This window comes from Salvia splendens, chromosome 22 (genome assembly GCF_004379255.2).
Source record: "Salvia splendens isolate huo1 chromosome 22, SspV2, whole genome shotgun sequence".
Lineage (NCBI taxonomy): Eukaryota > Viridiplantae > Streptophyta > Magnoliopsida > Lamiales > Lamiaceae > Salvia > Salvia splendens.
Window position 1 is genome coordinate 7,990,832 of NC_056053.1, and position 72,089 is coordinate 8,062,920.

Consider the following 72,089-nt stretch of genomic DNA (forward strand, 5'->3'; position numbering starts at 1 on the left):
TTTATTGTTCTATTTGTTTGGCTCCTACGACACTTCATTGATTATTTTTATACTTCCTCCGTCCCCAAAGAGTATGAACTTTGGGTTCGACACGGATTTTAATAAATAAGGGGAAAAGTAAGAAAGAGAGAGAGAAATGGTAGTGGAAATAATGTTAATGGAGAGTGATGTCCACATTATTATAATGGTATAAGTGTTAATGATAATGGTATAAGTTGTAAATAAAATAATGTGTAGGGGTAGTATGTTGTTTGAATTTTTTAAAATTAGAAAGTTCATACTCTTTAGGGACGGACGAAAAAAGAAATAGTTCATACTCTTTGGGGACAGATGGAGTAATATAGAATGGCTCGATCATAATAAATCGAGTTAAGGGTTCATACAACACAACTTATTTCAAAGTACATCAGAAACAACTGAATGTGGTTCCATGTATGAAAACATGAACCTCTGAGAGTACTGCATAAACAGAAATGTAAGTCCACTGAATCAACACTCTCCACTGCATCACAGCTCAACTTGCATATTTAGATATACATGCAGGGATGAGTACATAGGTGCTCAGTAAACATATTGCTAAAAGATAAAATCTCACATTTGAAAATATTGTCAATCTATCACTATAACACTCGGAGATTTTCTTAAAATGTCCAACACTACTAAATTGGAGCCCAACTACTTAGGAGTAGTATTTTACTTTAAATCCTTGGCCCATGTTATATTTGATTAAATTAGGCCCAAAGTACTTGCACTTATTTAATTATACTGAATATTTATTTATTTCTTGGGTCGGCCCAAGTATTATTCGTTTACATATTTCTCTTCTTTCGACACGAAAGACTTAAATTAAATAATTTCGTCATCATTTCCCTCGTATAAACTTAATTCGCACAACCAAAATTAATTATTAAACTTGGTGTTGTGCCTATTACCAATTCTCAAATAATTCCATACTTGATCGCCTCAAGTAAACGTACTACCTAGCACTCCCATGAAAGACAAACAGAACAACTATGATCAAATCACGTTGTCTCATACATACCATATCACCAACAACTTATTGTTCATAACATAATAATAAATATCTATATATATTCATTTTACGAACTCTATCTCTTGCACAACCAAACGATTGTTACGTTGGTGTTATGCAAAGTACTAATATTCGGAAACCTCCACTTGAACAAACAACGCTTGAGAAAGCATCCATAGAAAAACAATGACGCGAATCTGATCAAGGATGTTATTCTCATAATACAAAATATTACTATATCACAATAAATTCCTTTCATCACCATATTGCAGGAACTACATTTTCCCTCATATTTTTTTGTAAAACTAATATATAAAAATAGGATACACATTCCATTAATTTTTTTAACTTGTTTTTTATTATATTTTTAAAAACTTGGACAGAGAAAGTACTTATTATTTATTATTTGTGGAGTTTAGAGTTTATCTCAACAACTTTAAACGTTTGTAAAATAACTAGAGGGTAGTATTTACAAGGAAGCTTCGGTTGTGTGGTGATGTTGCTCTCAACTTTAACGCAAGAGGTTCCTTATCTTCTTTTTTCTGTTTTGTTTTGTTTTGTTTTATTCTAACAATTGCAAGTTCTATATTTCTTTCGAGGTATTTCAATTCTTTTTCCTTTTTATTTTGTTAAAACAATTTATGTACGTAGTAGTATTTTTTTCATATTTTGTTTATTCCAACAATTAATAGAACATTTTACTTATATAATATTGTCTATATAAATAAAAATTAATTATATTACCTTATTTTCTTATGAATTTTTTATACGTTTTCTTTTATTCATTATGGTGGTGTTCGATTTCCAAGATAAAATAATACTAAGATATAATTTAGGATTGGGTTATGAGATTATTTTAGATATAGGGGGTTAGCTAAGATTAATTATCTTATGATTATCCACCTAGGATTGAGTTGTGAGATTGAATCTCATAAACCAAACACACTACAAATTTAATCTCAGGATACAATCTGGCAAACCGAACACCCCAATATGGTTTCATTTTATATTTTTAATTCAAGCTAAATATATTTTATTTATAATGTTGTTTTTGTTAAGGATGTAGATTTGTATATACTACCTCTGTCCCACATAAGAGTCACATTTTGTAATTTCGGTCTGTCCCACAATAAGAGTCACATTCGTTTTACCACATATGGTAAGTAGGCCACACAGTCCACCAACTTATTCCACTCACATTTTATTATAAAAATTATAGTATATATTATAAAGGGGTGCGTTATATTGCTAACTTTTTAAGTTGCTAACTCAACAACGCAGTGTATTAAAAATGTCAACACGATGACATTAAAATATCAACACATAATGTCAACAAAGTATATTGAAATGTCAACAAAATTATATGTTGATATTTTAATGTCATCGTATTGATATTTTTAATATACTGCATTGATGAGTTAGCGGAGTTAGCAACTTAAAGATTTAGCAAGTGAGATTCATGGTCCACCAACTTATTAAACTCATTTTTTTTGCATTTCTTAAAACCCGTGCTCATACTACATGTGACTCCTATTATGGACGTATTCATAAAAAAATATAGAATCTTGACGATTAAAAAATAAACAAGATAATTTTTATTATAATAGTTTGTAGCTTGATTAGCCCAGCACCCGAATTAGCCTGTAATTCAAGTAGCTTGACCTAAAATTTCATTGAATTGACCAAATTGACATTCCTGGCAACAAATATGCATACGACATATGAAGCAATTAAAGAAGAGGCATTGGAGTCAAACTACGATAACAACATTTATTACTGTGTGCAATCAATCTCCCAAATTCCTTTTCTTTGAATTTCTCACCGAACGACACAACACTTGTTGAATATTAAGGTTCACATCAGGCCTAGACTTGCACAATTATTTACACATATACTATCTCCTTATATGAATAGGAGTCTCATTTTTATATTTTAATCAATCCGTAAATGAGAGTCTAGGTTCATTTATATTATAAATGGTATTAGGCTTCACATTTCACTAACCCATCCACTTACATTTCATTTAAAACTAATAAATATAAGTGAAACTCATATACCATTAATTTTTTTCCAATCTGTTTTTTAATATGTCTTAAAACTCATGCTGAAAATAAATGTGACTCGTATTATACGTTCATACATAATACATACACAATTATACATTTTACAATGAATTCAACCACTGATGGTTAACCTAAGAAAATATTTGATGTATTATCCATTGTCTCGCTCTATGATACTTTATCCTTTCTTATATTCGCACAAAAAATCCGACACATTGGCAATATATCCAAATAGTAAATTATTTCAATATTAAATTGAGTTGTCAAACTCAAATACATCACGTTGAAGCATTCTCGTATACTTGAATATCAAAATATTAATCTGATTTAAAATACTAATCATACATCATCCAAATTGAATGATAACTTGTTTATGTCTTCAACACGGCTCCTTACTCCGTGTTTGGCGATCTTCATCAAACAAATCTTTACTAAGGCTAAGGCGAAGGCGAAAGCTAAGGCTAATGACTTCATTATGATTAATCTAGTTTGTGAGCCCTACTATTTCTTACGTCCATCATTAAATCATTATGATTAATCTAGTTTGTGAGCCCTACTATTTCTTACGTCCATCATTAAATAATTTTTTTGCGTTAATCAATAAATATTTCATTTTATTTTTATATTCCTCTTGATAAGTGGATTCTATATTCTATTAATTTATTTTACTCATATTTTAAAATAAATTTCAAGTTTCATTAACTTTTTCTATCCACTTTACCCTATAAAGTCAATTAATTTTATTAAAACCCATGTCATCTAGATATGAATATTTCCTGGATATGGGGTATGTTATATTGCTACCTACAACTAAATGATATGTATTTGATCATTAAATCAAGGCACAAGATCATTTAGCCACAGATATCAATACAATGTACAAAAAAATTAATTAGGGGTATTAATATCAATTAACAAAGAGTTAGTTATAAGTAACTTTTAAAAAATATCTCACAACTTGGAATGAGTATAATTATCTCAATTTAAATTATTATTATACACAACATATATCAAATTAAAAATAATTTTATAAGAATTCTAATGAGATTTCATTTGCATATGTTCCGATGTTAAAATTTAATTTTTTTTGAATTTTCATATTTTTCAAGTAACAATTTTATGTCAATATAGCTATCATAATATGTCAATATAATACATATAAAATGTCAATGCTAAATTGTGTTGACATATTCAATGAATCTTATTGATATTTTTAATATACTGTATTGACATTTTAATCTAAAACCTAGTTTTCTAATTTTTTTAAATTTAAATAATAATAAAATGAAATTTCTAATTGACAATTAAATGATGAGTTATCAATTTATAACTAAACCAATGGATATTTAATGATAGATGGACATTTAAAAGATGTAAAAAATGTAATCATAAATCACTGTACAATACCTCCATTTTCCCTCCAATTATTCTCTCTTGAATTTATCTGTTTCTATCTCTCAAACACTCTCCACTGGTATCCCGGCGGGAGAGGATGAAGTGAAACAGTAGAAAAAACAAACTGTCTCTTTCAGGTTTTTGTTTCTTCTAAATTTATCTCTCTACAATTTTCTGTTTGAATCGTGCTTGGTCAAATGATTTTTGACTAATAATAAATATTACAAGACATTTAATTTTGTGAAATTAAATGCAATAACGTCGATCTACATTCCGAGTAGATGACCGTAGTATATTCATTTTCTCAAATCCGATTCCCGGTGAATGAGAAATAATATATTAAAGTTGGTCATAATAAAGCTAGAAATAAGCTATGTGAAAAGACTAAGGGATTAATTAACTAAGTGTTAATTATCCCACATCGGGGATAATAGACTTCTTTGATGAAGTATTTAATCAGATGAATTATTATGTGTAATAATTATCGTGGAATAAGACGGGTGACAGAGCCCACAAGCGCGCACACGCGCGCGCCGCCGCCCGCCCGCAAGCCGCGCACCGCACACCGTGACCTGTGTCCCGTGTCCCGTGCCCCGTGCACCGGGTGCCGCATGACGGGAGACAAAAGGTTCCCGCTGGACCCCGACGCATGACGGGAGACAAAAGGCCGACGCATGACGGGAGACAAAAGGTCCCCGATGGACCCCGACAGTCCATGGTGTATCCCGTCGTGTAGCATGTCCAGGTGCATCGTGTCTCTTCAGCTCCCACTGGCTAGTGCACCAGTCAATAACCCCCGGCGGTTACGGTCAAGCCATCATGACACACATAATGACTGTTGACTCCATCAATGCCCTGCAGGTGGACTTGGCCTTAGGGCTGGCAATTTTCGACACGACACGATAATCCGACACGAATCCGCATGAAATTATTGGGTTGGGGTCAAGTCTTATTGGATCCGTGTCCTTATCGGGTTGGGTTCGGGTCGGATGCGGGTCGGATACGGGTAACCCATTAAGAAATAATATTATTATTTTTATTATTATTTTAAAAAATATATATTACTTTAATTTATTAATTTCTTATAAATTAGGTTTAAATAGTATAAAATGAATTTTAATTGTGTAAATTAGGTTAAAAATTAAGGTTTAATCGTGTAATATTAGGTTTTAATCGTGTAATATCAGGTTCGGGTTGTTATCGTGTCGTGTCAACCCATATTATATCGTGTCGATAACGGGTTCGTGTCGGGTGCGGGTCGTGTTCGGATTGAAGGTAGCAGGTCGGGTTCGTGTTCGGATTTACAGTTTCCTTAACAGGTCAGGTTCAGGTTAGACCTTATTGGGTTGGGTCATTATCAGGTTGACCTGTTAACGACCCAATCCACACGATTTGCCAGCCCTACTTGGCCTATAAATAGGCATGCATCCTTTGCATTCTAGACATAGAATACACAAGCATTCCTGCATACACGCTCTCTCCCTTTCTGCATATCTTCCCGTCGAAGCTCTGCCCCCGCCTTACTCCCGTTCGCCGGGGCTCTGTTGCTAGCGGTGCTGCTACTTCAGAGACGAAGCCGTTTTATCTTTGGGGACGACACGCCAAACCGAGAGCACTACCGGGGCGTATCTCGTCTTGCGGAAAGAGGACTCCTCGACTCGGCTTAACGCTTTCCACAGATATTTTCCCGTGTAATTTGAAGGTAGCAGGTCGGGTTCGTGTTCGGATTTACAGTTTCCTTAACAGGTCAGGTTCAGGTTAGACCTTATTGGGTTGGGTCATTATCAGGTTGACCTGTTAACGACCCAATCCACACGATTTGCCAGCCCTACTTGGCCTATAAATAGGCATGCATCCTTTGCATTCTAGACATAGAATACACAAGCATTCCTGCATACACGCTCTCTCCCTTTCTGCATATCTTCCCGTCGAAGCTCTGCCCCCGCCTTACTCCCGTTCGCCGGGGCTCTGTTGCTAGCGGTGCTGCTACTTCAGAGACGAAGCCGTTTTATCTTTGGGGACGACACGCCAAACCGAGAGCACTACCGGGGCGTATCTCGTCTTGCGGAAAGAGGACTCCTCGACTCGGCTTAACGCTTTCCACAGATATTTTCCCGTGTAATTTTTTCAGTTTTTCCGTGTAATTTTCCTTTATTTTTTTTTTCATTGTAATTTTCGCCCGACAAGACTTGTATCTCATTTCGACAACAATCGCAAGACGAGATATTCTTGCCACTAAAGGACTTTACACACACCAACTAAACTGAAATCAACACCTTTGCTTGGAGATGTCGACTGGCCCGTCTACCGCCGCTGCCACCGTTCCATCCACCGTGTCCCCCGTCGCTCCCGTCAACACGTCGTCGGACATAACGATGATTCCGACTCCTGGCTTCTCAACCTCTTTATCAACAGCCCCTTGGGTGTTTGACAACCCATTTGGGACGGTTTCTGGATTCACCTCGAGTGGGTCGGTCAGTTCCACTTTCAGTGGTTCCATTGGATCCTTCATTGGGTCAAGTGTCGGGGCCTTCGGGCACGGCACGGGTGCTGGACCCTCCGGAGTCGGCACGCGTGCTGGACCCTTCGGGGTCGGCACGGGTGCTAGCTCCTTCGGGGGCAGCACGGGTGTTGGACCCTTCGGGGTCGGCACGGGTGCTGGATCCTTCGGGGTCGGCACGGGTGCTGGATCCATCGAGGTCGGCACGGGAGCTGGATCCTTCGGGGTCGGCACAAATGCGGGGGCCTCCATGCTCCACGCAACTGTGGGGGGTACTGTGCCCCAACCAATTGTTAGCTCCTACGGGGGCAACGGATTTGGTCCATTCCATGGGACAAGCTCGGCACCAATGGCACCAAGGATGATGCCACCCGCTGAGAAGCCGTCGAAGTACACTGGAACGGACTTCAAGAGATGGCAACAGAAAATATTGTTCTACCTAATAACGTTAGGCGTCGTTAACTTCCTCAAGGAGAACGAGCCAACCCCGCCAAGCGAGGACGAGGCACGTGTCGAGATGTACGTCGAGTATGACGCTTGGCGCAAAGGAGACTATCTTTGTAAAAACTTTATTTTAAGTGCTTTAGATGATAGTCTCTATAACGTGTATTGTACTATTCTCACATCAAAACAAGTGTGGGAAATGCTAGATAAGAAGTACCGTAGTGATGATGCGGGTACTAAGAAATTTGTAATAGCTAAGTACTTGGACTACAAAAAGGTCGACTCCTGACCAATCATGGACCAAGTGCAAGAGTTCCAGCTCACCATCCACGACCTCGCCGCCGAGGGAATGGCCCTGCCTGAAGCTTTCACGGCGGGCACGGTCATTGAAAAACTTCCACCCGGCTGGAAGGACTTCAAGAGCTACCTTAAGCACAAGCGAAAGGAGATGAATCTTGAAGACTTGATCGTGAAGTTGCGCATCGAGTCAGATGTGCGCAAACGTGATGGTTTGGCTAAGGGCCATGGCCCACCTGTTGCAAAGGCCAATCTGTTGGAGCGGGGCGGTCCCTCCAACAAACGCTCCCGTCCAATTGCAAAGGACACGGGCAAGAAGAAGCAGCCTGCGAGGAAGGTTGAAGGCAACTGCTACAACTGTGGCAAACCTGACCACTTTTCCAAGGACTGCCGCAAGCCGAAGAAGAAGCCGGCTGCCCACGTTGTTGAAAAAGAATTCAAGGACTGGGATGAAAGTGACCTTGTTGCTGTGGTCACGGAAGAAGTCAACCTTGTTGATAACAAAGGTGGCTGGTATATCGACACTGGAGCTACTGCCCACGTTTGTGCCGATAAGAGCAAGTTTGCCTCCTACACCGCTGTTGAAGGGAGGAAGATCAATATGGGGAATTAAGCCTCGTCTCAAGTCCTCGGCATTGGAGACGTGATTCTCATGATGACGTCCGGCGTCACCATCACTTTGAAGGATGTGCTACACGTCCCGGACATCCGGAAGAACCTAGTGTCAAGATCAATACTAGTGAATAAGCGGTTTAAACTTGTATTTGAATCTGATAGGTTCTCTTTGTACAAGTTTGGGAAGTCACTCGGAAAAGGCTTTGTAACCGACGGACTTTTCAAGCTTAGTGTAGCTGTATGTCATGTCCCTATGTCGTTGGCTAATAATAAGAATGCATCTACTTCTTCTTACTTGGCTGAGTGTTCTAACTTGTGGCACAATAGATTGGGACATGTAAATCAAAATGCCATTAAAAGATTAGTATGTTTAGATTTACTAAAGGCAAATGAAGTAGAAACTCAAAACAAATGTGAAACTTGTCTTGAGACAAAAATGACTAACTTACCGTTTCATTCGGTTGAACGGAACACGAAACCCCTTGAATTAATTCACACGGACGTATGTGACTTAAAATTGGTGCGAACGAGATGTGGTAAAAAATACTTTATCACATTCATAGATGATTGCACAAGATATTGTTATGTCTATCTTTTAAGAAGTAAAGATGAAGCAATAGAAGCGTTCAAAAATTATAAGAACGAAGTCGAGAATCAACTTGGATGTAAAATCAAAATGATTCGAAGTGATAGAGGAGGTGAATACGTAGCCCCGTTTGAGGAATTATGCAACGCAAGTGGTATAGTTCACCAAACGACTGCACCATATTCACCACAATCTAATGGTGTTGCAGAACGCAAGAATCGAACTCTCAAAGAGATGATGAATGCGTTACTGATCAGTTCGGGGATGCCCCAGAACATGTGGGGGGAAGCTGTTTTGACAGCCAACTACATCCTAAACAAAATCCCACTCAAAGGTAAGGACATTACTCCTTATGCGTTGTGGAAGGGAAGGAAGCCATCCTACAAATACCTTAAAGTGTGGGGATGTTTGGCTAAGGTGATGGTTCCTCCGCCCAAAGAAGTTACAATCGGTCCTAAAACGGTTGACTGCATCTTCATTGGGTATGCACTTAATAGTAGTGCGTATCGATTTGTTGTCCACAAGTCTGAAATACCGACTGTGTCCGTGGGAACAATAATCGAGTCAAGAAATGTTGTATTTCTTGAAAACATATTTCCTCGCAAAGACAAGGAAAATATTGTACCCAATTCTGAGACGAGAATTGAGGATGAAGCCACTAGTTCTAAATCAGCGGATGAAGAGCCAGAATCGCGCAAGCGAACAAGGCCTGATCCAAACGATGCGGTACCAAGACGTGGTAGCAGGGTCAGAACACCAAAGACATTTGGTCATGACTACATTGCATTCATGTTGGATGAAGAACCAACATCGATAAAAGTAGCCTTTGCTGGCCCAGACGGGTTGCATTGGAAAGAAGCTGTTCAAAGCGAAATTGAGTCAATTTTGCTAAACCACACGTGGGTGTTGGTTGATCTACCTGAAGGTGCTAAACCTTTAGGATGCAAATGGGTCCTTAAAAGAAAGTTTAAGGCCGATGGAACAGTGGACAAGTATAAAGCTCGACTGGTAGTCAAAGGTTTTAAACAAAAGAAAGGGTATGATTTCTTCGATACATACTCACCTGTAATGAGGATTACATCAATTCGAGTGCTTCTCGCGATTACTGCTGTGCACAATCTTGAGATTCATCAAATGGGTTTTAAGACTGTGTTTCTAAATGGTGACCTTGAAGATGAAATCTATATGGAACAACCTGAAGGTTTTGTAGTACCTGGATAAGAGAAAAAGGTATGCAAGCTGGTTAAATCTCTCTATGGATTGAAACAAGCGCCATTGCAGTGGCACTTGAAATTTGATAACGTGATGTTACCAAATGGATTTAAAATCAACGAATGTGACAAATGTGTCTACATTAAGAACACTGATAATGGATACGTTATAGTATGTCTCTACGTTGATGATATGTTAATCATGGGAAGTAACACCCAAGTGATTAACGACACGAAAGCCATGTTGAAGAAAAACTTCGACATGAAGGATATGGGTCTAGCCGATGTAATTCTTGGAATGAAAATTCTAAGAACATCCGAAAGAATCACCTTAACACAATCTCATTATGTTGAGAAAGTATTAAAGAGATTCAATGCCTATGATGGCATCCCGGCTAAGACGCCTATAGAGCTCAATGTTCACTTGAGCAAGAACAGGGGTGAGCCCGTTACACAAGAAGATTATTTACGGGTCATTGGATGCATTATGTATCTTACTAATTGCACTCGACCTGATATTTCTTGCGCCGTGAACAAGTTGAGCCGTTATACGAACAATCCAAGCAAAGAGCATTGTTAAGCTCTTGTAAGTGTTTTGAGATATCTCAAGTATACTCAAAATCATGGGCTACACTTTTCGAGATACCCCCGGTACTTGAAGGGTACTGCGATGCAAATTGGATATCCGATAACAAAGACTCACTTTCAACAAGTGGATATGTCTTTACTATTGGGGGTAGTGTTGTCTCGTGGAAATCCACGAAACAGACATGTATAGCCCGATCCACCATAGAATCTGAATTCATAGCTTTAGATAAAACCGCGGAAGAAGCCGAATGGCTTAAAAACTTCCTTGAAGATATTCCATGTTGGTCAAAGCCCGTGCCTCCAGTGTTAATTTACTGTGATAGCCAAGCCACTATTGGAAGGGCAAACAGTGGCTTGTACAATGGTAAGTCTTGACACATTCGTCGACGACACAATACCATGAGACATTTGATCACAACAGGGGTGATTACAATTGACTACGTGAAGTCATTGGATAATCTAGCGGATCCGCTAACCAAAAGGTTAAATCGTGATCAAATGAATAAATTGCTAGAGGGAATGGGTTTGAAATCCACAAACTAAAGAATTGTCATAGTGGTAACCCAACCATGACTGGAGATCCCAGGAACTTGGTTCAATGGGAAAACTAAGCTATGAGAGTTCGTGTGAAACACTCATCTATATCTATTCCCTAGAGAGCAATAGAGTGTTTGAAAAACTTGCCTAGTGGTGAGGTTAAGTCTATGACTTTTAATGATTCCTAAAGGATCTCGTTGAGATGAAGTTCTCAAGAAGACTACGTATGGCAAGATACTTAACGAGGAATCACCTATGTAAGCGTGAAGTGGGGCCGCTTCAAACTATACACTTATGAATCCAAAGTGGTGTCCAAGGCCTGAAATGGACACAAAACGTGAGAATGGATGAGGTTGAGGTGTTTAAGTGTTAATGTTGGCAATTGAAACATAAAATGAACATAAAAAATATCCCACATCGGTGTACACAAAGAGCTTAATCCACTATATAAGTCTCATGGGCCTCTCCTCCTATCACCAATTGGTTTTAGGATGGAACCCACGAATTTCTATCATGGTATTAGAGCGGGTCGCTGACTGTGGGTCAAATTTAACTGACCCAGCAGTATATCTGGGCCGAAACCAAAAAAATGACTGACCCAATAGTATTTCTGGACTTAAAAATTTGGGCCAAGTGGTCCAACCGATAGAAAAAAAAAATTGGACCGATTGTCCAATCGATTATAAAAAAGTCCAACCCCTCCAAGATTCACCTTGAAGGGTTTGAGGGAGGGTGTTGGCAATTGAAACATAAAATGAACATAAAAAATATCTCACATCGGTGTACACAAAGAGCTTAATCCACTATATAAGTCTCATGGGCCTCTCCTCCTATCACCAATTGGTTTTAGGATGGAAACCATGGATTTCTATCAGTTAACATCATTGTCTAGGTGCACGCCGTGGAGGAATAGTTTAAAGCATCGCGCTACTAGTCCGCCTGTGTATCCGATGGTGTTGACTATGGATGGTTCAAAGCAAAAAACTACATATCCTTATGCTTACATACCTCTTGAGGGTTGAGCTTGTATCTGCATAGATATGCATTTGGCAATTTCCACTCATGTGGGGGATTGTTGGAATCGTGCTTGGTCAAATGATTTTTGACTAATAATAAATATTAGAAGACATTTAATTTTGTGAAATTAAATACAATAACGTCGATCTACGTTCCGAGTAGATGACCGTAGTATATTCATTTTCTCAAATCCGATTCCCGGTGAGTGAGAAATAATATATTAAAGTTGGTCACAATAAAGCTAGAAATGAGCTATGTGAAAAAACTAAGGGATTAATTAACTAAGTGTTAACTATCCCACATTGGGATGATAGACTTCTTTGATGAAGTATTTAATCAGATGAATTATTATGTGTAATAATTATCGTGGAATAAGACGGGTGACAGAGCCCACACGCGCGCGCCGCTGTCGCCCGCCCGTGACCCGTGTCCCGTGACCCGTGCCCCGTGCACCGGGTGCCTGGTGCCTTGTGCCTTGTGCCTTGGCAATTGGTCTTTGGGTGGGCTTTGGGCTGTTCTTTGGAGCTGGTCGTTGAGCGCGGTTCGAGCCCCGCTTGTTCTTTTTAGACCACCCCAAACTCTACGCTATCCCCGACGGGTCTCGTCCACGTCATGGTCCCGCTGGACCCTGACGCATGACGGGAGACAAAAGGTTCCCGCTGGACCCCGACGCATAACGGGAGACAAAAGGTCCCCGATCGACCCCGACGGTCCATGGTGTATCCCGTCGTGTAGCATGTCCAGGTGCGTCGTATCTCTTCAGCTCCCACTGGCTAGTGCACCAGTCAATAACCCCCGGCGGTTACGTTCAAGCCATCATGGCACACATAATGACTGTTGACTCCATCAATGCCTTGCAGGTGGACTTGGCCTATAAATAGGCATGCATCCATTGCATTCTAGACATAGAATACACAAGCATTCTTGCATACACGCTCTCTCCCTCTCTGCATATCTTCCCGTCGAAGCTCTGCCCCCGCCTTACTCCCGTTCGCCGGAGCTCTGTTGCTAGTGGTGCTGCTACTTCAGAGACGAAGCCGTTTTATCTTTGGGGACGACACGTCAAACCGAGAGCACTACCGGGGCGTATCTCGTCTTGCGGAAAGAGGACTCCTCGACTCGGCTTACCGCTTTCCACAGATATTTTCCCGTGTAATTGTTTCAGTTTTTCCGTGTAATTTTCCTTTTTTTTAATTGTAATTTTCGCCCGACAAGACTTGTATCTAATTTCGACAACATTTTCTTTTTCTCCTCTTATTTTTGGGGCCTCCTTTCTCTCTCCCTCTCTTAAATCTTCTTTTTTGGCAGTTACCAGTCTTGCTCATGAGCTTAATATTTTTGGGGATTTGTCACTAATTGAGGTGAGGGTTTATTCTAATGTGATTTTCTCTAATATTATTCCCAATTTAAGTTCGTCAATTTCCAGTGGTTTGCATGAATTATTGTTATCTTTTGTATTCGTGATTTGGGGAATTTATTATTATTGTTGATAATTTGTTATTGGCTTCAATTTTACTGTTTGTAGTTGATCTTTATGTTTCAATTTGATTCGATCAAAACATTTACTGTCTTGATCCATATTAAATGTTAGTTTGATTGGAATTATCCATTTTTTAAATTTTCTGTAATTGTTACTTTCGTTAATTAATTGTTATTTGTCCATGTTGATCATTTTCAGGTTTGGTACATTAATTAGTTATTGTTAAATAAAAAGTTCACTTCTTATTTATATGGTCTTTGTCTATTTGGTTATGAACTTGCGGAATCCAGAGATGTCATCGCACTTGGTTGCCATTTAACTGTTTTCGCATGAAGTGATTTCAATGGAGCAATCCAAAAATCCTTTTGCTGGTAAGTTCTAGGGATCCGTCATGTGTATTTGATTTCAATAATTTGTCCCATCGTTGCTTGAATCTGTATTTGTAGGTCAGTCGAAAGCCCCTTTCCCTAGTGTTTCCGATAAAGAGAAAAGTGGTTGGAAACTTCCGAATGATGCCAGTTCGTATCATGCTTCTACTGATGCTAGTTCCGAATGTGGATGTTGTAATTCTTAGACGAATGCGAGAACACGAAGCTGGAATCCATTTATTGCAGCTGGTTACTTTCCAGAATACTTTAGATTCTAATGATGACCTTCGCCAAATATTTGGAGCTTATGGCGAAGTTAAGGAGGTATCATATTTCCGTGAAGTACCTACTCGAACCTTATAGTGTTGCTTCTACCTGGTGCACCTCCGTATCCTTTGACTAAACTACTATCCGTGTGTGTTGCTCGAAATGCAGATAAGGGAAACACCTCATAAGCGGCCCCATAAATTTATCGAATTTTACGATGTTCGAGCTGCAGACGCAGCCCTGAAAGGCTTTAAATAGAAGTGATATAGCTGGAAAACGCATAAAGCTTGAGCCTAGCTGGCCTGGTGGGGCACGTCGGAGGTGGATCCTCTATTCATTTAAAAAGACGAGATATTATGAATCATTGAAGATTTCTGGATCCATTATTGTCTACAGATATGGAAGTCCGTCCCGATTTATTGAATGTGTGTTGTTCCTTTTTTTGTTGTTGCACAGCTTAATGCAGCAGCTTGGTCAAGAGCAGGAGCAAGATGAAGCTCGACTTCACCAAGCCAGTTCTCCATTAGCTGATTCTCCTCCAGGCATGTTGTTGGTGCTGTCACTTTCAACAATATTTTACTTGTTTCCATCAAAATTTTGGTGTTTTCCAATTGCGTGATGAAAAAGATTGTTGCAGGTAGCTGGACCAATTATGGCAGTCCAGTCGAGCGCAATTCACTACATGATTACAGTCCAAAGCCAAAGTTGGGAAGTCTGAGGCCTGTGGGAAGCAGCCACTTAACGGGCTTGGCTTCTATTCTCCCGTCTCATGCATCAAATCCTGCAAAAATCGCGCCAATCGGTAAAGATCTGGGAAGGATGGCCCACACAAACCAGGTCGTCAGCAAGGCTAACAACGGGCAAGGAATGTCTTTTCAGAATCATTCTTCGACTCCTGATCCAAACATAAGCTCCTCATCGTTAGATTATTCCAAGCCAGCTAGTATAGGGATGCTTTCTGGTCCTCAGTTTGTTTGGGGAAGTCCCTCTGTCCAGTCCGAGCACGCCAATTCATCGGCATGGTCGTCTTCGTTGAAGGCCCATCCTTTTCCTTCCAGTGGTCAGGGAGTTGGTTTCCCTTATCCTAGTCAGCGTGGTTGGTTGGATCTGCTCCATCTGGTATTCAACTGGAAAGGCATCTTGGATTTTTCCCTGATTCTCCGGAAACTTCATACATAAATCAGGCAGCTTTTGGAGTAACAAATTTCGGTCGCAATGGTAGGAACCATGCTATGAATGCCGCCGCTCCTGGGGCTGTGAATATAGGAGTCGCTTTCGCTGGAAACTACACTGGTAGTGGTTCTTCTAGTTCCCGAATGATGTCAATGACAAGAAACCGGCCTATATATTACGGGAATGGATCCTACTTGGGACATTTTTAGAAGCTGAGTCCGAGCTGTGAAGTCACCAACTTATATGCGCCAAACTCTGTATATTTTTGCATATAAAACGTGTTTCTACTACAGCAGTGTCCTCTCCTTTTTGCGATGGATACTTTTTCTTTATCTCGTGGAAGTTATATTTGATGAGGCAGCGCACCATTTTGTCTGTGCGTATTCCAGCAGCTGAAGGAAGACAATGAAGCGTCCGAGGATCGGCTCTGTCCTGCATTTCTTCACCCTTACATGTATGTCTCTTCCCCTTTCTCTTATGCTAATAATAGAAAACGATTTTATTACATTTCTCTATTTCTTCGTCGTTATTAGAGTGGAGAGAAAGTAAGGTAAGGGAGAGAATAGTATAAAAGAGAGTCGTATATACATTATTATCTTACTTACTTTACTTTATCTCTATTCTAACTATTTATTATTATTTTTGTGAAACAACGTCCGATTTGGAGCGCCTCACTTGTAGCGGGACAGGAGTACAAAATAAAACTGCATAAAACTCCGTGTCATCCAAGGAAGGTGTCATCTTCCTTAGAACGGATGGAGTACTATTTTCCTATTCAATTGCTTTAGTTCAATAAACGGTGCTAGCTAAAGGCCACATTTGTGTGTAGTGCACGGGATTTTAGAAAGTACTATAGAATAATGTAAAATAGCATATGAAAAATGTTAGATGCCTTTTTTGTCGTTTGGGTTGAAAAACTTCTCACTCTATATAATAGCCATTTACCAGCTTTCTTCAATTATTCTCTTTTTTGATTGACTAATCCAATTAATTTGAATTTTCTAGCTCAACCCAGTCAGTTAAATATTCCAATTTATATCCTACTTGAAAAACGAATTCCTTAAGTGTGTGTTTTGGGAACATAGAATTGGAGGCTCCAATTCCAATTACTTTGTTTGGTATTACGAAAATGTATAGAATTGGAATTGAATTACAATTTCAAATTTTACAATTTCATGATTTGAATTTCATATCAAAAGTAGAAAATTGAAATTACAAATAGTCATAAAATTAGATAGCTTCACTACCCACTACACATATTTCACACAATAAACACATTTCACACACACACACATTTCACACGTTTCACACACTACACACTACACACATTTAACACACTACAAAAATTTCACGCATTTCACGCACTACACAATTTTCACACACTGCACACATTTCACACACTACACAAATTTCACACATTTCCCACATTACACACATTTCACACACTACACACATTTCACACACTACACACATTTCATATACTACACAAATTTCACACATTTCCCGCATTACACACATTTCACACACTACACACATTTCACAGATTACACACTACACACATTTCACACACTACACACATTTCACACATTTCATACACTACACAAATTCACACATTTCCCGCATTACATACATTTCACACATTACACACATTTCCTGCATTACACACACTACACACATTTCGCACGCTACAAACACTAAATAAATTTTACACACTACACACACTTCACACACTACACACACTACACACATTTCACATGCTACACACTATACACACACTACATACATTTCGCACACTATACACAAATTACACATACTACACACAAAATACACGCACGACACAAATTTTACACAAAATACACACACTACGCACACTATACCCAAAATACACACACTATTCACAAACCAAATTTTCAAATTTGGTTCAGTTTAAACTTTTAGAAAATTTCAATTTTTTTATTTTGATCGGAAAAAAAATCTAAAACTGAAAAAAAAATCTAAAAATCGGATGCTTGAAATGTGTGAAATGTGTGTGTAATGTGTGAAATGTGTGTAGTGCGGGAAATGTGTGAAATTTGTATAGTGTGTGAAATTTGTGTAGTGTGTGTAATGTGTGAAATGCGTGTAGTGCGGGAAATGTATGAAATTTGTATAGTGTGTGTAGTGCGGGAAATGTGTGAAATTTGTGAAATGTGTGTGAAGTGGTGTGTGTACTGTGTGAAATGTGTGTAGTGTGTGTAGTGTGTGAAATGTGTGTTGTGTGTGAAATATGTGTATTGCGGGAAATGTGTGAAATTTGTGTAGTGTGTGAAATGTGTGAAATTTGTGTAGTGTGTGAAATGTGTGTAGTGTGTGAAATGTGTGTGAAATTTGTGTAGTGTGTGTGGTGTGTGAAATGTGTGTAGTGTGTGTGGTGTGTGTGAAGTGTATGTATTATGTGTGGATAGTATGTGTATTTTGTGTGAAGTGTGTGTGAGTGTGTATTTTGTGCATAGTGTGTGTGCACAAATTATTCAAATTTAATTTCATATTAATTACTTCCCTTTACCAAACAAAGAATTTGGAATTGAATTAGAATTCAATATCTTCCAATTCAATTCCATAGAATTCCAATTCCGTGTATCAAACAGTGCCTAATATTAATCACGATTTCTATCAGAGGTTATTTCGATTTTAATATTATTACATTACGTAAATGATCAGCTTCTTTGTAACTAGCTCGTATAAGTTATTTTATGATACAATTGGCTATTAATATAGTTATCAATATAAACACGAAATAAAAAGGCCTTTCTGTTTCTTTTTTAAATTCTTTTTAAGGAAATTGGAGATGACAAGACAATGGATAACTAACTATATTTATTATTTCCATCTTTTAATTGTCATCTAATACCCATGGATTGACCGGCATCTAGACTTTATTATAACTTTTATTACGTCTCTTGTGATATTGATTGGTCTTAATTTCTTGTCAATTCGAACAAAAGAATCCATCATTTGTTTCATTAGAATATATAATATCGTACCAACGGGTTATAGTGCAGCTGGCAGCACGGAACTATGGTGACCTTGAGGTCACGAGTTTTAACCTCACCACCGGTTTAGAAATTTTTGGCCTTAATCCGCAAGGCCGGTCAAGCAGGATTAGTCGAATTCCGCCGAAGACGGGTTCGATACACATGTGGTCAAACCTCTATGTATATATAGGGGAGCGTTATTCTCCTATTCATCCCTTAGATCCTTTATTCTTCTTAATATGGGCCGTTAGATCTCATTAATCAACGGTCCAGATGATCTGCATTATTACACTATAATGGTGCATTATTAGTCGGTGTGCATTATTCAACTGAAAATCTGCATTATTAAATGACACGTGACACCAATCTAACCGTCGGATGATAAAATCGTGGGGCTGAGATTAAAAAGAATAATAGAACAAAAGATAAAAAAGGAAATGAATACATCCCTATATATATATATGGTCCCCTTATATACACAACACCTTCTTAGTGTAGAACTAGAGACTAAATATTATCCATTGGATTAAAATTTTGGTGGATGAGATTAAACTTACTGCATCTATATAAATTATTCATCCCGAACTGAATTAATTCAGCCAAGGATAGCATAGTCATTTCTTAATGTAGTCAAACAAGGTAAAAATGATGCAGGCGTAAATCACGGTATTATGAATTAGGGTAAAACTCTCTCCCATTCCACTTCCCGCTCGACGTTTCAACTTTCCCCCACTCTCTTCTTCGTCGTTTCAGTACCATTTCTCAACCCTAGCCCTCTACCTTTTCTCAATCCTTCTCACCATGGTGGACACGAGGCGGAGCAAAATGAACGGTATTCGTTGTCTTAAAAAATAGTTACAGTCTACCAAATCCATTCGAACTAATCTCTAACATTTTGGTTGTAGATGAGCGGTCGTTGCGTTCCAGAAATTTATCCGGTCCCGGTGAGTTTAGTTCTTTTCTTAATTTAGTTCAGATTCTGTGTTTTGCAAATCGCGTTCCACAACTTCAAATTAGTTCAGTGTATATGGTAATTTAGTTCAGATTCTAGCCCACACCGGATTGAACCAAACATTTCGGGTGAGCTAACCCGAATTCTGGAATATATATTTTGTTCACAGTTTTCAATTTTATTTAGTTGATTAAAGTTCTTGTTTTAAATTCAAACTTGGATGAATTTGTTGGATGAAGTATGTTGGACTGATGTTAATGAACTTATCAACTTATAAGATGAAGTATGTTCAGAATCGGCTGAAGTATGTCCAAAATTGTTGTGTAGGGTGAAGGTTTTAAAGATGTGATATGAATGTATACGATTATAAGATGACGTCTTGTCAACATTAGATGAAGAATTATGTATTTATATTTTGTTCACAGTTTTCAGTTTTATTTAGTTGATTAAAGTTCTTGTTTTTCATTCAAACTCGGGTGAATTTGTTAGACGAAGTATGTTAGACTGCTGTAAATGAACTTATCAACTTATAAGATGAAGTATCTTCAGAATCGGCTGAAGTCTGTCCAAAATTTTGTGTTGGGTGAAGGTTTTAAAGATGTGATCTGAATGTATACAATTATAAGATGAAGTCTTGTCAACATTAGCTGAAGTATTATGTATTTATATTATGTATTCTGGTTAACCTATGCTGAAGTATTTTTTGCTATGGTCTATGTGTCATATAACTTATGTTTGGTGATGTATGTTACTGGATGTGGAATGATTATTTGATGATGTGGACTGATTATTCGATGAACTGTTGTTTTGTTCTCTTATTTTGGTTATTTGATTTATTGCATAGATTTGTTATGTCCCGTGTTGATTATTTTGAACTTGTTGTACATAGAGAAAACAACAGCCTCATTTTAAAAGGATATTAGTGTTGCTGATAGTGACAAAGAAGAATTTGGAACTGATACACAAGAGAGGTTTAATAACGATCTTACAAAGAGCTATGGTGACATTCCAGAGACTGGTTAGTGTTCTAGACTTGTTATATAACTTTCTTCGTACATCAAGAAATCATAAATCTCTAAACTGTGTTGCTGTGTCTGCAGATGATGTTTTTCTGTCACTATTTGACACAGATCGGCCTTGTACAATAATGCAAAACAATATCCTCTGCCATAATAGAGAGAATGGCAATGCCATGGAGGACAATAACTAATGCTGAAGATTGTGATGTACAAAGGCGAGCGCGTTGAATATTGGAATTGAGGGCTATAAAAATAAGCGAAGGAGTACTGCAGAGCTTGAGGGCCAAATATTGTTCAGCTTTGATGAATGCAATAATCAGTCACGAATGCATCCACAACAAGCTCATCACAACAGGATACTACGTAGAGGCAAGCAAATGCAATCACATTGATGTTGAAAAAATGATAGCAGATTACATAAAGAATAAGTGATGTCATAGTTTGTTAGTGTTTTGTGGTAGAGATACAACCGTAAATATGAAATTGGCACTATTTTTTCCACGGATTTTAATTATCTGCATGATTTGTGAACATATATTACACCATTATTGAAGATTCTTTTCATTTAGTCTTCAGTAATTCTATGCATAAATTTATTGGATAAACTACTTTGGTTCAGCAAAAACACAAATAAACTTCATCAGATAAACAAAACTATTCAGAACAATGATTTACTAAAAATGGTATATTGTACAGATCAGAACACATTAAACTAAATTGAATAACTGAAGAAAATAAACAAAAACAAGAACCACATTAAACAAAATAGCAATAAATGATCATATTGGATGAAAAACTATTCATTGAACTTGTAGATAAGTTCATACACGTAAATCATAAACCGAATAGGCTAAATAATTCTTTTATTATTAGCTAAAATTAATCAAAATATGGATATGTTGGTCGAGTGCAGTTCTTAGATTATTATAAGATAAAGTAATGTGATTACATGATGAAACGTCTACAATACATAATGAATCAATAAGTTTACATTATGGAATTGTTCTACTGAGGGGTGTAGAAAGATGGTCATCCGAGGAATTAAATTTACTACTAGATGAACAAAACATTATATGAGACAAATAAAACATCAATAAACAAAATAACATAAAGAGATCATTCTGTCTGACAAAATATTCATTGTGACGTTAGATAAGTTCATCCTCAAACTATAAAAACATAGCCAAAAAACTTCATCTTTGCTTAAATCATATTCATCTAAACTGAAAAGGGGTTCATATATATAAAGAAGTTCAAAAACTGAGTCATTACATCAAGACACAAAGACACAAGCTGATTCTTGCATCATGATTACCAACCTCGTTGCGGAGCTGATTCTTGGGCAATTTTTCAACAACCTTAAACATGATGTGCCACATGCACCATCTATGTCTTGTATCAACGAGAACACTTTCAGCAACCACCTTCATTCCCAAAACCTGATCAGTAATGATCAATTTAGGAGCAGCACCCATGATTTTTAATAACATAAAATAGCTTAGCTTACTTCAAAAGTTTCATACAAACAACATAATAGTTCATTCCGAATGTTAAACATTTCACAGCTACGGCCATCTGATCAGAAATCCATACATTATTCACTAAAAGATTATTCAAAAATAATACTCCCTCCGTCCCGGGCTACTCGCTCATTTCCTTTTCGGCTCGGAGATTAAGGAATGAGTGTATAGGAAAGTCAAAAATGACGGCTGTAGGTGAAATTTTTTACTAAAAATGGAAAGAGTGCAAGTAACTTGGGACGCCCAAAAAGGAAATAGGTGCGAGTAGTGCGGGACGGAGGGAGTACAAAACAAGATATGATACAGAGATTTTGCGTACAAAAAAACACTTCATACTAAACTACAAATAGTTCATTCAAACAAAAATAAAGTTCATTCAGTACGACCAATATTTTTACTGATACGATCAAAAGAATAAATCAATACATCAATCACTAAAATCGACAAATAGTTCATTCCAACAATAAAACAGTTCATTCAGTATGACCAATATTTCACTAATACGATCAAAAGAATAAATAAATACATCAATCACTAAAATAATCAGTCAAATATCGATATAAGTTACATGGATCGACATCTTCATCATCGGATGATTCGGAATCGATTTAAAAAGGCTAGCCGCCAACTATAGATTGTAACTCATCGAATATTGTCCCATGATTGTCGTTAATATTTTCTGTATAAGCAGTTCCACGTATGTTCGCTGCTTCCGGAGAAAAGTCAGTTGTGGGAGAAGGATTGCTCGAGTCGTCCATTGTTGTACTGGTGATTTGTGTTGAAGGCGTAAAGGTGTTTGAAGAAGAAGATTGTGATGGTATAGAATGCAGGTTCACGATTATACAAAAGAGATTGAATATTGACGATAGCTGAAGATTGTGATTGTATGGAATGCAAATTCACGATAGTTCCATGATTGTCGTTAATATTTTCTGTATGGAATAAAGATTCACGATTATTTAGAATTTGTTGAAGATTGCGATTGATACATTGACGATAGCTGAAGAGATTGCTCGAGTGGAATGCAAATTCAGTTCCAAATAATCGTGAATCACAATAATGCTGATCCAATTTCCTTAATTAACTTAGCATGAATTATGGTAAAGCAATAACCGTATGAATTATGAATTTCCATTACAACCCTTTTGTAATATTAATTGAATAAACAAATGAGATATAATTAATAATGAATTAATCGTTAGATTAGAATAAAGGGTGGATGAGATTTATTCTCTAGTTCGGTATTTAAAATTAGTTCGACATTGAATACAATCCTATATATATATAATATGGAATGTATTTCAATTATACATCAATTGATACTCCCTACTAGGCTTATTATACATGTTTTCGATATTGTTTTCCACAAATCAAACTATATTGTAAACGTAATTAATACATTCATAAAATGTGGGACGTGTGATATGACGGAAGAAACATCTACAAATTAAATCAATTCATCACTCTACATAGCATAATATAGTCCGTAGTAAAATAAAATAAAAAGACAGGACTGCAACACAACATATATAATGTGCTATGACAATTTTAAAAAAATAAAATTAAAAAAGAATTATGGGAAAACAAGAAAATAGTACTCCACTAAGGAACCGACACATCCATAAAATACAAATCTTGGCATATATACCATACACATTTCTACATTGAGTTATAGTCGTGTTGTAGGTGTGCATGGACTACAATTTACATACCCTTGCGCAATTAAACCTCATTTTCAGCATCTATAGCCATATACGACGTCTTAATTAATTAATTAATTAATTCTTCCCACTATAAATATCCATCTCCAAAAAAAATTCTCTTCATAACAATACACACCTCTCGAATTACATCAACGTGTGATTTATTCCCAAAAATAAAAATAATGGGAAAGAAGAAATCAAATGGATCAACGCCCATGAAATCATATGTAAAGAAACCACAAGTCACCAATATGATGAAGATTTTGCGGCCAAAAGTGTACATCATAGACACGTACAACTTCAAAAGCCTCGTCCAACAACTCACCGGAAACGGCGAATATAATCAAGATTCACATCATCACCACAACACCGAGGAGGGTATGAGCGTCGCGCCAACTCTGAAGCGCGAGATGGAAATTTATAAGGGTTTAGAGGCGATGCTGATGGAGATGGAGTCGGACTCGTGCGATAATTATGATATTGCATGTAACTATGATCACATATTTCAGCAAGACCTTGATCAAGATAATCAGCACCTGGTGTGTGAGTATGACTACGATTTGTCTAATTTTATTGTTAATTAATTGGTTGATTTGTGTTAGAAATTCATGTGTTGTAGTATGATGTAATTGTATGATATCCGGATAGTAATATTGATTTTCAGAAAAATGCATTGCCAGATTATGTATTTGTTCTCATGTAGATCTTCTAATTTGAGATGCAACAACAAGATATCAAGTTGAAATATGACTCAATTTAGTTTGAAATATGACTCAATTTAGTTGGGACTGAGGAAATATTTTATTCCTAGGCCCGTTTGGAGCAATCAAGTATATGCACTTGAGCCCGTTGCATGTAAATATATGGTTCTTCATCATCACTTAGTTCCAGTCTTAGATGTTCCGATAATATCTTTTGATTCCCTGCATTGTAGTTTCTTTGAATCCCATTTCATACTTTCCTATGAATGGGAACATTCCATATAAATCTATATATTATTACACGAAACATGTTCGTTTTGCAAATATAAGATCGACGGGTCTCGTGGACCACATAGAAAACTTTTACGACAACTTACTTATTTTATACAAAATACACAATTCAATAATATTCTACAATAAGTTTCTTTCACAAATTCTATTTAACACCACCTAAATTTACCTACAAATTCAATCCAACTTCACAAGCCGTCCCCAAAATTCACCTGCAAATTCAATCCAAGTTCACAAGCCAATGTCCCCAAAATTCAAAAACCAAGTTTACAAACCCCACGTTCACAAGTTCAATCCAAAGTCACATCCATCGATTAAAATATACTGCCTATATCCCTTAAAAATAGAAACTAATTCTATTTTGGGTCGTCCTTTAAATATGGAAATTTTCTAAACTTTCTATTTTATGGCATGGATCTCATAATTCATTAACATTATTTCCACTACTTTTTCTCCTCCATTCTCTTACTTTACTCTTTTTTCTTTTTCTCTCTCTTGTTTTACCAATTCTGCTCTATTAGAGCATTAGCAATGGTGGACGGTCGCCACCGCCAAGCGATCGACCACCCTATCGGTCATCATCCGCTCCCATTGTGGGGAGGGGGCCTATCATCCATCTGATGTGGCTCCGCCCCAACGTCGATCCATCGCCCCCAGCTGATAGGTTATCGGCCCTGCGAGAGGCCTTCATTGCGGCGTGTCGGGGCCGATGTAGGCGCCAATCTCTCTCTCTCTTTTTTAATTTAATCCAATTTTTAATCCACTATATTTGCCTCATTCTCCATCAATTCACATTCATCCCTTTCCAATCTCAATCTCAATTTTACTTCTCTCCACGGTAAAAGATACTCCCTCCGTCCCTTATGATTTGTCACCATTTGACGCGACACGGGTTTTAAGAAATGTAATAGAAAGTGAGTTGAAAAAATTAGTGGAATGTGGGTCCTACCTTTATATATTAGTTTTATACTAAAATGTGAGTGAAAATGAGTCAGTGGAATGTGGGGTCTACTACCAAAAATGATAAAGTAAAAGGTGACAAAATTTTTGGGACGAGCGAAAATAGAAATAAGTGACAAAGTTTCAGGGACGGAGGGAGTATGAACTTCAGCAACGAGGTGCCCGACATGAAAGGGAAAAAAGAGGAGAAAGTTGGGGATGCGTCTAAGGTTGGGCGGACGAGGAGTACCTACTCCATAGAGAAGTCGATTGCTCTTGCTCATTGTTGGGCAGAGATCTCTGACGACCCGGTTGTAGCCAAAATCGCCAGGGCGGTTTCTGGGCACGTATCATGAAAAGATACGAACAAGTAAATACTGTAGGGGCCCCGACACACCAGCCCGAACAATCTACGCAATCATTGGAAACGCCTGGTGTATGAGTGTGCTAAATTTCACGATATCTACGATGGCAATGCGAAAGGGTTCAAGTACTGGGAAATATATCAGCAACTGAAAGATTTCTCCAAATATATAAGGTTAATGAGTCGTGTCGGGGAGGACGAGTTGGAGCCCGAGTCCGATTGATGTGTTTTTCCGTTGTTTTTTTTTTATTTTATCTATCTTTATCGTATTTTTTTAATGTAGGATGTTTTATTTTATTTTTTAATGAAATTAGTTTTTTGTCATATATTACGTTGCCTTTAATTTACACCAACAATTAAAAGTGAAATATATAAAAATAGTGTTGATGTGAAAATGAAATGGGCTCTAAGATAGGCTCAGGGATAGGCTGTCATTGTAGGAAGATAGGCTATGAGATGGGTTGCTGATGTGGCAGGAGGAAATGGAGATAGACTTTGGATTTAAGGATAGCACTGTGAATGCCCTTACTTAACCAGTTGTGCATTAAAACTCGTGCCGTTTCAAAAATTTATATTTTTCAAGGACGGAGGTAGTATATATATTCTCACAACTTTAGTTTAAACTTTCAATTGATTTATCACTTTTTATGATAATTTTAATTACAAATTATATGACTTCAAAATTGTTAATTTTAAATATATTAGGATTAAGAAGTATATATTAATGCATTGATGGTAGGGCTCATAAATGATTTTAGCTTAATTTTAATATATTAAAAATTGTTATTTCATGTATTGAAACATCCATTAAAAAACAGCGGTGCTCACATAAAGTATGTAGCATAGTATTTCATACTCAAACTCTTCCATAAAAATAGAAATTTTTAGGAAGCCACGAGTTTTAATACACAATTGATAAAATGATGGAGTGTTGTCGGTGAAGAATGAGACCCGCCTCGTTAGAGAGAAAAAACTTACCCAAAATAAAAGTAGACTATTTTTATAGGACGAACCGTAATGAAAAGAATTTCTATTTTTATATGGAATGGATTATAGTAATACATTTGATTATTTTCATTTAAACATATTAAGAAATCCGTCCACATAAATATAATGTTCACCATTCTTGCTATTTTGTCAAAAATTTAAAATTTATAATTAATGTGATGTTACAAAAATCTGATTTTTTTCCTAAATATTAAGTACTTCCTCTAATTTTCATTAATTATTTCATTTTATCATTTTTATTCCTTTCCTGTTAATTGTCATGTGTTTGATTCATTCTTTTAGAATTATTGATATCCATTAACTAATTGAACTCACAATTATTAAAAAAAAATTCTAAACAATTATTGTAAAAATAATTTTGTGTGGACGAGCTAATTTTGGGAACCGGCATTTAAATTGAGGTGGTAGTTAAATTTAACGAATTTGTAGCCACCTAAGCCTACGATGGCAGAAGAAGCTCATTTTCCACATTCACCAAAGGGGTGGGGATCCTCTGCGGTGCTGAAAAGCACAGCAGCCCCTGCTGCCCCTCACAACAAATAAAATAAGCAAATAAATAAAAATAAATTTAATTAAATAAATATATATTATTTTGATGAATAGTGAGGAGCAGCAGGGGCTGCTGTGCTTTCAGCACAGCAGAGGATCCCACCCCTCAGCAAAGCATACTTTTTCGCTATGGCGCTGAATCTTGGAACTGCTTCCACTGCTCTCCACCCAACACTCTTAATTTCTCCCAAGATTTCGAGGCATAAAATTGGGCTGAAGCTCCATCACTCTCCCTCTCCGTCTTGTCTGAAATCGGCGGCTGCGCTGTCTGAAGGAACTGAGAGCACACTTTCGGAGGAAGAAGACTCACCTACTCATTCTGGTAATCATTTTCTTCATCTTCCTAATATATTGTATACTAATGAATTGAGTTGTTCCAAATTTAAATTGGGCACATTTTCGTCTCAGTTTTGATATTTAATTGAAAAAGTGAACTGTTTTTGTGGTGGTGCCAAGGCAAGTAGCTATTCATGAAAAGGGTTGTTTTGATTATGTTATATCCTTCTAATTATCCAAATTTATAATCTTGTTTAGAATAGTACCCCTATGTCGCTCTGTAATAAGGCACGAGATTTAAGAAAAATTGTATTAAGTGAGTTAAGTAAATAGATAATAAAGTAGGAAAGATAAAAGGTAGAGATATGAAGAGAAAATAAATTAAGAGAAAGTAAAGTAAGAGTAAAGAAAGATTGTTGATTTTTGCCAAAATAGGAATTGACTCGGCTACAGTGGGATAATCCAAAAAGGAATACGACTCAGCAAGGATGAAGGGGGTATATTAAGGAATATCTTAAATTAGGCAAGGATGAGCTTCAATTAGTGTTTCTCCTAAATTTAAAGCATGAGCAACTTTGATGGCATTTAAGGTCTTGTTATAAGTAAATAAAGAATTTTGTGACGATTATCTACTCTTCAATTCCATGGTACCGAACGGAGCCTTAGCTGCCTAATTTTCTTGTCTCAAGTGTTTTGAGATGTAGTAGCATATCTCTTTGAGATGTAAGTTTTACTGATTTTTGTATCCTGCTTATTGATTATAGGGTCATCATCGACTTCAGCTCGGATTCAGATGGATCTCTTGGATCAACTCACATCTAGTGGAGCCTCTAGCCAAGGCTATGAGAGTGATGGTGGACCGACCATACGCGAACAGCTTGCTAATTTGGTTGGAGACAGCGATGACGATTTCACTATCCCATTGGGTAAGAATCTGAAGAAGGTGACTGCCAAGTTCCTAACCACATCACAAAAGAGAAACATTCGGAGGCAGACTTATTTGAACGAAGTATCCCGGAGGAACGACTCAGTCTTCTTTGCCACTATTGGTGCCTTCGTTATCCTCCCGCCTATTGTCATTTTAGGAATAGCAATTGCAACAGGTTATGTGCAACTTTTCCCATAAACATATTATAGTGAAATTGCATTTGCCTTGTAATTTTCTCTACTTTATCTGATAAATCTTGGTTGTTGATCTTTCTTGGTGTTTCTTGTGACCTAGAAGAAGCATGAGACGTCGTGTGTATATGGATTTTACAGATATGAAGTCAAAAAATGAATTGAAATCCAATAACAATTTCAAATATGGTTATGTTACTAGAAAAAATCACATGTATCATCAACAATGTTCTCTTTTAGTCTCTTTCTGCTGTCATGTTGGAACATCTCTCGCTCATCGATAGATTGCACCCGCTTATTCCCTAGGATTTTTACCCTTGTTTCTGAATTAGGTGCCATTTCTTGATGGAGATAGAGTAAGAGTGTGAGAGATATCTGTATAGTGAAAAGAATTGTCCAAATCCTCACATTCTTTAAGCTTCTCTTGTGATAGGCTTGTCATAAAAACACACATTGTCATACTCACAAGTTTTTTAAAGCATTTAAAGGTAGAATCTTTACCTGTGCGTCCTTCAGATGCCGGCCAGTTCTTGTAACCTCATGATGACATATACGGATAGCCTACTCTGGTGATCGTTGTTGAAAGAGTTGTCGAAGTATTTTATTGGTATTACAGCTGCTGCTGTAGCATGTTGGCCTGAAACTACCTGATATAAGATTTGTTGTTGATGTTAAATAGGTAGAATAAATGCTTCACCAATTAAAGATGATTTGCACCAAGAACTCATAATGATAAGTGATTTTTGATACTGTTGAGATGTTTCCATCAATAATCTTTGTAGGAGAAATTCATGGAGCTTGATCTCGAATGACAGTTCTGGAGTCAGCTGAAAACCATACACACACGCACACATAGCTGGCCCCGGTTCTTGAAAACTCGTCGTTAGAACTCTTAACTTTGAAAAGAGATATAGATTCTAGTACATGAAACATGTGACTTGCATATCTGTTGCTAGAATGGTTGAAAGTTCTATCAATGAGGTGATTGATGGTTGGAGGTCAAGAATGTTGAGGCCTACAGGTAGAGCAAAAGCTAACAACTTCTGTATAGAAATCATTTTTGAAATCAAGAGGATTTCAACATTTGAGAAATTTGAGATGCTGTAGTGGTCTCAAATAGTTTTATGGTATAACATTATCTTCTGATACTCCCACAATGTTCAGACAACTATTGTTCTATAATGTAGCATATGCATTATGAAACTTTCAATGAACTTTGGTCTTTGTGAGTAGCAAGTGTGCTCTCCATCAGCCTCGTCACAAAGTATTGCGAGCACCTCCATTGTGCTCGAAAATTTCTCAATTTAGTCGGAAATTCAGCCATCTATTGTGCTCGAAAATAATTCTATTTTACACGAAATAATTGCGAGCACAGCAGTTCCGTGCAATAGAAATTGGCTGAATTTTCATTTTTGTATATTTTATTTTTTGCTTAAAATTATGTACTCCCCCGTCCCATAAAAATAAGTATATTTGAAATGTCACAAGAATTAATGCACAATTGGTAAAGTAGGAAAGATGATGAGAAGGATAGTTAAAGTGGTGTTAGTGGATAGTGGGACATACATAATTATTAGTGTTTAATGAGTTGTAATGTTGAGTCATAGTGGTATAAGTTGTAAATAAATTGATGTATATGGGTAATGAGTTGGGGATAACTTTCCTTTAAATGAAGGGCAAATTACTTGTAAAATCATGAACTTTCAAAATAGTTTTTCCCGTAAACTTTAAATGTTGCATGAAAAGTCATGAACTTTACTGGACTGTGTAAATTTCCCATCTGACCCGACTCGATAGATTTCGACGCAATTACGTATCCTACGTGGCGCGCCGGAGGCGTGACTTGGCAAAACTCCACTAATTCTTATTATTCTTTTCTATCACAAACATAAAACAAATCGAATTCAACATACAAATCTACATAAACTTACAAATCAAATTTAGCGTAAAAGTAACATTAATTCCACAATTTGAATTTAACCTGAATTTGTCATTTTCCAAGTCACACCTCCGGCGCGCCACGTAGGATAAGTGTGTGTCGAAAATCTATCGGGTCGGGTCGGATGGGAAATTTACACAGTCCGATAAAGTTCATGACTTTTCGTGCAACATTTAAAGTTCACGGGAAAAATCAAACTATTCTGAAAGTTCATGACTTTACAAGCAATTTGCCCTAAAATGAAATGCTCACATTTTTGGGGGACTGACGAAAATGGAAAGTGAACATATTTTTATGGGACGGATGGAGTATTTCTTTAAATAGTAGTATTATTTTTTTATATTAATACTCCGTCTCATATAAATAGGTTGAATTTCTTTTTTCGTTTGTCCCATAGAAAGAGTCCATATCCATTTATTAAAATCTTTTCAACTTCTCTTTTAGTTTATCATTTTTGGTTCACTATCTACTACTTCCTTCGTCCCAATTTAATTGAGGCATAGAAGTTTATTTTATGACAACTCCATATATACAATGTCAACTATCCATTGGAGATGTGTCTACTTGGTCAGCTTAGGTGATTTTTCTGCATGCTCTACTCCTTTTTGCTCAGTTTGCACTCCTGCGACCATATGCTTTTTATCCAAACTACATTAGATTGATCGGTTTGTGCTTGTTTTTAGCACTACAACTACTTGTAAGTATACAAGGCAGAAATAGTATAGCTAAATGTCAATATCGGGATATCGAACACAAGGAATATAATTACAACTGACTATCATGTACTAAGCGTCATATACTATCTAGAGAAACAAGAGTTTTGGATTGGAATAATTAACTAGGCAAAAATAAATAAACAAAACATGCAATTATACAAAATAAATCAGGCAAATAGTGGAATTCCAATGGTAGAGCTTTCACAATTATGGTTTACACAAAACACAGTTATGATACCCTAGCACAGTTCATACTTCACTAGAACGAGTCACATAAATATTTTCCATGCAGCACAAACAGAGGCGGACCTATGTGGGGTATGGGGGTTCCTTGGAACCCCACCCATTTTGATAGCTACTACATTGTGTATAATTAGAAAATATTTTTTAAGTAATTAGTTAATTTAGTTGGTTGGTGATTTGGTCTTGTAACCACTTGATCGTGTGTTCGCATTCCCGTGCTGGCGTTCTTGTTGAATTTTAAATATGAGCCCTTTTATTTCTATCTTTTTAATTGTGAGCAATTTTTTCACTTAGAAATCCAAAGCAAAAAACGTGGGCTGGAATAAAAAAAGTAAAAGCATAGTAGAAATCAAATAAAAATACTTCCTCCATCCATGAAATATAGTCTCATTTCAAAAATAAAAACTTTTTTTTCATGTTTTACCCACTTTTTCACCTTCTCTCTTACTTTTTTATTTTCCCTCTTCTACTTTATCTATTTTTTTCTCCCCTCTCTTACTTTTGTCCACAAATGAAACTGTTTTTTATGGACGGAGGGAATATAAAATGTATCGGAGAAGAGAAAATGTAACTGATAAATACGAAGCAGCACATAAGAAGAGAAAAATGCATCTCAAACTATTCATCTCTCTCGTAGCTTCATAGTGTCTCGGGTTGTTTCTATAATTGTTGACACTAAAAAATATGCAACTATCGTTAATAAAATTTGGACCCCCCAGTATAAAAATCATGCATCCGCCACTGGGCACAAAGTAGATCACAGACACTAGGGGCGTCAATCCTAGATTTGTAACTCATAAAAGCTCCAAAGAATCCTAATGTTCTCTCTCACAGTTAACAGTGTCGTTTAAAGGGAAGCTAATTATAACGTCAAATAAGCTCTTCTAACTCGCAAACCTCCTCTCACGATTATGTTGCAAGTCTATAGATCATCATAGAATGTGTCACTCAAACATGAAGTAAAGTAAGGAACGAAACCAATACCAAAAGCTGGAATTATATAAACCAATAAAAGTTACTGACACATCCCGAATTCTTATAGTTTAGCTACTCATAGACAAATAACCAAAACTACAAATTAAAGTACAAAACATAAAGAAAAAGCAAACAAAACCCAAGGATGAATTGTTGTGCAATGTTTAGTCTTCTATTCCCTTGCTCCAATCTCCAAGAATGGTGGATGGAATGATAGATGAAGGATTAGGGTTGGAGGAGAAGGGCTCCCCAAATTTGGAGGCTATGAATGTGTCAATATTATGAACTAGGTTATGGAGTATATAGGCTTGAAAAAGGTTTAAACTTGGTACAAAAGTGTCCTCCAAGTTGGAAATTTTGTGCTCCATAGGTTAAAGGAAAATATTTGACTTCGCAAGGTAATAGTTTCTTTCCTTCCTTGAATATCGGCATAAATTCAGCACTTGACAACATTGCGAGACGTTCGTAGAATGACCATAACTTTCTCCATAGAACTTCGATTGAGATGTTCAAGGTACCATCGCGAAGCTCTTTTGAAGACGGAGAGAATGGTATGTAGAACGATCTGATAAGACTTCAGAATCACTGAAAAATGGGTATGAACTAGGACTATTGCGCGCTAACAGGCCCAACTGCCACTGGGATGGGCCAGTTTGCTGGACAGCTTTCGAGCTCTCTTGATTGGTTTTCAGCGACCGCTGGTGTGCCCCAGCGGCCGTTGGTTTGCGCTTCTGCTCCAACTTCCAAATTTTGCCCTTTTTATGCTCTTTTTCAATTCTATATTGCACATTTTTCATAAAACACGTTAAAATACCAAAATAGAAAATATGCAAATAATAGACATGTAATGCAACTTTAACACTCAAAACGGATCAAATAATGTCCTTAAAACAGTGCAAATCTGAATGTAACAACACTATCTCCTTAAAAGAGATAAAGATGACCTAAAAAGCAACATGAAACATGTGCTATCATGAATCAAAAGAATAATAAAATTTTTAATCCCTCCGTCCCATAGAAATAAGCCATTTAATATGGACACGATGTTTAATACATAATTGATAAAGTAAGAGAGAATGAGAAAAAATAGTTGAAATTGTGTAGTGGATAGTGAAGACCATAAATAATAAAGTAAAAGAAAAGGAGAAAAAGGTTGTCTTAAATGAATATGGACTATTCGTATAGGACGGAAAAAAAGAAATATGACTATTTCGGTATTATTTTACACTTCATTTTAGTTCATAATAGTAGTCTATTCTTCACTTCATGTCGTTTGTTGGAATTGTTGACTAAGAATCTCCACCGGTTCTCGCAATCATTTTTTCTTATCTCTTTTATTTTTTCAATTATTCATTAAAATTCGTACAATTTTAAAAAAATTATTTTAAGGAAAAAAATAGTAGCTTACAATTTTAATATCTCGCTGTTCACCTTAATTTCAGAACTATTTCTAAATTATTATAATAATATAATGTGGATCAAATGTGATCTCTCTAAAAGCATCTCCAAGGGAAGATGTATTCGGAGAAGTAAGTCTTATAACCACTATATTTACTCTTTTCGTGAAAAATCATTCTCTAATGAAAAAGTATTTGAGAAGGCATTATACATTTTCTCATTTTAAAGAGGTATATTTACCTCTCCATTGATGAAGAGGTATTATCTTATAACTATCATATTTGGCTTCTTTTCATGGAAAAACATTCTTCAAGAAGAAAGTATTTGAGAAGATATATATTATACTTTTATATTTTTTGGAATGCATCTTATACTATTTTATTTTATAAAATAACGTATCTTTTTATACACGCTTTTCTTTTGAAGTGTATTATTTTTTAGAAGAATATAATTCTTTCCTGAAAAAGATAAATAAATAATATATTTTTTCAATATACATTTTTGTCCTTGTTCCTCCGAGATACTCTAACTAACTAAAAAATTCGCATACGATATAGTTTAGAAGTAATCAACTCAATTAATCATTTAGGAAGAATCAATTCAAGTAAATATTTAATACCTAAAAAATATAAATTAAATATAAAAATAATTTTAAATTCTGACATGGTTCAGTCACTCAATGAAACTCTTATTATCAATCGCAAAACTATACTACTAAATTTAAAAATGACTGAAAATTATAGTGTATGGGGTAAAATTAAACTATCCGATCTGTGTGTTATTAAAAATAATCTTTAATCTGCCTAATTTTATTAGTTTTATCTACAAAACTAATAATTCATTTTAATTTTATTATTCTTTAATATAATTGTTAATTATAATATTTATAATTATCATCCTTTATATTTTAATGATGCTCTACTTACCACCTATATTATTATTAGTACCATATAAGATTCATTATTTACTATAAATAAATTTTTTATATTACATGCTTAATTTATATACCCTAGCTATTGACATTAATGAATAATCTTATCTAAACTAATTAATAAGTACTTAATTCGTATTTAATTATATATTATTTTACGAAATAAATTTTCTTAAATTAATATAAACATATCTATTTTAATACATGAAATATTAAATTTTTTATCTAGACTAACTAATATTAAATATATATATATATATATGAATATATTTACTAAATTTTAATATTATTTATATTTATACATCACTAATTATCTATAAGGTTTAATGTTTTGTGATATATTATTAATTGTAAATCATTTACTAAATTTAATATATTTTTTTATATATTTGCAATAGTAAAACGGTTAGACCGGTGGTTCGACCGGTTGGACCGGTTGAACCGTGAACCAGTAACGTCGCCGGTTCGCTTGTTGGTGCGGTTTTTAAAACATTGACGTACACTATGTGGACTGAAAGACGCGAGCATCGGCATAATCATTATTATATAGTTGAAGAAATTATAGCAAAAACTAGTACTACATAATTTCTGTTGGATTAGATAATATCACCAAAGGCACATAATAAATTTGAAAATTAAATAATTGTAAAATTTCTCTTATCAACTAATTCACTTTTCAGGTAAGTTCAATATGGTGTGGTCAAGTTTATCAAATTTTGGAATTATCCATACCAAATTACATGGTCACAAATTTTGCTTTCAACATTTATTCTAATATAGTTAATGAAGCTTGCATTTTTTTCGCCTGCTTTACGGAACTTTAATATATATCCACGATCCTTTTATATAAACAAAACTCTTTCAAAATGAAATGATGTGTTTTATTCAAATAATACACGTAATCCATTTATTTATTACCCACCTGTCTATTTCTTATTGATCTTTATAATCTTGTGGATATGGTGGATTTAATTTATTCTTACAGGTGTAAGTAGGAAATGAGATGGCACTAAACTATTAAAAATACTACATCTGTCACATACTTTAAACATGAGGACCATATTGAATAACAACGAAATGAAACACGAAATTCATTTTACTATCTCTCTATCATCTACCGTCAATTTTCGTGATTGAATTTGATTTTAGGATTGGTCCAAATATTTTGCGATAGAGTGTTCTCGATTTCAGTCGAATTCATCCCACAAATATCACTATAATAATAGTAGTTATAACCTTTTCAATTTTATTGTGCTTGAGTCGAATTAAATTTTAACAATTTCGTTATAATTATTGTTAGGACCTTTTTATCGATTGAACTCACACAAATAAGAAATGTAAAGCACTCTCAAGCGATTACGTGGTTCGGCAATGGTTGCCTACATCCACGGAGAAGACTAACGAAGTTTATTGATTCACACTCTCAAGAAGATGATTCACACACATACAAATCGAATGCTCTAAACTAATCACAAGCAAGAGCTCATAACCCTTAATTCTATGCTTGTGTGTTTTGTTTTTCTCTCTCTCTGCATTTATATGAACAAGCTGAGCTAATATATGAGATACAAAGCTAACCAACTCAATCTTCTTGAAACTAAAATTCGGTTATAACCGCTATTCCAACGGCTACGTTCAACTCATGCACCGAGCTTACTTCTTGATCCTCTCCTTGAGTCTCCAACAACTCTTTCTTTTCAGCTTGAGCAATTCAGCCCTTCAGCCTGTTGAATTCAGGTCTTCAACTTGATCAATTCAGGTCTTCAGCTTGAGCAATTCAGCTTGCAGGAGCATAACTCACAATTATTGAATCATTTTTTTCGAAGTAAATAACAATATTTCTAATCTCTCTTAGTTTAATTTTTCTATTCTTTTTTTAACCTATATATTATACTGTGTCTACTATTTTATTTCCTATTTATGTATTCACTAAACGCCATTTTTCTTAAATCTCATATATATAAAAAATATGTTAAACTAGTAGAACGGAGAAAGTACTAATAATCTCAAGTGGTCACTTACTGTAAAATGATGTGACAAATTTTGAAATATCTAGAACACACATCTAATTATGATGTACAACTAAATAAAATAGTGGTTTTTTTATCAAATATAAATATTTTCCGTAAATGAAATTTCATGCCCCGTTACAAATTTGTATGCGGCATACGAAAACGCAGCCTATTTTTTGAGAATCTGCAAATTTATTTGTTTCCCAACTTTTCGCAAAGCTCAACTTCAACTTGTAGAGACATCTATCTCCATTCATCATAAAAAATGGTTGAGTTTGAAGATAAAGATAAATTATCCAATGCACTTCTCAGAGATGTTGAATCCTCATCTTCAGATTCCCTTGCTTCCGTCAAAAGAACAGGTTACTCCAATTTAATTCCCTTCAATTATCTCAATTTATTACAAAATGAGCTCTTTATGATGTGTGTGTTTCTTGAAAAATGGGAGCTTCTTGAAATTGAATGATGTTGTTTCTGCTACTTTGATTTTTTTAAGTTTTATTGGAAAAAAGACTGGATTTTGGGGGTTTGTGTTGATGGATATTGTGATTTTGGATGTGAAGGGACTGTTTGGACGGCAATTGCGCATATTATAACAGGGGTGATAGGATCAGGAGTGCTGTCATTGGCATGGAGTGTGGCTCAGTTGGGGTGGATTGCAGGCCCTCTCTGTATGGTGGTGTTTGCAATTGTCACTATTTTTTCTTCCAATATTCTTTGTGATTGCTATAGATATCCTCATCCTGAGGAGGGCCACATCAGAAATAAGTCCTATGCTGAAGCTGTGGGCTCTTATCTAGGTATACTATCATCCCGTTTTTCGTTGTTATTACCAAGAGCTATTCCAATTGCCATTGATGTTGATTAGTAATGGTAGAGTGGTGCTAATGAGGAATTGCAAGGATTGGGGAAATTCACATTTCCTTTTCTTGACCAAGTTGTTTATTTGATGGATTTGGAGAGACCATGTTATGTTCTCTTGTTTTTCTGAGATGAATGAAAGTTTTGAAGTGAAATATTCGTGGCAGGGAAGAAGTGTATGTGGGTGATTGGAATATTTCTTCACGAAAGTTATTTTGGATTTGGAATTGCATATACTATAACATCTGCAGTCAGTATGAGGTATTTTATAGTGCTGTTAAATCTGATTTTGATATTAGTTTGTTCGTTAGTCTGCCATCTAACGGTATTGATGAGGTTTCAGTGCTATATTTAGCAAGTGTTAGCGCTTGTGGTTTGTGTATCGTTGAGTGTCACTGCTCACCAAGTGTTCTTACATAGTTATGTATTACACATCTTTTTGAATCCGTAGTTCTGAATTATCACACCGAGAATATCATTGCTTGTTATCTTTATGAGCATGGCTTATTTAGTTTCTGAGTTTTTGCTGGTTCAGGGCTATTATGATATCAAATTGTTACCACAAAGAGGGGCACAATGCTCCATGTGAATATGGAGACAGTTTGTTTATTCTCTTGTTCGGAGCCGTTCAGCTAGTATTCTCTCAGATACCTGACTTCCATAACATGGAGGCGCTCTCGATAATGGCTGCTGTCATGTCCTTTGCTTACACCTTCATCGGTCTAGGTCTTGGTATTGCAAAAGTTATAGGTACCCTTTTAATTCATTTTGATGCATTGTTACATCATGTTTTTTAAATCTTCTTGTGTTTATCTATGGCACCAATGGAAGCCACTAAAACTTCTTTTCGCATCCATGTTCATCATTAATCGATGTATCTAGATTTTGGACTCCGGTTTTACGGGTGGCTTTGATCAATGCAGGAAATGGACAGATCAAAGGCGATATACATGGTGTAACGGCAAGTAATGCAATTCAAAAACTGTGGCTCTCGTCACAAGCATTTGGAGACATAGCCTTTTCGTTTAACTACAACATAATTCTTTTGAACATTCAGGTTAGACGCCCTTTCCAGTCTTGCTTGTTTCGTGAGAAATATCCAAATCATAAATACTGAAAAGACAAACTTGCAAATGAAGGACACTCTTAAGGGACCTGTTGAAGAAAACAAGACGATGAAGAGGGCGTCATCTTCAGCCATACTTATCACGTCCTTCTTCTTCCTCACCTGCGGATGCTTCGGGTATGCTGCTTTTGGCGATGAAGCTCCGGGAAATCTTTTGACAGGCTTCGGATTCTATGAGCCCTACTGGCTCGTTGACCTTGCTAACGTGTGTATCGTTCTTCACCTCGTGGGAGGTTATCAGGTACATCCTATCCCTCAATCCCCTCTACTGTTTATTTGCTACTCGAAAGATTCGAAGCACAGTGTTTATGTCGTATTCATACATCCATATGTATGATGCATCGAATTCTTCGTGAAATTGTTTCGAGAAAAGCTACTAAAAAATTCTTACATATGCAAAGGGGTTATATGTTTGCAGATATTCAGTCAGCCATTGTTTGCAGCAGCTGAAGCAGAGGTGGGGAGGAAGTACCCGGACAGCGGGTTCGTGCACAAGGAGTACACGGTGAAGCTCCCGCTGGTGCCTAGTTTCAAGCTGAACCTTCTCCGGCTGTGCTTCAGAAGTGTGTACGTTGCAGCCACGACTGGACTGGCACTACTCTTCCCCTACTTTAACCAAGTGTTGGGAGTGCTCGGGGCGTTGAATTTCTGGCCGTTGGTGATATATTTTCCGGTGGAAATGTACCTGGTGCAGAATAGGGTGAGAGCTTGGACAGGTATATGGATACTTCTCCAAGCATTCAAGATCTTCTGCTTGCTCTGCACCATTTTCGCGTTTATCGGCTCGGTAGAAGGCCTTATATCGAACAAATTAAAATGAGTGCCACCACGATTCTTACTCCCTCTGTCCCACGTTACTTGAGTCACTTCTTGTTTACACTCGCTTTGGAAAAATTATAATAAAAAGTTAAGGTGGAGAGAGAGTAAAGTAACAGAGACTCTACTCTACATTATTCTCTCTTTTACTTTACTCTATCTCCACTTTAACTATTTATTATCATTTTCTCGAAACGAGTGACAAAAAAATAATGAGTAAGGTTACGTGGGCGGAGAGAGTACTTATTACTACTACCTCTTGTATATTGGAGCTTTGAAATTATATTTTGTGACTGTAATTACTGAAATAATTTGTGTTGCTCCATGTGCTGTTTTGTAGTGTTTGGGAAGTGTTTTGTTGATCATCAACAGAGTATATCAATCGATATATATCTGTCTGAATATTTCCATTTATGGGTTTGATAGTTGAATTAAATATCTTAGGTAGTGCCGTTGAAGAATATAGGGTAATCATTGAGAAATTTTTGTGATTTACTCTGTCCCTCTCGAAATGTTGTCCACATTTGTTTCGGTGCGGGTTTTAGATATGTAAAGAAATGTGAATGGAAAAAGTTAGTGGAATGTGAGTTCCATATTTATATCTTTGTTTTATAATAGAATGTGAGTGTAATGAGTTAGCGGAAAGTGATGACCATTTATTAAAAATGGAAAAAAAACAAAGTGAACAACATTTTGTGGACGGATCGAAATGACAAAAGTGGACAACATAGTATATAAAATCAATGATTATGGTTATCCTCAAACTTTACGAAAATGGGATAACCATTTGTGTTTGGACTATTTCATGTAAAAACATGTTAAAATTCAAAATCATATTTATATGTATGAAAAATCACATGCTCTTAGAATGTAATTCAAGAATATTCCACCAACAACTAATGATGCGTATGAGCTATTAATCATTTATTCACCACGCCGATATTGATTAAGATCTCATTGTTCCTATCATCAGATTTGTTATCTTACACTACTACCTATTTTAAACAATAAAATCCCTTCGTCTGCCATTATGAATCCTGGTCGATCATTTTAGTTTGTCAATTATTAGAAGTCTCAGTTCACTTTTACCATAAATAGTAGGTTAACCCCGCTTTCCACTATCCATTCTCCTCACATTTTATTACTATAAAACTAACATATAAAAATAGGTCCTACATTCTACGACCTTTTTCGCCCACTTTCTTTTGTATTTCTTAAAACTCGTGTCGAACTCAAACGAGACTCCTAATACCGGACGAAGGGAATAACTATTATCCGAGCGACAACATGATCAAAATATTTTAATAGTATTTTAATACGTATATGTCCAAGCTCAATAGTGCTCATTATTTATTTACGAAAACATTATTATTTTTAACTAAAATCAAATAAAATGCAAATGACATTAAATAAAGGGTTATTGTTGGTTTTAGTATGCCTTGAATCTGCATTGTTTACCGCTAGTAAACTGGGTCCCGTCATTTATATAGAAGTAGGGCACAAAATCTCTGTGAACCAAGTAAATCTGTGTCTCTTTACGTTTTTGTTTGTTTTCAATTACTCAATTACCCTATTCCATAACAACAAACAGGTATCTAGAGCCTTGTATTTCGAGTAGGGTTTTGAATTCCACACTGTTAGGGTTCTTTCACTGATTAAAGATGTCTGATCTGAACGTGAAGGTTGACAAATTCAACGGGAGAAATAGTTTTGGCTTATGGCATATCAAGATGCAATTGCTACTGAAGCAACAAAGATTGTGGATGCCGCTAACGAAAAAAGCAATACGAGAAGGATGAATAGTGGTTAACCCTAGATGAAAAGGCACACTCGACAATCATGTTGTGTCTGTCTGACTATGTTATCATCGAAGTTGTTGATCAGGAGACTAGGAGACTGTTACTGCCCTCTGGACGAAGTTGGAGAGTTTATACATGACGAAGTCTCTAACCAATAAGTTGCTTCTAAAGCAACATCTGTTCCGATTACGCATGCAGGAAGGCATGCCCCTTCGAGATCACCAGGAAAATTAAAACAAAATTTTTCTAGATTTGCGTAATATTGATGTTAAAGTATAAGATGAGGATGTTGATTTAATTCTGCTAGTCTCTTTGTCTGAGTCATATGAAAACTTTGTTGAGTAATTTATAACTGGGAAAGAAACTGTCTCTGGAAGATGTTCGCTATGCCCTCCACATTAGAGAAGATCGGCGGCAACAGGCAACTAGTTCAGCCATAGAAAATCAGGCATCGGGATTATCTACTACGGGCAAGGGACATAAGAAATCTGGAAAGAAGAAGTTGAATTCAAAAGGTTCAAAAGGTCCTAAGCCCGGTGACATCTGCAACTATTGTAAAGAACCAGGGCATTAGAAGTTTGATTGTCACATGAAGAAGAAGAAATGGGGCAAGAAAGAGGATGTTGATCGTTCCACGACTGTGGCAGATGCTGATGATACAAATTCTGAAGAAAGCCCGGCCTTGGTTGCAGATGAACAGCCACACTTTAATGATGTGTGGATTCTTGATTCAGGAGTATCGTACCTTTTATGCACGTATAAAGAGTATTTCACCACTTACGAGCAGATAGATTGAAGCAACATTTCTATGGCCAACAGTTCTGTCTGCAAGGTGGTTGCCATTTCGACCAAGGATATGACAAAGTTATGGCATATGAGGCTTGGTCATACGGGAGAACGATGGATGAAACTTCTATCCAAGCTTGATTTTCTTTTTGGACATAAGGTGCTGAATCTTGAATTCTGCACACTGTGTATTAAGGAAGCTTCATCGCAACAAGTTTCCAAAGAAGGGTGCTCATCGGACCAATGTGACACTTTGCTACAATCACATGGATTGTTGGGGTCCTTCACATGTTGAATTCATTGGAGGTCACAAGTACTTAGTGTCCATGATCGATGAATGCTCGAGGGTGACTAGGGTGATCCTGATGTGTTGGAATCGTATGCCCGGTCAAAGGACTTTGACCCATAATATTTCCAACGAGACTTTAATTTTGTGAAATTAAATGATATAGCGTCGATCTACGTTTGGAGTAGATGGTCGTGGTATATTCATTTTCTCAAATCCGATTCTTGGTGAGTGAGAAATAATGGATTAAAGTTGCGCAAAATTGCGAGCTATTTAAATGAGCTATGGGAGAAGTCATGAGATTAATAAAGTGAGTTAATTAACTCACATTGAAAGTAACAAGCTTATTAAACAAGTATTTAATAAGAATGATTATTTCATGTAGTAATTCTAGTGGACAAAGAAGGGTTGTACAGCCCACACGTGCACACCGCCGCCTCACTGCGAGCCGCGAGCCGCGAGCTCGTGCTCGTGTCCTTGGACTTAGATCTAGGAAATTGGTCTTTGGGTGGTCTTTGGACTGTTCTTTGGGCCTGGTCATGGGGATGAAGTCCATGTCGTGAACGAACCTAGACGCAACACGTCCCAATACTTTTGTCCAGGATCAGCTCTCGTAACGGTTTGTAACGCTCGGCGGTTACAACCTCGCAATGATGACTGCTCTGCCCTCTCTGCATTGTTTTTCTGTCGAAAGCTCTGCTATCTCATCAATCTAGTTCGCCAGAGCTCTGCTGATAGCGGTGCTGCTTCATCATAGACGAAAGTCGTTTTATTTTTGGGGACGACATGCCAATCCGAGAGTACTACCGGGGCGTATCTCGTCTTGTGGAAAGAGGCCTTCTCGACTCGGCTTATTTCCTCTTTTACGGTTTACTGTTTCGATTTCTACTTTGTAATTTCGTTTCAGTTTGTCCTTTTATATTCTTTCTTTTGGGTTATATTACGTCCGGTTTTATCTCTTGTAATCCAGAAACCAACATGATGAAGCATAAATGTGAAGCATTTAAGAGGTTTAAACAGTGGAAGACTTTGATAATAAATTAGATAGGGAAGAAGATCAAGCGACTAAGAACTTATAATGGTCTGAATTTTGTTCGTTTGAGTTCAATGAGTTCTACAAGAACGATGAGATTGTTCGACACCACACTATTAGGCATACAACACAACAGAATGGTATGACAAAACGCATGAATCAGACACTACTGAAAAGAGCGAGATGCCAGTCTTTTCAGGCTGGTTTGACTATGAAGTTTTGGGTAGAAACAGTGAACATGACTTGTGATCTGATCAATGTGGACCTCACACTGACATTAACTGCAAGACATCTTACGAGGTATAGTCTGATATACCTTCAAATTACTCTTAGCTGATAGTTTTTGGTTGTATTATTTATTAGGAATGGTCAAAACTCCTTCAATGGGCCTAGGAAAGGGGAAGAGGGCATTTTCACCAAAAAAACCCTCATACATGAATATTTTGCTAGGGGCCTATGGTATGAGAACACCAAATCCTAAGGACTAGACCTGCCCACAGTCATGAACTGACGGTTTTGGTTCGGAACTGATGATTCCGGTTTTGGGAAATATGGAACCGAAACCGAACCGTGAGGCTGTTTCACGGTTTCGGTTTCGGTTCGAAAATCGGCGGTTTTGGTTTCGGTTTTGAACCGCCGGTTTTCGGACGGTTCGTAGCGATTTAGGTTCAATTTTGCGGTTTCGCAGTTTTTTTCCTTAATTTTTTTGTTTGCCATGTAGTTTGAAATTATAAAATAAATTGGAACAAGGAAATGAATATTTTAAATTGAATTAAGATGAGTAAGATGAAAATGATATCAAATTTACAATTTACATATACAAATTACAATGTGATAAAATTTACAAACAACTTACAATGTGATATAATTTACAAACAAATTACAAAATGATATAATTTACAAGTGTCGTACTCATCTAAACGTAAACAAATAAATACATGAAATGGGGGAAAAGGAAAAAATTGAAAAGAGCTTGAAGACTCAACAATCAATTTTGAAGACTGCAGATCATTAACCAATGTTAATTATAGTATTATGCTTTATTTAAAGTAATTAATTCTTCTAAGTTTTATCAAACAATGTTGATAAATATTTATTAATAATGATCCATACTCCTCCATACGTAAAAATAATGTGTTAATTAATAAAATTGGAAATAGTATTATAAAGTTATTACCATAATGGTCCATACTCCATAGACTCCATCTTATAATTTGGTTTATTTTTAATTTATTATTTTTCTCTTATGTTTTCCAAATTACCAAAAATGGAAGTTACTTATAAAAGCAAAAAACTCAATAATCGGATCATTCAACAATGTTTTATTTAATGGAGTATAGTTTTAATATAAGGATTAACTACGTTTAAATTTATCATCGCATTGGCGGTTCGGAACCGTGAAACCGCCGGTTCGGAACCGTCCGGAACCGGCGGTTCGGTCGCGGTTTCGATTCGAAAAAATTGGAACCTGAACCGAACCACGGTTCTAAAATTCACGGTTTCGGTTCAGGATATTTCTCGTGGTTTCGGTTTGGAACCGTAACCGGCGGTTACGGTTTCAGTTTTAACCGCCGGTTCGATAAACCTTGGGCAGCTCTACTAAGGACTAATATATGTATTTCACTCTTTATATAAACTAGTTTTACCACCCGTGCTATGCACGGGCCATAAAACTTTCAGAGAACTCTAAAATAAATGAACAAAAAGAATTAGTTATGCTTGCTGACAAAGAATAAATGTCGAATAAAAAACATTATAAAAAAGGTTTACATGATGTCTAGAACTAAAGACTAAAGTTGTAAACTAACAGAAAAATGTATTAATAATGAGCATCCCTCAATACTTATGACTGTTTTACATTTGCTCAATGTACATATAATCATAAACTGTTATTTCAAAGAATTCTATACATAAAAATATAAATAAATTAATACTCCCTTTGTCCACAGAAAATAGTAATATTAGCTTTGTGGACGGCACAAGTTCTAATGAAAAATTGACAAGGTAAGAGAGATGGAGAGAATAAGTAGGTAAAGTATGAAGAGGGGAGAAAAAGTGAATATATAAAACCATAAACCATGTATAACTATATCTTACACCCAACAATTACATTAGTATGCACGAAAATAAAGTGCATATACAAAATGCACAGATACACACAAAGTGACAAATGATAAAAAATACTACACAAACATCTAAATTTAATAGACGTTTTATGAGAGATAGATAACAAAGACACTTCAATAAAAACACACTTGTAAGATGGGGAGGATCCTCTGCTGTGTTATACTATAACATAACGGGGGTTGCTATGGTTAAACGTAACCACTATCATATGAAAAGCAATATGATGGTAGAATTTTAAACACGTAGTACTCTAATTTTATTTCTCTCATTGTTTTTTCCCTATTTCTTTCTTTAATTAAATATCCGGTGGGCCAATGCAACTTTTTTAAATGGAATAGCCTTACTACCAATAAACTTGTAGAGCTAATTAGAAATAAAAAAATGAAAACAAATTAGAGAAGATGGTGCTTCTTATTGAATGGTTGTAGAGTTTGATCTTTAAAAGAATTTAGAATCATAGTATAAAGTATCTAAATTGACCAAATGCACATAGTAATAGTTTTTATTATTTAAAATGAAAATATTGAATGGCTTGGTTGATAGTATGAGATAGTAGTAGTTTTTTTTCAAACTTTTTGAAAAAAGTTTCCAATACTGCAACGATGAGAATCGTGAGCAACATTGATAAGTTTAAGATTTTTTTTATCAAACTTTAATACTCTATCCGTCTCATAAAAATATATTTACTTTCCATTTTCGTTCGTCGCATAAAAATATGGTCATTTTCATTTATAGAAACTTATCCCAATTTATTACCCATATACACCAAGTTATTTATAACTTATACCACTATTAAAACATTACTCCAACTACTCTTCCCCTCCTCTCATACTTTACAAATTTTATCTTAATTTCCATAGCATATTATATGCCTATATTTTTATTGAACGAAGAGAGTAATGTACATAAATATAATATTTTAAGAATCATAAAAGAGAAATAGGAATCAAAGTTATAAAGAACAAAATCTTATCTCATAAAAGAAATCAAAATCAAATAAATTGTAGCTTTTCATACTATCTTTAGTGTCCACAATCCGATCTCATTACGCAAATTATTTTGTCACAATCTCATCCTATGAATATCATCACCCAAACACTATCATTTTACTTAATTAAAATTTTAACATTTCTTGAATATATGTACAATGCAAGTTTAGAGAATTTGTTTTTCTTTCATCCAAAATAAAATTATAATGAAATTTTATGTAGTTATACTATCTTAATAATAACTTATAAAAAAACTAAATGTCTCAATAAAAAAATAATTAAATTGCAACAAATATTATAATAGTAAGTATCAAATGGATCGTTAACACTATAGGTTTTAATGACTTGGCTTAACTTATAATGTATGGCCAAAGACTAAATACATAGTAATTACTTAAATATATAAAATAAAATAAACTCAATTAGAATTATGTATACTAAATTAGAACCTACTAATTTAAGACATAATCGAGCAAAACACCCAAATTGAAACCTTTAAGTATTAAATATATATTTAAATCTGAATATAATACCCAAGTAGTACATTAATACCCATAATAAAGCCCAAAAATTATAGAATACATAAATTAATAAACCCTCATCCTAAAAGTAGTGGCGTCCCTTCTCTCTTTCTCCTCTCTCACGCTCGACACCATTTTTTGTAGCACCTCTTTTTAGCAACAATTAATGTTATGCAATATTGTTTTTTAAAATCAACTCAATTATAATTGTGTACTTTTAGTAATTTAAATATAAATATATTTATAAATTATATATCTTGAATATAAATATATATTTATAAGTAATTTGAACATATTTGCTTAAACTAATATATTTACATATAAAATTGTATACTATTATACACAGCAGCAATTAATGTTATGCAATATTGTTTTTTATAATGACATTAATTTAGTTTCACTTTATATCATTATTTATTGGTGTTTCATAATTACTATTTAGTTTAGCTACATTTAAATTCAATATAAATATAGGAGAATTTCAAAATTTTGAAAAGTAAAAAGAATAGAACTATGAGTAAATAAAAAATTAATTCAAAAAACATACATATTATATAAAGTCCAATAAATTAAAATTTCAAATTAAAACTTAGCATAAATATAATAATAGAGTACAACACTCAAATTAAAACTCTATTCAATTAAGAAAGATTACTCTCAATTGCATAATTTTATACAATGAAATCAAAATTATACTCCAAAAAGCCCACTAAATATTACACTAAAGTCCAAACAATGTACGTTAATGTTCCTAAAACCCTAAATGCAGCCAACGCCTCCATCTTTCTTCCTCTCTCTCTCTCTTTCTCCTTTCTAATCGGCGGCGAAATAATCTTTCCGGCCAGAGCACAGCTCCTTCTTCCTCGCAGGATCTCCTTCCACACAGCCTCAGCGGTTGTCCCGTCTGTTCCGCCGCCTCTCCCGCCACGGCCGCCGCCTCACAAATATTCACAAATAGGAACTTACGCAAATATCAACAATCCAATAGTTCATAAGTTTTGAAAAAATATGTAAAAAAAATACAAATATTCACAAATAGGAACTTACGCAAATATCAACAATACAATAGTTCATAAGTTTTGAAAAATTTCTTTATAAACAATGGTAACAGTAGAATCACCATTGCCTTCATCTTTACACACCAAAATCTTCAAACCTTCACGACTTGTGACTCTTGATATAGCAACATACAGTTGTCCATGATTGAAAACAGATTTTCTCAAAAATAATCCAACATGAGAGAGTGATTGACCCTGATTCTTGTTAATGGTCATTGCATACGACACAGCCAAATAGAAGGCAAATTAAACTCTTTATGAGGATGAAATAATAAATATTTTAATTAAATAAATATAGCATGAAAAATAAATTATATATTTGTGTTGCCATTTAGTTTATAGATTAATTCAGAGAAGAAATTATTACAATGATGAATAAAATTTTAATTTTAACCCTAATAGAAGGTAAATTAAACTCTTTAGCACTATTTCAATTTTAAACTCTTTAGCACAATTCAAATTTTAACTCAAATAAAAGGCAAAATAAGAATACATAAACTTAATTACAAAGATGAATTTAAATTAAAAAAATATTTATACAAAGTCCAATAAATTAATAGTTCAAAATTAAAACCTAATTTTTAAAACATAAATATAATGATATCATCCTCAATTTAATTCTCTTGGATTAAATATAAAATGAGATTTAATTAGTAAGGTCAAAACTAATTAGTTGTTGGTCCAAGTATTAAAATGCCCAACATAAATCAGAGGCGCCCAAAGGAAATTATTTAATGGCCCAAGTCAATTAAAATTCATGGTCCAAGGAATTAAATTTCATGGCCCCAAATTAATTAAAATTCATAGTCCAAAAATAAAGTTTTAATGGCCTAAATCAATAACATTCAGTAGCCAAAAACAAATCCCATCTGTCGCTGCTTCCCCTCTCTCTCCCTCATATCTTCTCTCCATTCTTCCCCAAATCCCCAACCCTAGTCTCGCCCTCTCTCCCGTCGCGGCGAATCCTTGCTCGCGTTCTGCCGGTGCCGCTGTCGTTATGCACCGGCAACGTTTCCCTCTCTCAATCTCGCTCCGATTTTTTCGTTTTTCCGCCGCCATTTGCCTCCGTCGTCTCCGGCGAATCAACGCCAATCGTCCGTCGATCTCTCTCCTTCTCCGTCCTAGAACGGAAAAACCAAGGTCTGGCTTATTGAGGCAGCGACGTTCCTCTTCGTTTCGCGGCTGAGTCGCCGATGAGGCTGAGATGTCGCCTTGGTGGTCGCGACCTCGCCGCCTGCGGTAGCCTCAGCGTCGCGTCGAGGCAGCAATCGCCTCCGTCGGCGCTGTCCCCTCTCCAGAGGCTGAACTCGCCTTGCCTCGCCACCACGCCGCCATACCCACCAGCATGCGGCGCCGCCACGCGCGCCTACGGCCCTGCACGTCGCTCCACCGCTTGCTTCGCCGGGTTCTTTCCATCCTGCTTCACCTTCCCTGCCGTCTTGTGTGCTCCGACCGATTTTATCTTGGGTAAGTAAAATGACAGAAAACATTGAGCAATTGTGTTATTTTTTTCTAGCACAGATCTGTCAAAATAGAGCTTATTTGAATTGAAGTATTGTGATTTGTTTTGTATTGGTATATATAGAGATTTTGCTTCAAGATTGTCATGTACTCCATCCCGTCTATACTCTGACTGCAAAGCTGCAGCCATTTGTATAAACTTCTTAGTGAAGCCATTTTTTTATTGGACCAATTTTTAGTCAATAATATTTGCCTTTTGTTTGCCCAATAAATTGTTTTCCCGCTAAAAAATGTGCCACATAGGCATCCAAAAAACTCTCACTTTAGATATTGATAGATATTATAGTTGAATAATATTTTATGAAAGAGTTAATTTTAAGTTTAGTCCCTAGAAACATACTTTGCACATTTAGGTTCCCGAATCAAGAAATATATCGCTACAAGTCTCTGTTTAGAGTATCATATAAGGTCCTTAATTTCCGTTTTAAACCTTGAATCCTAAAAAGAGCATAAAAGAATTTTTTTTTGTCATTTTCTATAATTTCTACTCTATTTTCTCTCTCTCACAACCTCTCTCTTTTTTTTTCAAGTGATACAATTTTAACGATAATTAACATTTTTTTTGGATTGAACAATATAATTTTACACAATCTCAAACTTTAAATTATACTATTCAACTCAAAGTGAAGTTATTTTCTCCAAAAAAATTCAGTTTCATTTGAATTTAGCGAATGATATTATATAAAATTATATTATACATATATCAATTTACATTTGCACAATATTGAAGTATTGAATTTTCAACCTCAGCAGGAAGATATTTATCAATTAACATATTATATAATTTAATTGAAAAAAAGTGGGAAAATGAGAGAGAAAAGTTTATTGCATTTTCCCATTGTGAAATTAAACCATCTATCCTCCTTCACACATATTCCCAATTCATTTTACCCCTCTCCCCTCTCTGCCCTAATTCCGGTGATGCTTGCGTATCATTGATACAGATTCTGCCGCCAATATATTTGGAGGCGACCTACTCCCAGATTCACCGTCAGTCTTCTACACTTCTCTCCGATTGAAGTTTGTAGACCAAACTAGAATGGTACTACTTCTTAATTTCCTATTTAATCTTTATTTTTTTTTGTTTTCTTTGAACCGTATGTGTATCTATCGAATTACATCTTAAACTGCTTTCTCCAATGTTCAATTGCTTAGAATTGGCTTGATTTTAGTTTTATTGGAAATTTCAAGTGCCTGAATGGCTGAATATTTATGCGATCAGGTCTTAGGTTTAGTGAATTTTCACCTCCATTTATCCGTTGTCATTCTAAAATTCGTTAGTATTTTAATTTTTTTTTGCTTTGATGGATGTTAATATTGGTTCTACTGTAATGTACACATAAAATGCTCTACTTAACTTCATATTTTGTGGATGCTCCTGTGCTCCTTGGAGCTTTGTCTTTAATTCCTATTTGTTTTGGCTAATGCCTTTTCTTTGAAAGGGTTTTCCGTTTAAATCTGTATTGCCTCCTTTATTATTTACTTTGTTTGCTGTCATATTTTACTCACCTCATTGTAGTCTTTGCTTGTACTATGCGCTTGTATATATTTATTTTATTGAAATCAAATTGCTGTATTTGGCGTGTTTCCTTTTTGTTATTCTTTTTCTGCATTTTTTGTTGGAGTCCAATTTGCAGGACTATCCTTATTTAACCTACTTCTGTAAATAGCCTACTTATGTTAATGGTGTGTTCGTTTGGAAACTATATGGCCATCTTTTAGGTTGATTTATGTTATTTTTTGATTGTTTTCTATAGAGCTTCAGAGAAGGAAGAGGCAGACCTCGTCGTGATTACCCTTCAAGATCAGAAGATAGATCCTACCATGGTCGGGGGAGTAATCCGCCTTCAAGGCACCTCTGGGTTGGAAATCTTCCTCATAACTTAACTGAAAGTGATGTAGCGCATCACTTTTTACACTTTGGAGAGCTTGAGAGCATTGCATTTCAACCAGGCAGAAGCTATGCTTTTATTAATTATATAAATGAAGAAGATGCCTATGCTGCCTTTAAAGAGCTTCAAGGTTTTGGTATCAAAGGCAATCCACTTAGAATTGAGTATGCCAAGGCGGTTAGTTTTGCCAATCTTTGTCTTATTTCTTCTGGTACTGTATTGATGCCTTTCCTGTTCTGCTATTCATTAACCCCCGTTCAAGTTAGGGTGTTTGTTATACTGGTGAAGATCCCAAAATACACACACATGGAGATTCGACTCATTGCACAATCAATTCTATCTCATTCTTTGCATATCAGTTACTGTTCATTATTCAAAGGATTCCACTCTTCTTATCTGCCATTCCAACATCAAAAGGAACCGGAAAAATAGACACTTATACTTATTTAGGCTCACTTTTAATTGTTTAAGATGCTGATCCTCATTTTGCTCCATAGTCTGATTTGCAATTACTTAGAACGAGTTCTGCTTGCTCTTGAAAAACATCTTACATCAAATGCAATCCAAGGTGCTGACTCAGTGCCTCCCATTTTACACGTGGATCTTGCCATCAATATATGGATTCTCTGTGCAAGTCTTCTGAAGTGGAAACATGCCTAAGTTTTACCTGTTACTGCTCTGTTTATCATAGATGCAATTGACCAAGCCCACAATTTAACATGTGGAAGAGTTACAGTGAATTACTCTAATTCACTAAACAAAATTTTTAGTTGTACTGAAAAAGGTGAAACACCATTATGGACCAGAAAATCAATAACTTGTCACGACCACGTTTGATTAGACACTTTCAAACCACCTCTCTATTTGAAAACTGCAAAGTTATATTTGATAGGTTTGGAATTGATGTGAATCCAGATAATTTCTAGTGATTGCACTAAACAGGGATTAGGAGGACGTAAGATAATTCTACTGTAGTGTTGATTTTGGTTAAGAGTTTGGAGGGAGATAAACTATTCACGCACGCATCAGTCTAGAAATCCCCCCAAGTGGATTAAAAGGGACATATTTGGTGCAAAGTCTTCTTCTGTCCTGTCCATTACACCGAATCTGACAGTTATTAAGCAGATAAATTTCCTATAAGTATATATTTGTAGCAAAAATTATAAGTTGGATTATGGTATTTATAAATGATGTAATTTATGAACGTATGCTGGCAGATAAATTAGATTTTGTACTTCATCAAATTATGCTTGAAAATGCCTGAAACCACTTTGCCTCATCCTCGTCTTTTCTTAGTAACTTGTGGGATCTTGCAGAATAAAGTTATCTGAAATAGGCTCTAGGATGTTCTTGAGTGTATTTTACTGTTACATGTATAATTTGTAAGAAATCCTCTCTTGTAAATTCTTCATATGATGAAGAAATGCCCAAAAAAAATTTAAGGCTTAAATAAAAAATATCTATTGCTGGCCAACTAGCTCTATTTCTTATATATGTGCATCCGGTAGCCAGAAAAGTCAGACTTTATATTCTTGTTGGTTGCTGGGATCTCGCAGCACATGAGTAGGATTAGCATTGATCAGCTGGCCCTCTAAGGCATATATCTCCAGGCATGTTTCCAAAAGTTGGAATTAGTTGAAATGCGTAGAATGACTGAATTTGTGGTTTCGGTTCCCCGAACCATAAAATGTATCCACTTTGTGGTCTCAGTATATCAAAAACATTGCTACAAAAAGCAGCATTTGCAACTTGGTGGATGTACACAACTAACTTTAGACTTGCTACAGCAAACAAACCTCTTATTGGCTTATACTTTGCTTTTCAAATCAAGCAGGACTTCTCATCTCAACACAATGCTAATACACAACTTTATACCCTCACAACTGTATATTCACGTATTGAACTTATTGTTCGGCACTGTTACTCTGACCAAACACTGCAAGTAATATCTGATCGTGTATTTTTCCATGTGCCATGTGCTATTCCATTGCATCAAACCAAGCATATCGTTATTATGTTTTCCATAGCTTGTACATGGTAGCCAGTGAGTGCATTAGAAACTCAAATCACTTTCCTCAGGAAAGTGGAAAACAATAAAGATGAAGAAAGCATTCTGCATGTCTCTAATGATGCGATATATCTAAGTTGTTCATTTCATAGTGATGAAACATATTTGGCCCATGATCCATGTATCTTTTATGCTATTCTGTTTTTAGAGAGACGAAGATATATGGTCGTGTGTTGAGCCACATGTATCCATGGTAGAGTTCGGTTGTCTGGTGAAATCCATTCCTCCAATGAAATGGGAAGGTCTAAACTGTCACCGCGGTTGCCCATTCCCGATATATAGCATTGATGTCGTATGTGTGATATGTATCAAGCCTTCAGGATGGGATCAAAAGAGTTTCTGTTTCAAGGGAGCAAAGTACCTTTATAGCATAGTCACCATCAAATGCATGCCCCATATTAGAACATCTCAACTCCAACAAAAAGAAAGAACATCATATACAGCCAAACGTTAAAGAAAAGCATGTGGAGTCAATGAATGAAATGTAAAATGCAATTTTGAATCGAATTAACCATAAACCCATGTATCTGATTCATGCTCTGATTGATAAAATTTTCCTACTACTTATTCCAACATGCTAGCATTGTGGGTTTAGTTCAATAACATGCTTGTCAGGCGGAAGAACACATGAATGCAGTAGTGTCATTCTCTCTGCTGTTGACGATAAGCAGAATGCTTTATATGTCCCTTCCGATTTCTGTTGAAATCTTTTGTCAGCATTAATATTCAGCTGTGACGATAATGGTGAAATTGATTGCTGCATTGACACTTAGTTCTTGGATATATAATAGCTGCAGCTAGTCATTTATCAAGAAAACCTAAGGAAACAGATGTATATCTGCTAGACACTCCTCAACAAAACCTTTCCAAGGGTACTTATGATTTTCTTATCTTATATAGGCCAATATCTGTATATAAAGGGATAATCCAGTCTGAAACCATGGACTGATGTATAGGCTGAGGTCTGCACTTGCTTCCATGTTTTTTAATGAAGGCTAGGTGACTCTAGGTTTTTGAGTTCCTTATAATTTCTGCTTATGTGCAACTCATGGAACTTTAAGCACGTGTGAATTATGGTTAGGTGAGACATTATTTGAAGATTTTTAATTATTAGGAATGTCAGTTAAGGTAGTCAGAAGATTGTTTTAGGGCTAGGCATTGTGCTCAGGCCATCGCTTAGTATTCTGAATGCTGGTGTTAAGGAGCAAAACCATTGGTGACCCAGAAATGAATTCTTTTGTTAACTCTTTTAGACCTCAGAAGTTGGAGATCTTTGTGAGTTACTCTGGTTCAATCTTTTTGTTCACTTGAGATTTTGCTGGATGCATCTCCCTGTTTAGATGCTGTATACAGGAATTTTTTGTTGGTACCCTCGGCAGATAACTTTCCGCACACACTCACACATGTATGTACAAATTTAGTGTATCCATTTTATTTCTTTCGAGGGATTTTTCCTATATCTCAGCTCATCCCATCAAGTGATTGAAACAATGTGAAATCCTCTGTTGCTTGTGGTTGCAAAACTCAATATCAAACTACTGCTTCAAGGCTTATATGTTGCTATTATGCTGAAACTATGTGAATCCTCTGTTTGTTCGTATAAGTGACCTTTTCCTCTCTTTTGTGTTTCTCAGCATTTTGATTTATTATCTACTTTTTTTTTATTTGGAAAGGTTTCAAGGTGAAATGAAATTTCTTTCTTAGAATTTAGGCACTGCTTCTCTGGTCCCCAAATGATATGGATAATAGGAAGGCGGGCTTTTCTTTTCAGTACTTACCCAATTTGTGTTTCTCTCAACTCTCAAATGTATAGACTGTAAAATCTCTTTGCTGATTTTTCTAGAGTAAACCCTGATATGTCTTATTGGAGAAGATGATGTGCACATTGACCTGGGGGCTAGAACATGTGTATGTGTTTGTGTGTTTGTTACAGAGCGAGAGAGAGAGTGAGAGAGGTTGGAAGGCATCTAACGCAGTTGCATCTTGAACAATTTAATTATAGATTAGGGTTGCGGAAGAAGCATTGACTTTTTAAGTGTGATTCAATAGTTGTAATGGAGTTCAAATTTGCAGGAAAAATCATTAGTTCCACCACGTGATGCAGACTACCCTGAGCGGGAACTGAGGGACAATCCACATCCCAGGGGACGAGGGTCTCCCTTCTCCTCTAGGGACGCAAGAATGCGTTACTCTAGTCCTGAGTTATCACAGCACAGAAAATCCAAGACCAGTGACAAAAATGCAGAACCAAGTGAAGTCTTGTGGATTGGATTTCCTGCCCAACTAAAAGTAGATGAATTTGTTTTGAGAAAGGCCTTTTCACGGTTTGGTGACATTGAGAAGATAACTGCATTTCCAGGCCGCACTTATGCATTTGTTCGATTCAGAGATGTGATGGCGGCCTGCAATGCTAAAGAAGCTCTACAGGGGAAGTTATTTGGAAATCCTCGTGTACATATATGTTTTGCAAAGAATGAGATGGGGCCATCAAACAGAGAGAGGAACTCAAATGCTCCTCCTTCACCTCACATTGTAAAATATGGACAGACTGAATATTTTGATTACTTCCCAGCTGATAGGGAGTATGGTCATAAATCTGGGGATCCCAGCATCAGATCTCCTTCTGTGTCACATATGGATCGTCGTGATCGTAATATAAGGAATAATAATTCGTGGTCCGGGAGAAATGATATCCATGATCGGAGAAGATTCAGCAGTCAAGGGTCTGAGCTAGGGTTATCCCCAGATATTTATGATCATCCTCATAGCCCTCCAAGGAACATGAGAGTACGTGTTCGTGAATTCTCTACTGAAGGTTATCCTCATCAAGGTCCTATGTATGATGATCCATGGGATTTACCTGAAGATGTCTCTCTCTTGCATGGGACAAAAAAACCGAAGACCATTACCTTTCCTACTGATAACGAGCTACCGGATTTTCCATTATCTGATTTAGAGAAATCAAAACGAATGCCTTCTCGAAATATTCCCCAGTCTGGTCTCCTTGATAATGATGACAATTCCAGACATTCAGGTTATAGATCAATTCCTGAGCATTTGATGAACACTGGCCAACCATTTATGGAAAGGGGTGATCATTGGAATGCACCATATGACGATTTTCAGGTTGCTCCTATGCCGATGCCTCCCCTTGATCGGAGAAAATTGACTCCTGACTCACGTGGATCTTCCTCAAAAGAAGTGTGGAGGTGGGAGGGAATGATAGCCAAGGGAGGAACAATGGTTTGCCGTGCTCGCTGCTTTCCTGTTGGTAAACCGCCGGACATGGTCCTGTAAGTAGTAGCCGATTATAAACCTTTTAAAAGAATATGGCGTCTGCTGAGAATTTCTTGAAATTAAATTTTATGTCAATTGGCGATAGCCTTTTTCGTTACCTATTTCACCTTGTGCTACCAGATTACTAAATTATCTTGATTGGTGCAGGCCTGAAATTCTCGACTGTACAGCGAGGACCAGCTTGGACATGCTTGCAAAGCATTACTATCAGGCGGCTAGTGCTTCGGCTGTATTTTTTGCCCCAGCGAACGATCTCGACATTTCATATTACAATGAATTCATGAGCTATCTTGGGGAGAAGCAGCGGGCAGCTGTCGTGAAATTGGATGAACGGAACACCTTATTTCTCATACCTCCTTCTGAGTTCTCTGAAAAAGTTCTGAAAGTACCTGGTAAAGTGAGCATCTCTGGTGTTGTCTTGAGGATAGATCCTTCTGGTTCTAGCTTCGGATCCCTCCCTCCAAACGAAAACCGAGAAACTTCATTCAACTCTTTTCAGAATGACTCGGTATACCAGAATCAAGTCTCACCCTCGGTGCCTTACTTGCCGCCTCCTCCACCTCTTACTGGATACGAAAAACCTGGAACTGTAGCTCCTATTCCGGGGAATTCATCTTCTGATTATGATCGGAAGCCTGCAACCCCCCACGATTATCAGAACTCAAACTCCAGTATTAGAGATATTACCCCACAGGCATCCAATCCTCCAACGAGTTCCATGGGCCATCCCTACTATTCAGTTCCTCGACAAATGCAGGAAGCAACTCACAGTAGCTATACACCTGCTAACTCCGGTCTCCCCACCGGTGGAAATGGAAAGTGGCCTATTCAGGAAAACCCTTCTATCCCTTCACCATCGCCTGTTGCAGGTCTCCCACCGGAACTCGCTCAGCTGGCGTCGTCTCTTCTCAGCCAACAGGGACACTCGAGCTCCGGAGAGTATAAACCATCAGGAGGAAACATCAATCCACCGGGATACCTGCACAGAATGCCCCAAAATTACGGATTACCTAATGATCAGATGTCCTCTGAATTCCCACCATCACAGTATCATAATCAAGCGCGGCAGTTGCAGCAGCAATCCCCGAACTTAGTTGCATCCCAGCGAGAGGCTCAGTTAACTCACCAGCAGCAGCAACAACTTCAAACTGCCGAGCAAGATGATCCTGATGCTGACCCACAGAAACGTTTGGAAGCCACGCTGCATCTTGCCGCAGCTCTTCTTCAGCAAATCCAGCAGGGAAAAGGTACCTGAAAGATTGAAACTGTTTGTAACATTCCAGAGTTTTTATCAAAACCGGCTTTCTGCGTTGCGTTACCTCTTGTAGTTTTCATGGATTGTTATATAACTGTAGATTAGAATGGAATAATATGTGGATAAAGGCATCTGCACTTACACATTCATTCTTGAAGTTGGCTGTGTGTTTTTTGTTAAGCATTGTCCTTTTTTATTAGCATTGTCCTTTTTAAAGTCGATGATCTTCCTGATAAAATGATTAAATTTACCGGTCTTTTGGAATTTGAGATTAAATTTGTAGACATTTCAGAATATAGGATCAGGATCAGAGCATGCGAATTCTTTAAAATAAGAGACTTTTGCTTCTTTTTTTTTTCCATTTTATTCTTATTATTGCCCTCCCAATATTTTTATAAATTAACCAAATTATCCAAATAAAACTTAAAACCACAATTCTTTAATTCTTCTACGTATGGTGTACCGACAAAACAAACCTATTCTAAAATTCGGAATACAAAATAAAGAACAAAAATTCACCAAGTAGGGAATGTAATATGTCCATGCCTATTTTTGTTCATTCCTCAATCTATCTCTCATACTTAAATTTTGTGGGATTTTCTTTTCTTGCTTCTAACTTGTAATACGTTTTTAACTCGTCATTTTTTGAATAAAACTTTATCTTGTGAGTCGCAGTTAATTTATTTTACGATAAGTTTTTCAGCTGTTTTGAAAATAATCTAATCTCAATAAAATAAAGAAATGTGATTTTTTTTGTTTTCAGAATTATAGAAGAGTTGTTTTTTCTGTATGCGATAGGTAGAAGAGTTAAACAATTGGGGTTTGAATTTTATGTAATAATTTGGTGAATTCATAAATATTGTGAGGAAATAATTAAAAAAAGAAGAGAAAAAGAGAAGATAAAAAAATATCAAAATCCCTTATTCTGAAGAAATTTGCATGTTCCGATCCCATATTGTGAAAGGTCAACGAATCTAATTCAAAATTTTGAAAGATCAGTGAAATTAATCCATTTTTTTCTTCTAAAATCTCTCGTTTAGCTCTCCAATCGATGTGAAGACTGGATTACATTTTTTCTATTTTCTTCTCCTTTCTTCTTCACTTTATCTTTTTTCTTCATTGCTAAAACGTGAGGTACTATGTCAAACTGATACGAGCAGCTTCGTATTAGAGATAATTGGCGAGGAATCGCCGGAGAACAAGGGTCCGTTCTCGGAGATAGCCTTTGTCGAGCAACCATTAAGCCGCCCTACTAAGGTTAGGCGAGAAAGGAAAATTGCGGAAAAGATATATTGCAGAGAAAATAGGTTAATTCCGATATTATTGATTGAGAGTTTCAATTCACAGAACCCTAGGGTTGGTACGTCTCAGAAATGAACCAACAAAGAAAACCTGAAACGAAACTTATAATTATGCTCGACTCATAAAAATAATCGTTAAGTAGTCCGAAAATTAAATAAAAAAAAATACTGAATTAGCTGAAATTAACGATAAACATAATCTTTAAACTTCGCGGGTTTCTTGGACTGTCGTTTTGGACGTCCGCTCTTCCTGGTGAACTTCCTGCACACGCGGCTCTTCCTCCATGCCAACTTCCGGCTGCACTACCTCATCCTGCTCCTCGTCGTGCACCAAAGGCTTGTCACGGGCTGGTGACGTGGTTGTGTCCGTACTAACTCCCCCTCCAATAAGTGGCTCCATGTCCTCAAGGAAAACGACGACAGATCACATCGAGTGGCTCCCAGGTAGGTGAAGCAGGTGCGTCCTCTGACCACTCGATCAGTCCCTGGTGGCAGCTGCAAGCGATACGCGACAGGATCGATCCTCTCCGTGAAGGGACCGAAAAATCGCTTAGCGAGCTTGGACGATAACGGTTTTGCAATTGAATGCAGACTATACTGCTGCAGCTTGGGAAGAACTCGATCACCAACCTCGAACTGAATGTCCCGACAGTGTCGGTTAGCTGTGGCACGTAACTTTTGTTTAGCGCGATCGACGGGTTGGTGCGCTTAGCCGATTGTTGCGCGGCTACCAGCGGCGGCGGTTCACGGCCATAGAGTGCCTTAAAGGGGTACTTCCCAAGGCCTCGTGATGGAAGCAATTAAGGGCCAGTTCCGTCCATGGAAGGAAATTTTCCCATTACGGCGGGCGATCAGCTGCAAAGGAACGAAAGTATTGCTCAAGGGCACGGTTGCAGACCTATGTTTGTCCGTTAGAATGAGGCTGATAAGCCGTCGAGAAATTCAATTTGGTACCACTCAACGTCAACATATCCTTCCAAACATCACTCATGAAGATAGGATCCCGATCGGACACCAAAGTCTTAGGGAAACCATGATGCTTGACAACAGTCTCGATAAATAGTCGACCCACGCGCATAGCATCAAAGCGGGGCGGTAAAGGAGCGGAGTGGGAATACTTGGACAATCGATTCACAATGACCATAATTGTAGTGTACCCTCTTGACAACGGTAATCCAATGATGAAAAACATCGATACATCCTCCCAGACCTGTGTAGGAATCAGTAGGGGTTGTAGAAAACTTGCCGGTTTCTGCGTGGAGTACTTCGTAGTCTGACAGTCCACAGCGACAAAATGCTTCACGTCTCGACGCCCATGTGGCCAAAAGAAATGGGCAGCTAAGTGACGCAATGTCCGATCAAAGCCCAGATGACCGGCTTGGGGGTGCTATGGCGCTCATACATGAATGCCTCACAAAGGGGCGAATGATCATTCACATATATGCGGCGACCGTAGTAATTAAGCGCATCACAGTAGGAGAAACGCGGGGTCGGATGTACCCTTCTCAATCAGTGGCGTATCCAGGATTTTTAATTTGGGGTGCAAAAATAATTACGATTTAAAATTTCAAAATGTGGTCAATCTTTTTTTTATTTTCCTTGTTATGCCTTTTCAATTATTTTTTTTAAATAAAATCTTTGTGTTTATTTTTTTTAATCAAAAAATATCATTTTAAATAAAAATAAACTATTTTATAGTACCACATAAATTATACAATTGAAATACAAGTATCCATGTTTTGTTAATTAGCAATATACCATAGATATGAATATAATGAGGAAGTTAGTTTTATAAATATGGAGTATTTATAATACTTATTTCAATTTAGTAATTTATATTGAGTTGTTTTTAATTTACAAAAAATATGCTTTGTATTAGTCATATAAGTATCTATTAACAAATAATTAATGAAAGTTAAATATGAAAGAATACATAATTAAATTAAAAAAGAGAAATTAGTGGTTAAACTAATAAACGTATTTGTTAAAAACAAAATAATTAATAAAACTTAAATATGAATTGAGAAAAAAAATAAAATTGAATTAGATATGATATAGATTAATACAAAGTTAAGTTGGAGAAGAGAAAGTCTAATTAAAAGTTGAGAGTAGAAAATGTGCTCAGTGAGTATTGAAATCGGGTCCCTAGCTTGGAGTGAGAGGCAACTTACCACTGGGCTACAGACAAATTTTGTGAATGTTGGACTACATATAGTATTAATACACAAAATTTTGGGGGTACAGTTGTACCCCCTTGTTCCAATGTGTATACGTCAGTGTTCTCAATATTCTGCCGCAGCTCACACAGAGCCGGCGCCGAGGCTGTTTCGTCCTTGAACAGAGCGAGTGTATCCGGAATTGGTTGCGCGACTGCTAATAGTTCTGTGTCGGCATTGCACTCTTCATCTCGATGGGATAAGGCGTCGGCAACACGATTAGCGGTCCAGGCCTTGTATTCTATGCTGAATTTGTATCCCATCAACTTTTGCACATAAAGGTGCTGTTCCGCTTAGAGTTGTCAACTGAGCCGGGCTAGCCCAGCCCGACCCAGGCCCGACGAGGCCCGAGGGTGTTGAGGCCTAGTTTGGCGCAGGCCCAGGGTCTGAAACGAGCTGTTCCAGGCCGGGCCGGGCTTATTTTTATATATCTCAACCCAACCCAGCTCAGACCCATTTGGTCAGTGGGTCGAGCTGGGCCGGGCTGGGCTGAACTGGGCCGGGCTTTGACAATTTAATAATAATCAATAAAACAAAAACTTTCTTGAATGTAAATACTTCAATTGTAAAATTACAAAAAAATTACAAGTTCGAAGAGTTAATCCAGATAATTTTGCCAATCAAAAGTAAAATTTGGATCATTAGTACTTGAATAGTAATAATCTGTTACTGGAAAATAACATATCTTGATATCCGGCTCTTGATCTTCCTGTGCATTAATTACCAAATCTGGTTCGCCGTCTTCATCTTCTTGACCTTCTTCTTTCATTTCTGATACCTGTCGAGCCTTTCAACTTGTTCAATCGATATTCTTCATCCATCCAATTCTTCAAAATCATGCAAAATTTGACAGATTTTGGCGTCAATCGAGTTCTTCTATATGTCACTGTTCTTGCACCTGCACTAAAAGCACTTTCGGATGCTATACTAGACATTTGACATGTTAGTAGATCACGTGCAATCATAGATAAAATCGGATAATTTTTTTGTTCCATTTTTCACCAATGTAGAATATCAAATCCTCATAATTTTCCACCAAATCTAAGCTTAAATAATGTTTAAGCTCATTTGTTGATCTAGTACTAGAATAACTTTTCTTCTTTTTTATTTTATCTAGAAGTGCATAAACTAGATGAACAACTACTGCTGTTTTTGTTGGAAGACAATGGAATAGCAGTTGTTAATGTATTTTTTTAAAACAAGAAGTATATGAACTAACTAACAAATTCAAAAAATCATTCAATTGATCATTTGTTATAGGATTTTCAATACCAAGACATGAATAATATTCTTCAAGATAAACATCACAACTATCCTTTTTGCATCTTGGATAAAAAATATAAGAAAAAATAACACAAAAAGGAACATTTTGATAACACTCTTTCCATTTAGTCTCTATCTTTTGAATAATTTCTTTTCACATTTTCCATATTTCTATGATCATCAAAAATTTTAACAATGTTAACCATTTCAAGCAACATAATATTGGAAGTAGGAATCCTACTCAACTACCGGACATAACATTAGTCATATCACTAAACGCTTGTAAAAGATTTATTAATATGTCAACAATCTCACAATTTTTACTAAAAACACTAATGCTACAATTTTTTCTTCTTGCATATAGCGTATTATTATTGAAGAATAGGGTTTAGCTTCCATTAACATTATATAAGTTGAAGACCACCTCGTTTTTACATCAATATAAGGAATTTTAAATTCCATTTTCGCACTTTTAACCATTCTTCTATACTCTTGCAACCTAACCGAAGATGATGTAATAAATAACAAACAATTTGGTATAGGATCAATATGAGGTCTAACACTTTTCATTCCTTCACATACACAAAACGAATGTGAAAAAAATTTGCATCAAAATTTTGCTTAAAAAATTCAATAAAATACTCTATATCTTTGCCATTATTTGTAGCATTGTCTAATGTATAATTTCAAATTCATTTATTTTGTAACCATCTTTGTAACAAGTGTTTCGTGAAACTTTTTTAAAATGAGGTTGAGCTTTTTTCATAAAATTTGCAAAATATTGAATTTCCACAAAATTAAATGGAAGTTCAGCTCCTATAACAAGTTTAGCAAGTTCAATTCTCACTTCATCTTGTTTATATGCACAATTTATAACAACACCACTAGATTAAATATCTAAATTTTGTTGTCTACTATTATAATCTAACAAGTCATTATCTTTCCAATTCTTGTGATGATTATTCAAAAGCAAAACACATCCTTAAGTCGTTGTACTTTGATTGTTTATTTCAATAGATCCTTTAACTTTTTCGTTATAAAACATATATTAATTAATTGAATATATTCCACCTAATAGGAAAATATAAACATAACATAAATATAAAAAAAAATAAAAACAAAAAAAACTAAAGAATTCCAAATACAACAAATTTGGAATTCTTTAGTTTTTAACTATTTGGGTCGAAGCGTTGACACACGTCATCTAAAAAATCATACCACTTGACATGTTCATGGCTCGAGCAATAGTTCCAAATCCAATCCGCCACAGATGGTTCTAAGAGCATGATCACATAGTGAAGGCTGTGCGCGTCAGGTGTGTCCACGTGATCAAAATAGTATTGTATTCCCTGTATCCAATTATTCACTTCCGAGCCATCAAAATGTGGCGGCTCCATTTTGACCCTATGTTGCTGCTGCTCATGGCCGAATGTACCAAACTAAGGGTGATTAAGCAGCGGGGCCCAGCAAGAGGAAGGGTCTACCATCGGTGGCCGCTATAAAGGCACACGATCAGACAACCAATTATGGTTGAAATTGTTAAGGGTGGCGTATGACACCCTGTGTCAGAATCACACCGTCAGAAACACCTGTGGCAGCAAGGAGTAGGGTTTGTGTGAATGGCACGCCTAGGGTTTGCTGCTGCTGGACAAAAGGCCCGATGATGGGCTGGGCGGACAACGCCTATGGAAACTGCGCTCCTAGGGTTAAACCCGTCGGGGGCGAGGAATCACCGGAGAACAAGGGTCCGTTTGCGGAGATAGCCTCCGTCGAGCAACCAACAAGTCGCCCTGCTAGGGTTAGGCGAGAAAGGAAAATTGCGGAACAGATAAATTGCGGAGAAAATAGGTAAATTCTGAAATTATTAACTAAGGAACCTAGGGTTGGTTCGACTCTACGTCTCGAGAAAGAACTAACAAAGAAAACCTGAAACGGAGCTTATAATTATGCTCGACTCATAAAAATAATTGTTGAAGTAGTCCGGAAATTAAATAATAAAAATATTGAATTAGCTGAAATTAACGTGAAACATAATCTGTTTCTTGGACTTTTTTTTGGACGTCCACTCTTCTCGAGAACTTCCCGCACACGCAGTGTTAGGGTTTGTATACTAGAAATCACCTTTCGAGTGATTGAATACTGTAAAACTCTAATAATTATTTTCCAATGAATGCAACAGATTATTTTTGTCATAATGTTGTTATGTTTTACATTTAATGGATGTTTATTGCATATTTAAATGTATAAGCGAATATAACATAAGTCTAAGTCTTTGTTCTAGTAGACCGGTTGTGGACTGTGCTCAATTTAAGGTACGCGGTCAGTTCTGAACAAAGAAAAATAAGAATTTCACAACCCAGATAGACCTAGACTACTTATCGTGAAAGGTTGCAATGTCAGTCCTATTATTTCTAAGCCTTATTGAAATATGATGACGTTGGTGTGGTATAGCACTGAATGGATCTAACAGCAAGACGAGTCTTTATGCTATCTAATGAAAGACGAGGTCTGGATAATTAATTTCTTAATCAATGTACGTTAGCATTGAGCATACGATATTGAGTATCTACTACTTTGACTTACCAAAGGTGCGGGTTTTCCGTCACCCAACGATCTAGGTATATTGGGTAGTGGTGATCATTATCTAGCGGTGCTAGGATTGCTATTATGTTGAATCGTGCGCGAGGAGAGTCTCGTTTGATAACATCCACAAGAGGAGCTTGAAACAAGGTTTTATTATTCGGAACCTAGCTAGTTGAAGTTTAATTACTCTATGAATAATAAATAAGAGTTTCTTGCTAAGTCCACTCTTGGAGAATAAAATATGTTAATTAATTAAGTCCATAGAAGACATTAATTAATTAATGGATGTTTCTATCTTAAGCGCGGGAAATGAATTAAACAAATAAAAGGAAATCCGGAATACTTGTAATTTCGGATTTGGAAATGCAGTGCAATATTACTTCTGTAGTGGCTGCTTCTAATATTCCAATATAAGCTTATATTAAATTGTGGGTTCAATTTAATTAGTAAAAAGCTAATTGTGTGAGGCCATGTCCAAATTCTTCCTTAGATCCCTGACTGGGCCCAATATGTGACTTAATATAAATAGGAGAATAAAGGAGACAGAAATAACAATTCTTATTGCTCCCAATTTTCATCCCCCTCTAAAGAGAGAGAGTTTGAAAATTGCTTCTTCCGTGAGCTGAGTTCTGTCTTCATTATTCGAGTCCTAGTATTCTAGTGAGATTTTCCCACACAAATATCAGTATACAGTCCGGGACACCAGTCAGAAGATCCGAGGTCGAGTACTGAAGATCTTCACGAGGAGACGGAGCAAGCCATCATCAATTCTTGATTGAATCAACGAGGTAAATTGGCAAATTCCGTAGTAAGCATGTTTTAGGGATTTTATATGCTAAAGCATGTTTTAATTCAAGTTATGAGCATGATACATGTGATAATTACGCGAATAGATTTTTTCTAGATAATCTACTAAATAGATCAAATTATGTGATCCGTTAGAACATGCACGCTTCCATTGCCAACCCCTTCAATGGGTATCAGAGCCAGTCTTTGGCTCTGATTATTTGGATTTAAATTTCGCGAAATTCATGTATGCATGTATTATTTGATTTCGAAGCATGTTCTTGGTGTTTTGTATAATTTATTATGCATGATGAACTCAAGAACTATCGAATCAAAGAACTTGAATTATTCGATCATACGATACGTGCGATCGAGGTAGAGATGTCGAGACAGTGGGAGTCAGGGAGCCACGATCATGGGGCGACGCGCAGACGAGCGAGGGCTCGCGTGCGTCGCCGGCCGAGACCGCAAGCCCCAAATGCACCCGTATCGAGAACGACACGGCGGCTGGCGTGGTGTGGTGGTTTGTCCGAGAACCACCGAGACATCAGGCACCTAGAGCTGCAACCCTAAGCGGAAGGTTGGAGCTGGCCGAGAGCGGGCGCCCCACCGTGCGCCCCGCTGGCCTAGAGCTCGCGCCACCCGACGGCTCGGATGTCCGAGACGGGCGTCAAGACGCTGGCCGAGAGGCGCGCGCCACCGCGTGTGCGCCTGGCCGAGAATCGTCGGCACCCGACGAGCCGAGACGCCGTGACAGGTGCTCGCCACTGGCTGAGAGGAGCCGCGCCTCCGCGCATGCTCCTGGCCGAGACGCTGGCGAACCCCGACGAGCTGCTGGCCGAGACTCAGGCGCACCACCTGCGCGCCGGTGGCCGAAACGCCGCGTGCGTCGGATTCCGACGAAGAATTCGTCAGATTTTCGTCGTTCATCGTTCGTGCGAACCTCGTACGATGAGATAACGATGAAAGATTATTTTAATGATTATTTAATTATTTTATTAAAAGATATCATTAAAATATTATTATTTAATGGAAATAAAATCTTTTTGGAAGATTTACCTAGATTTTAGGAATATTTTTATTATTATCTATATTTATGGAAATAAATAATATAATTTTGATTCCTAGAAGATATGGATGAAGATAATTTAATAGTTTCCTAATATTTAAATATCTGAGATCCTAATAAGGATAGATATGTATCAATACATTAAATAATAAAATATCTCTTCCTAATCTTGAACATGGAAATAATTTGAATTTAATTTTTCATGTCTTATTAAGAATTAAATAATTTAATTATTTTAGATATATCTTATAGTAGACATAAATAAGAATTAAATACTAGAACATTATTTTCTTAATGGAAGACGCCAACTATGAATAAGAATTTAATTATCTAGCAAATTAAATACCAACAGAATTTAATTAAGCTTTTATCTGTCTAAAGGCCAAGGATAATTAAAGAAAAACCATAACCCGAAATATCTAAGCTATAATTACGAACTTAACGTTTGTATATGGTCTCCATCAATTGGTCTGCAATTTATGAAGCCTTTTTTCTAATATTATCGCCACCTGCTCTGTGGGGACAATAATCCTAAGAAAATAGCAAGTTCATAAGGCGGACTTCTCAAATATAAATAGTATGAACTAGAATGTAGTTTCCAATATTATCGCCACCTGCTCTGTGGGGACAATAATCCTAAGAAACTGCGAGATTCAGAAGTTCACACAGGATTTATGGGATATCTTGATCTTGTTAGCAGCACATGGGCATTGTTATAGGAGCGTGTTGTACGAATGAGATTCGGTAATGCTAAATTCGGTGGTCTTGCTTAGGCAACATTAGGCGGCCATGCCACCCTGTGGTCTCTGGACTATTCGTCGATGATTGTGACCAGTAAAATTGTAAAATTTTAATGCATATTGACCTCCTCTGGAGGATACAAAATTTTAATATTACAGTTGTAAGATTTTGAAAAGTTTTATGGTTAATCTAATCAAACTTCTTACATAAATTTATGACAAATGGTAAATACTCTGTTTTGCAGTGTAAATCAAATCGTCAATATGTCGTTCAATCCTCTTTCTGCAATTCTTAAAGAAAACAAACTCGAGGGCCAAAATTACATAGAATGGAAACAAAATCTGGACATCGTTCTCACAGCAGATGAGTACATCTTTGTACTCACAACCCCGCGACCTCCAGTGCCGGCGGCTAATGCTGCGGCAAGAGTCAGAGATGCACACAGACGGTGGCATAAGGCGAATGAGATGGCTAAGTGCTACATGTTGGCTTCTCTATCTTCGGTACTCATGCATCAGCATTCAGCCATGGATACAGCCACCGAGATCATGTAGAATCTCAAGAATATTTTTGGTACTCAGAATCGAACGGCTAAGTCTCAAGCCTTTCGGAGTATCATGTCGAAGACAATGAAGGAAGGCTCGTCTGTGAGGGACCACGTCCTCGAGATGATGGGCCCCTTAACCAAATTGAGGTCTTGGGAGGGACGATCGATCCCGAGTCCTAGGTGACTATTATCCTTCAAAGTCTTCCCCCTAGCTTCCAACAGTTCAAGCTCAACTTCGAGATGAACAAGAGGAACTACACCTTGGCAGAGCTGTTGACTGAACTTCAGTCGGCAGAGGATCTTATGATCCAGGCTAAGGCGGCCATGATTACTTCAGCGCCTCGTTCCTCTGGCTTCAAGCCTAGCGCAAGAAAAAGGCAGGCACCGAACTCAGGACCGGCCAAGATAGCTAAGGGAAAGAAGAAGAAGAGGGCAAACAAGAATCCCACGAGGAAGTGTTTCAAGTGCGGAGAGAAGGGGCATTGGAAGCCAGATTGTCCTAAAAAGGGCAAGGCTACAGGTATGCACCAAGCTTTATTAGTCGAGTCATGTTTGCCTTCGAAGTCTACTTGCACTTAGGTTATTGACACAGAAGCCACTGATCATATTTGTTTTGATCCTGACTTAATGCAGGTGACAAGAAGGCTACGTGATCGTGAGATCGAGGTCCAGCTGGGCGACGCTACAAAAGTGGCGGCCGTAGCAGTGGGAGACATTTATTTGCGTTTTAGTAGTGATAGATTTTTGATTTTGAAGAATGTTTTGTTGATACCTTCTTTTAGAAGAAATTTAATTTCAGTTTCTAAATTAGTTTTTGATGGATATTCGATTTCTTTTAATGACAATTGTGTTATTAAGAAAGATGGTTCTTATATCTGTCGTGGTATCATGGAAAACAATCTGTACACAATCACATATACAAAGTTTAATAATCGCAAATCAGAACTCAATACAACATCGAAAATTTCAAAGAAACGAAGGGAACCTTCTAGTTCAATGAACGAAACGTACTTATGGCACCTTAGACTTGGTCATGCCAATGAAAGGAGGATCCATTCTCTTGTTAAACAAGACCTTATTAAAGGTCTAGAGGAGGAACCTTTTCATAAGTGTGAGTCATGCTTAGAAGGAAAGATGACCAAGAGGCCTTTTCAGGCTAAGGGCAATAGGGCCAAGGAAGTACTTGAGCTCGTTCATTCTGATGTATGTGGACCAATGTCTACCGAAGCAAGAGGTGCTTTTCGATACTTCATCACATTCATTGATGACTTCTCGAAAATTGGATACGTCTATTTGATGACCCACAAATCAGAGTCTTTCGATAAGTTCAAGGACTTTAAGGCTCAAATGGGGAAGTATCATGGTAAGACTATCAAATGCCTGCGATCTGATCGTGGAGGTGAATACCTCAGTGCCGAGTTTTTGGACTACTTATCGGAGTCGGGTATCCAATCCCAATTGACTGCACCGGGCACGCCCCAGCAGAACGGCGTGGCTGAAAGAAGGAACAAGACCTTATTAAACATAGTCCGATCGATGATGAGTTATGCACGGCTACCTACTTCGTTTTGGGGACATGCCTTGCTTTCTGCAAGCCATATTTTAGACAATTTACCGTCAAAATCCGTACCTACTACTCCTTATGAGTTGTGGACTGGGCGCAAGCCCAATCTAGCACATCTCAAGATTTGGGGTTGCCCGGCTCATGTATTGGAAAAGGATCCAACTATGCTAGGATTAAGGACGGAGGTATGTTTGTTTATAGGGTACCCCAGAGGAACGAAAGCTTATGAATTCTTTAGTCTCCGAGATAAGAAAGTTATTGTGAGCACTCACGCCACATTCTTAGAGGAAGACTATGTAATGAATCATAAACCCAGCAGTGAAGTGGCTCTTGATGAGCTAACTTCTGTCACAAATTCCATTAACCAAGAACGAGTACCAAGTGTACAAATAATTCCAGAAACTTCAACTTCTATTCCAAGAATTGTAGTGCCGCGCCGCAGTGGGAGAGTCTCACATGAGCCCGAAAGATACATTGGTTTGGGGGAATCTATGGATCACTCCTCAGACAGCAATGTATTAGATCCCTGGAACTTTGTAGAAGCGCAGATAGATGTCGATCATTGCGAATGGGTGAAAGCAATGGATTCAGAACTACAATCTATGATAGACAAAGACGTCTACGATTTGTCCGTCCTACCCGAAGGCTGTACTGCCATTGGGAGCAAGTGGATATATAAACGTAAACGTGGACCCGATGGATGAGTTAAAGTCTTCAAGGCAAGACTAGTGGCTAAGGGGTATACCTAAAAGAAAGGTGTCGATTACGACGAGACTTTCTCCCCAGTGGCCATGCTCAAATCGATCCGGATACTATTGTCTATAGCAGCTTATATGGATTGGGATGTATGGCAGATAGACGTTAAGACTGCGTTTCTAAACGGCGGTCTTGAGGAGACCATCTACATGGAACAACCCGAAGGTTATGCCATAAAGGGCAAGGAACACATGGTTTGGAAGCTTAAGAAGACCATTTATGGCCTTAAGCAAGCATCTAGATCATGGAACCAGTGTTTCGATCAAACTGTTCGCAAGTTTAGATTTGAAAAATGCCCAAGTGAAAGCTGTGTGTATAAGAAGTTTGAAAAGAGGAATGCAGTGTTCTTAGTTTTATATGTAGATGACATTCTTCTAATTGGAAACAATAAGAAGATGTTGTCATCAGTACGAACATGGTTGTCAAACTAGTTCGAGATGAAGGATATGGGAGACGCGGGACACATCCTCGGGATCAAGGTTCTTAGGAATCGAGAAAAGAAGATGTTGTGCTTATCTCAAGAACCTTACACCGAAACAGTACTTAGTCGCTTTAGCATGCAGGACGCCAAGAAAGGTTTCTTAC

At 36.7% G+C, this 72,089-nt stretch overlaps 3 protein-coding genes and 1 pseudogene across 6 annotated transcripts; all 4 read left to right on the plus strand.

Annotated features, from left to right (window-relative positions):
• The first annotated feature begins 7,730 nt into the window (after positions 1 to 7,730).
• LOC121786673 lies at positions 7,731 to 15,920 on the plus strand (annotated as a pseudogene).
• Positions 15,921 to 27,695: 11,775 nt separating this feature from the next.
• Positions 27,696 to 30,243, plus strand: LOC121785879. Of its 4 annotated transcripts, XR_006047079.1 has the most exons (4): positions 27,696 to 27,956; positions 28,675 to 29,013; positions 29,546 to 29,708; positions 29,812 to 30,243. XR_006047079.1 is itself a non-coding variant. In XM_042184344.1 (3 exons), the coding sequence occupies exons 1-3, from the start codon at positions 27,764 to 27,766 to the stop codon at positions 29,829 to 29,831; spliced, it is 552 nt and encodes a 183-aa protein (XP_042040278.1). In that variant the 5' UTR covers positions 27,696 to 27,763; the 3' UTR covers positions 29,832 to 30,243. The 4 variants fall into 4 exon arrangements, 3 of the variants coding, with proteins under 3 accessions (XP_042040278.1, XP_042040279.1, XP_042040277.1); XM_042184344.1 differs by lacking the exon at positions 29,546 to 29,708; XM_042184345.1 differs by lacking the exon at positions 29,812 to 30,243 and having other exon boundaries at positions 29,546 to 29,775.
• A 7,129-nt stretch (positions 30,244 to 37,372) lies between these two features.
• On the plus strand, positions 37,373 to 40,460 carry LOC121787750 (probable amino acid permease 7). The gene is made up of 7 exons (XM_042186589.1): positions 37,373 to 37,605; positions 37,807 to 38,043; positions 38,272 to 38,365; positions 38,640 to 38,854; positions 39,028 to 39,161; positions 39,244 to 39,471; positions 39,649 to 40,460. Exons 1-7 carry the CDS (start codon positions 37,509 to 37,511, stop codon positions 40,048 to 40,050), a joined length of 1,407 nt encoding a protein of 468 aa, XP_042042523.1. The 5' UTR covers positions 37,373 to 37,508; the 3' UTR covers positions 40,051 to 40,460.
• A 10,549-nt stretch (positions 40,461 to 51,009) lies between these two features.
• On the plus strand, positions 51,010 to 58,877 carry LOC121787190 (flowering time control protein FPA-like). The gene is made up of 4 exons (XM_042185851.1): positions 51,010 to 51,208; positions 51,924 to 52,235; positions 56,200 to 57,419; positions 57,571 to 58,877. Exons 1-4 carry the CDS (start codon positions 51,206 to 51,208, stop codon positions 58,676 to 58,678), a joined length of 2,643 nt encoding a protein of 880 aa, XP_042041785.1. The 5' UTR covers positions 51,010 to 51,205; the 3' UTR covers positions 58,679 to 58,877.
• The last annotated feature ends 13,212 nt before the right edge of the window (positions 58,878 to 72,089 follow it).

What these genes read in the sequence shown, in the direction of transcription:
- LOC121787190 (XM_042185851.1), top strand. An exon ending in GAATTGAGTATGCCAAGGCG is followed by an intron (nt 52,236 to 56,199) that starts GTTAGTTTTGCC and finishes TCAAATTTGCAG; the next exon opens with GAAAAATCATTAGTTCCACC. An exon ending in AAACCGCCGGACATGGTCCT is followed by an intron (nt 57,420 to 57,570) that starts GTAAGTAGTAGC and finishes TGATTGGTGCAG; the next exon opens with GCCTGAAATTCTCGACTGTA.
- LOC121787750 (XM_042186589.1), top strand. Translation starts at nt 37,509, where the DNA reads ATGGTTGAGTTTGAAGATAAAGATAAATTATCCAATGCACTTCTCAGA. An exon ending in TAATTCTTTTGAACATTCAG is followed by an intron (nt 39,162 to 39,243) that starts GTTAGACGCCCT and finishes TTGCAAATGAAG; the next exon opens with GACACTCTTAAGGGACCTGT. An exon ending in ACCTCGTGGGAGGTTATCAG is followed by an intron (nt 39,472 to 39,648) that starts GTACATCCTATC and finishes ATATGTTTGCAG; the next exon opens with ATATTCAGTCAGCCATTGTT.
- LOC121785879 (XM_042184343.1), top strand. Translation starts at nt 27,764, where the DNA reads ATGGCGCTGAATCTTGGAACTGCTTCCACTGCTCTCCACCCAACACTC. An exon ending in AGACTCACCTACTCATTCTG is followed by an intron (nt 27,957 to 28,674) that starts GTAATCATTTTC and finishes TATTGATTATAG; the next exon opens with GGTCATCATCGACTTCAGCT.